This window comes from Patagioenas fasciata, chromosome 8 (assembly GCF_037038585.1).
Source record: "Patagioenas fasciata isolate bPatFas1 chromosome 8, bPatFas1.hap1, whole genome shotgun sequence".
Taxonomy (NCBI): Eukaryota; Metazoa; Chordata; class Aves; order Columbiformes; family Columbidae; genus Patagioenas; species Patagioenas fasciata.
Window position 1 is genome coordinate 2,916,022 of NC_092527.1, and position 70,404 is coordinate 2,986,425.

Sequence of the window (70,404 nt, forward strand, 5' to 3'; positions counted from 1 at the left end):
CAAACTCTCCTGCTTCCTGGCTTTCGTCTTTCAATTCCTCCGTTTCAGTCCTGCAGCCCCGCACTAGTTTTTCCTCTTACCTCCCTTTGGCCTGCTCCCGTGCCTGTCTCCCTCTGTTCCATATCCTTCTTCCCGACTTGTCTCTTGGAGACTTTTGGCCACTTTGGAGCCAAGTCTGGGGATGTTTTGGAAACCTTTCAGAGGCCTCGCTGGTGACAGGGGGGACAGCAGGCAGTGACAGGCCCGGGGCTGACAGGCTCCCCCTCCCCTAGCGGGCGCTCGGCTGCCACACCCAGCTGACATAGAACCTTTGTCACAATGCCCGCTACCGTGGTGAGGATGCGGGCACTCTGCAGGTGACAGGGACCCAGCAGGACTTGCTGTCAGCTCAGCAATTGCTCAGTTCTCCAAAGAAGCCGAATTCTGCAAATTGCTGCTTTTGCTCTTGAAATGATGTCATCAGGTGGGTGTTTTGGTGTAATACACTGAAAACCAGAGCAGAAATGCTGAACTATTCCCATGATATGCATGGTCTCTGCACCAAACCACCATGACTCAGCCTAAGTACATCTGCCGCTTGTTCTTCTGTACTGCCAGAAGATTGTGGAAGTACAGTATAAAAACCATCTTTATGGAGAGATCTTTGTGGTTTAGGCTTAGTCTAAGTGTCTCAAGTAGCCGGGGCTTTTGTTTGGGCCTAATCCATAAGGTCTGATGGCTTTCCTCCTCATCTCCAGATGAATGTGGTAGAAAATATAAATCAAAGAAACGTCCTTTGGCCTAGCCTTGCCTTATTTCCTTCTCATCCTGTTCTCTGTCCCAGCCTCTCTCACTAAGCCCTCGTCTGGCTGCATGTCTCTTCTTTCCTCTCTCCTTTTCTCAAACTCTCCTGCTTCCTGGCTTTCGTCTTTCAATTCCTCCGTTTCAGTCCTGCAGCCCCGCACTAGTTTTTCCTCTTACCTCCCTTTGGCCTGCTCCCGTGCCTGTCTCCCTCTGTTCCATATCCTTCTTCCCGACTTGTCTCTTGGAGACTTTTGGCCACTTTGGAGCCAAGTCTGGGGATGTTTTGGAAACCTTTCAGAGGCCTCGCTGGTGACAGGGGGGACAGCAGGCAGTGACAGGCCCGGGGCTGACAGGCTCCCCCTCCCCTAGCGGGCGCTCGGCTGCCACACCCAGCTGACATAGAACCTTTGTCACAATGCCCGCTACCGTGGTGAGGATGCGGGCACTCTGCAGGTGACAGGGACCCAGCAGGTCTTGCTGTCAGCTCAGCAATTGCTCAGTTCTCCAAAGAAGCCGAATTCTGCAAATTGCTGCTTTTGCTCTTGAAATGATGTCATCAGGTGGGTGTTTTGGTGTAATACACTGAAAACCAGAGCAGAAATGCTGAACTATTCCCATGATATGCATGGTCTCTGCACCAAACCACCATGACTCAGCCTAAGTACATCTGCCGCTTGTTCTTCTGTACTGCCAGAAGATTGTGGAAGTACAGTATAAAAACCATCTTTATGGAGAGATCTTTGTGGTTTAGGCTTAGTCTAAGTGTCTCAAGTAGCCGGGGCTTTTGTTTGGGCCTAATCCATAAGGTCTGATGGCTTTCCTCCTCATCTCCAGATGAATGTGGTAGAAAATATAAATCAAAGAAACGTCCTTTGGCCTAGCCTTGCCTTATTTCCTTCTCATCCTGTTCTCTGTCCCAGCCTCTCTCACTAAGCCCTCGTCTGGCTGCATGTCTCTTCTTTCCTCTCTCCTTTTCTCAAACTCTCCTGCTTCCTGGCTTTCGTCTTTCAATTCCTCCGTTTCAGTCCTGCAGCCCCGCACTAGTTTTTCCTCTTACCTCCCTTTGGCCTGCTCCCGTGCCTGTCTCCCTCTGTTCCATATCCTTCTTCCCGACTTGTCTCTTGGAGACTTTTGGCCACTTTGGAGCCAAGTCTGGGGATGTTTTGGAAACCTTTCAGAGGCCTCGCTGGTGAAAGGGGGGACAGCAGGCAGTGACAGGCCCGGGGCTGACAGGCTCCCCCTCCCCTAGCGGGCGCTCGGCTGCCACACCCAGCTGACATAGAACCTTTGTCACAATGCCCGCTACCGTGGTGAGGATGCGGGCACTCTGCAGGTGACAGGGACCCAGCAGGTCTTGCTGTCAGCTCAGCAATTGCTCAGTTCTCCAAAGAAGCCGAATTCTGCAAATTGCTGCTTTTGCTCTTGAAATGATGTCATCAGGTGGGTGTTTTGGTGTAATACACTGAAAACCAGAGCAGAAATGCTGAACTATTCCCATGATATGCATGGTCTCTGCACCAAACCACCATGACTCAGCCTAAGTACATCTGCCGCTTGTTCTTCTGTACTGCCAGAAGATTGTGGAAGTACAGTATAAAAACCATCTTTATGGAGAGATCTTTGTGGTTTAGGCTTAGTCTAAGTGTCTCAGGTAGCCGGGGCTTTTGTTTGGGCCTAATCCATAAGGTCTGATGGCTTTCCTCCTCATCTCCAGATGAATGTGGTAGAAAATATAAATCAAAGAAACGTCCTTTGGCCTAGCCTTGCCTTATTTCCTTCTCATCCTGTTCTCTGTCCCAGCCTCTCTCACTAAGCCCTCGTCTGGCTGCATGTCTCTTCTTTCCTCTCTCCTTTTCTCAAACTCTCCTGCTTCCTGGCTTTCGTCTTTCAATTCCTCCGTTTCAGTCCTGCAGCCCCGCACTAGTTTTTCCTCTTACCTCCCTTTGGCCTGCTCCCGTGCCTGTCTCCCTCTGTTCCATATCCTTCTTCCCGACTTGTCTCTTGGAGACTTTTGGCCACTTTGGAGCCAAGTCTGGGGATGTTTTGGAAACCTTTCAGAGGCCTCGCTGGTGACAGGGGGGACAGCAGGCAGTGACAGGCCCGGGGCTGACAGGCTCCCCCTCCCCTAGCGGGCGCTCGGCTGCCACACCCAGCTGACATAGAACCTTTGTCACAATGCCCGCTACCGTGGTGAGGATGCGGGCACTCTGCAGGTGACAGGGACCCAGCAGGACTTGCTGTCAGCTCAGCAATTGCTCAGTTCTCCAAAGAAGCCGAATTCTGCAAATTGCTGCTTTTGCTCTTGAAATGATGTCATCAGGTGGGTGTTTTGGTGTAATACACTGAAAACCAGAGCAGAAATGCTGAACTATTCCCATGATATGCATGGTCTCTGCACCAAACCACCATGACTCAGCCTAAGTACATCTGCCGCTTGTTCTTCTGTACTGCCAGAAGATTGTGGAAGTACAGTATAAAAACCATCTTTATGGAGAGATCTTTGTGGTTTAGGCTTAGTCTAAGTGTCTCAAGTAGCCGGGGCTTTTGTTTGGGCCTAATCCATAAGGTCTGATGGCTTTCCTCCTCATCTCCAGATGAATGTGGTAGAAAATATAAATCAAAGAAACGTCCTTTGGCCTAGCCTTGCCTTATTTCCTTCTCATCCTGTTCTCTGTCCCAGCCTCTCTCACTAAGCCCTCGTCTGGCTGCATGTCTCTTCTTTCCTCTCTCCTTTTCTCAAACTCTCCTGCTTCCTGGCTTTCGTCTTTCAATTCCTCCGTTTCAGTCCTGCAGCCCCGCACTAGTTTTTCCTCTTACCTCCCTTTGGCCTGCTCCCGTGCCTGTCTCCCTCTGTTCCATATCCTTCTTCCCGACTTGTCTCTTGGAGACTTTTGGCCACTTTGGAGCCAAGTCTGGGGATGTTTTGGAAACCTTTCAGAGGCCTCGCTGGTGACAGGGGGGACAGCAGGCAGTGACAGGCCCGGGGCTGACAGGCTCCCCCTCCCCTAGCGGGCGCTCGGCTGCCACACCCAGCTGACATAGAACCTTTGTCACAATGCCCGCTACCGTGGTGAGGATGCGGGCACTCTGCAGGTGACAGGGACCCAGCAGGTCTTGCTGTCAGCTCAGCAATTGCTCAGTTCTCCAAAGAAGCCGAATTCTGCAAATTGCTGCTTTTGCTCTTGAAATGATGTCATCAGGTGGGTGTTTTGGTGTAATACACTGAAAACCAGAGCAGAAATGCTGAACTATTCCCATGATATGCATGGTCTCTGCACCAAACCACCATGACTCAGCCTAAGTACATCTGCCGCTTGTTCTTCTGTACTGCCAGAAGATTGTGGAAGTACAGTATAAAAACCATCTTTATGGAGAGATCTTTGTGGTTTAGGCTTAGTCTAAGTGTCTCAAGTAGCCGGGGCTTTTGTTTGGGCCTAATCCATAAGGTCTGATGGCTTTCCTCCTCATCTCCAGATGAATGTGGTAGAAAATATAAATCAAAGAAACGTCCTTTGGCCTAGCCTTGCCTTATTTCCTTCTCATCCTGTTCTCTGTCCCAGCCTCTCTCACTAAGCCCTCGTCTGGCTGCATGTCTCTTCTTTCCTCTCTCCTTTTCTCAAACTCTCCTGCTTCCTGGCTTTCGTCTTTCAATTCCTCCGTTTCAGTCCTGCAGCCCCGCACTAGTTTTTCCTCTTACCTCCCTTTGGCCTGCTCCCGTGCCTGTCTCCCTCTGTTCCATATCCTTCTTCCCGACTTGTCTCTTGGAGACTTTTGGCCACTTTGGAGCCAAGTCTGGGGATGTTTTGGAAACCTTTCAGAGGCCTCGCTGGTGAAAGGGGGGACAGCAGGCAGTGACAGGCCCGGGGCTGACAGGCTCCCCCTCCCCTAGCGGGCGCTCGGCTGCCACACCCAGCTGACATAGAACCTTTGTCACAATGCCCGCTACCGTGGTGAGGATGCGGGCACTCTGCAGGTGACAGGGACCCAGCAGGTCTTGCTGTCAGCTCAGCAATTGCTCAGTTCTCCAAAGAAGCCGAATTCTGCAAATTGCTGCTTTTGCTCTTGAAATGATGTCATCAGGTGGGTGTTTTGGTGTAATACACTGAAAACCAGAGCAGAAATGCTGAACTATTCCCATGATATGCATGGTCTCTGCACCAAACCACCATGACTCAGCCTAAGTACATCTGCCGCTTGTTCTTCTGTACTGCCAGAAGATTGTGGAAGTACAGTATAAAAACCATCTTTATGGAGAGATCTTTGTGGTTTAGGCTTAGTCTAAGTGTCTCAGGTAGCCGGGGCTTTTGTTTGGGCCTAATCCATAAGGTCTGATGGCTTTCCTCCTCATCTCCAGATGAATGTGGTAGAAAATATAAATCAAAGAAACGTCCTTTGGCCTAGCCTTGCCTTATTTCCTTCTCATCCTGTTCTCTGTCCCAGCCTCTCTCACTAAGCCCTCGTCTGGCTGCATGTCTCTTCTTTCCTCTCTCCTTTTCTCAAACTCTCCTGCTTCCTGGCTTTCGTCTTTCAATTCCTCCGTTTCAGTCCTGCAGCCCCGCACTAGTTTTTCCTCTTACCTCCCTTTGGCCTGCTCCCGTGCCTGTCTCCCTCTGTTCCATATCCTTCTTCCCGACTTGTCTCTTGGAGACTTTTGGCCACTTTGGAGCCAAGTCTGGGGATGTTTTGGAAACTTTTCAGAGGCCTCGCTGGTGACAGGGGGGACAGCAGGCAGTGACAGGCCCGGGGCTGACAGGCTCCCCCTCCCCTAGCGGGCGCTCGGCTGCCACACCCAGCTGACATAGAACCTTTGTCACAATGCCCGCTACCGTGGTGAGGATGCGGGCACTCTGCAGGTGACAGGGACCCAGCAGGACTTGCTGTCAGCTCAGCAATTGCTCAGTTCCCCAAAGAAGCTGAATTCTGCAAATTGCTGCTTTTGCTCTTGAAATGATGTCATCAGGTGGGTGTTTTGGTGTAATACACTGAAAACCAGAGCAGAAATGCTGAACTATTCCCATGATATGCATGGTCTCTGCACCAAACCACCATGACTCAGCCTAAGTACATCTGCCGCTTGTTCTTCTGTACTGCCAGAAGATTGTGGAAGTACAGTATAAAAACCATCTTTATGGAGAGATCTTTGTGGTTTAGGCTTAGTCTAAGTGTCTCAAGTAGCCGGGGCTTTTGTTTGGGCCTAATCCATAAGGTCTGATGGCTTTCCTCCTCATCTCCAGATGAATGTGGTAAAAAATATAAATCAAAGAAACGTCCTTTGGCCTAGCCTTGCCTTGCCTTGCCTTATTTCCTTCTCATCCTGTTCTCTGTCCCAGCCTCTCTCACTAAGCCCTCGTCTGGCTGCATGTCTCTTCTTTCCTCTCTCCTTTTCTCAAACTCTCCTGCTTCCTGGCTTTCGTCTTTCAATTCCTCCGTTTCAGTCCTGCAGCCCCGCACTAGTTTTTCCTCTTACCTCCCTTTGGCCTGCTCCCGTGCCTGTCTCCCTCTGTTCCATATCCTTCTTCCCGACTTGTCTCTTGGAGACTTTTGGCCACTTTGGAGCCAAGTCTGGGGATGTTTTGGAAACTTTTCAGAGGCCTCGCTGGTGACAGGGGGGACAGCAGGCAGTGACAGGCCCGGGGCTGACAGGCTCCCCCTCCCCTAGTGGGCGCTCGGCTGCCACAACCAGCTGACATAGAACCTTTGTCACAATGCCCGCTACCGTGGTGAGGATGCGGGCACTCTGCAGGTGACAGGGACCCAGCAGGACTTGCTGTCAGCTCAGCAATTGCTCAGTTCCCCAAAGAAGCTGAATTCTGCAAATTGCTGCTTTTGCTCTTGAAATGATGTCATCAGGTGGGTGTTTTGGTGTAATACACTGAAAACCAGAGCAGAAATGCTGAACTATTCCCATGATATGCATGGTCTCTGCACCAAACCACCATGACTCAGCCTAAGTACATCTGCCGCTTGTTCTTCTGTACTGCCAGAAGATTGTGGAAGTACAGTATAAAAACCATCTTTATGGAGAGATCTTTGTGGTTTAGGCTTAGTCTAAGTGTCTCAAGTAGCCGGGGCTTTTGTTTGGGCCTAATCCATAAGGTCTGATGGCTTTCCTCCTCATCTCCAGATGACTGTGGTAGAAATTATAAATCAAAGAAACGTCCTTTGGCCTAGCCTTGCCTTATTTCCTTCTCATCCTGTTCTCTGTCCCAGCCTCTCTCACTAAGCCCTCGTCTGGCTGCATGTCTCTTCTTTCCTCTCTCCTTTTCTCAAACTCTCCTGCTTCCTGGCTTTCGTCTTTCAATTCCTCCGTTTCAGTCCTGCAGCCCCGCACTAGTTTTTCCTCTTACCTCCCTTTGGCCTGCTCCCGTGCCTGTCTCCCTCTGTTCCATATCCTTCTTCCCGACTTGTCTCTTGGAGACTTTTGGCCACTTTGGAGCCAAGTCTGGGGATGTTTTGGAAACTTTTCAGAGGCCTCGCTGGTGACAGGGGGGACAGCAGGCAGTGACAGGCCCGGGGCTGACAGGCTCCCCCTCCCCTAGCGGGCGCTCGGCTGCCACACCCAGATGACATAGAACCTTTGTCACAATGCCCGCTACCGTGGTGAGGATGCGGGCACTCTGCAGGTGACAGGGACCCAGCAGGACGTGCTGTCAGCTCAGCAATTGCTCAGTTCCCCAAAGAAGCTGAATTCTGCAAATTGCTGCTTTTGCTCTTGAAATGATGGCATCAGGTGGGTGTTTTGGTGTAATACACTGAAAACCAGAGCAGAAATGCTGAACTATTCCCATGATATGCATGGTCTCTGCACCAAACCACCATGACTCAGCCTAAGTACATCTGCCGCTTGTTCTTCTGTACTGCCAGAAGATTGTGGAAGTACAGTATAAAAACCATCTTTATGGAGAGATCTTTGTGGTTTAGGCTTAGTCTAAGTGTCTCAAGTAGCCGGGGCTTTTGTTTGGGCCTAATCCATAAGGTCTGATGGCTTTCCTCCTCATCTCCAGATGAATGTGGTAGAAAATATAAATCAAAGAAACGTCCTTTGGCCTAGCCTTGCCTTGCCTTGCCTTATTTCCTTCTCATCCTGTTCTCTGTCCCAGCCTCTCTCACTAAGCCCTCGTCTGGCTGCATGTCTCTTCTTTCCTCTCTCCTTTTCTCAAACTCTCCTGCTTCCTGGCTTTCGCCTTTCAATTCCTCCGTTTCAGTCCTGCAGCCCCGCACTAGTTTTTCCTCTTACCTCCCTTTGGCCTGCTCCCGAGCCTGTCTCCCTCTGTTCCATATCCTTCTTCCCGACTTGTCTCTTGGAGACTTTTGGCCACTTTGGAGCCAAGTCTGGGGATGTTTTGGAAACTTTTCAGAGGCCTCGCTGGTGACAGGGGGGACAGCAGGCAGTGACAGGCCCGGGGCTGACAGGCTCCCCCTCCCCTAGCGGGCGCTCGGCTGCCACACCCAGCTGACATAGAACCTTTGTCACAATGCCCGCTACCGTGGTGAGGATGCGGGCACTCTGCAGGTGACAGGGACCCAGCAGGACTTGCTGTCAGCTCAGCAATTGCTCAGTTCCCCAAAGAAGCTGAATTCTGCAAATTGCTGCTTTTGCTCTTGAAATGATGTCATCAGGTGGGTGTTTTGGTGTAATACACTGAAAACCAGAGCAGAAATGCTGAACTATTCCCATGATATGCATGGTCTCTGCACCAAACCACCATGACTCAGCCTAAGTACATCTGCCGCTTGTTCTTCTGTACTGCCAGAAGATTGTGGAAGTACAGTATAAAAACCATCTTTATGGAGAGATCTTTGTGGTTTAGGCTTAGTCTAAGTGTCTCAAGTAGCCGGGGCTTTTGTTTGGGCCTAATCCATAAGGTCTGATGGCTTTCCTCCTCATCTCCAGATGAATGTGGTAGAAAATATAAATCAAAGAAACGTCCTTTGGCCTAGCCTTGCCTTATTTCCTTCTCATCCTGTTCTCTGTCCCAGCCTCTCTCACTAAGCCCTCGTCTGGCTGCATGTCTCTTCTTTCCTCTCTCCTTTTCTCAAACTCTCCTGCTTCCTGGCTTTCGTCTTTCAATTCCTCCGTTTCAGTCCTGCAGCCCCGCACTAGTTTTTCCTCTTACCTCCCTTTGGCCTGCTCCCGTGCCTGTCTCCCTCTGTTCCATATCCTTCTTCCCGACTTGTCTCTTGGAGACTTTTGGCCACTTTGGAGCCAAGTCTGGGGATGTTTTGGAAACTTTTCAGAGGCCTCGCTGGTGACAGGGGGGACAGCAGGCAGTGACAGGCCCGGGGCTGACAGGCTCCCCCTCCCCTAGCGGGCGCTCGGCTGCCACACCCAGCTGACATAGAACCTTTGTCACAATGCCCGCGACCGTGGTGAGGATGCGGGCACTCTGCAGGTGACAGGGACCCAGCAGGACTTGCTGTCAGCTCAGCAATTGCTCAGTTCTCCAAAGAAGCCGAATTCTGCAAATTGCTGCTTTTGCTCTTGAAATGATGTCATCAGGTGGGTGTTTTGGTGTAATACACTGAAAACCAGAGCAGAAATGCTGAACTATTCCCATGATATGCATGGTCTCTGCACCAAACCACCATGACTCAGCCTAAGTACATCTGCCGCTTGTTCTTCTGTACTGCCAGAAGATTGTGGAAGTACAGTATAAAAACCATCTTTATGGAGAGATCTTTGTGGTTTAGGCTTAGTCTAAGTGTCTCAAGTAGCCGGGGCTTTTGTTTGGGCCTAATCCATAAGGTCTGATGGCTTTCCTCCTCATCTCCAGATGACTGTGGTAGAAATTATAAATCAAAGAAACGTCCTTTGGCCTAGCCTTGCCTTATTTCCTTCTCATCCTGTTCTCTGTCCCAGCCTCTCTCACTAAGCCCTCGTCTGGCTGCATGTCTCTTCTTTCCTCTCTCCTTTTCTCAAACTCTCCTGCTTCCTGGCTTTCGTCTTTCAATTCCTCCGTTTCAGTCCTGCAGCCCCGCACTAGTTTTTCCTCTTACCTCCCTTTGGCCTGCTCCCGTGCCTGTCTCCCTCTGTTCCATATCCTTCTTCCCGACTTGTCTCTTGGAGACTTTTGGCCACTTTGGAGCCAAGTCTGGGGATGTTTTGAAAACCTTTCAGAGGCCTCGCTGGTGAAAGGGGGGACAGCAGGCAGTGACAGGCCCGGGGCTGACAGGCTCCCCCTCCCCTAGCGGGCGCTCGGCTGCCACACCCAGCTGACATAGAACCTTTGTCACAATGCCCGCTACCGTGGTGAGGATGCGGGCACTCTGCAGGTGACAGGGACCCAGCAGGACTTGGTGTCAGCTCAGCAATTGCTCAGTTCTCCAAAGAAGCCGAATTCTGCAAATTGCTGCTTTTGCTCTTGAAATGATGTCATCAGGTGGGTGTTTTGGTGTAATACACTGAAAACCAGAGCAGAAATGCTGAACTGTTCCCATGATATGCATGGTCTCTGCACCAAACCACCATGACTCAGCCTAAGTACATCTGCCGCTTGTTCTTCTGTACTGCCAGAAGATTGTGGAAGTACAGTATAAAAACCATCTTTATGGAGAGATCTTTGTGGTTTAGGCTTAGTCTAAGTGTCTCAAGTAGCCGGGGCTTTTGTTTGGGCCTAATCCATAAGGTCTGATGGCTTTCCTCCTCATCTCCAGATGAATGTGGTAGAAAATATAAATCAAAGAAACGTCCTTTGGCCTAGCCTTGCCTTGCCTTGCCTTATTTCCTTCTCATCCTGTTCTCTGTCCCAGCCTCTCTCACTAAGCCCTCGTCTGGCTGCATGTCTCTTCTTTCCTCTCTCCTTTTCTCAAACTCTCCTGCTTCCTGGCTTTCGCCTTTCAATTCCTCCGTTTCAGTCCTGCAGCCCCGCACTAGTTTTTCCTCTTACCTCCCTTTGGCCTGCTCCCGTGCCTGTCTCCCTCTGTTCCATATCCTTCTTCCCGACTTGTCTCTTGGAGACTTTTGGCCACTTTGGAGCCAAGTCTGGGGATGTTTTGGAAACTTTTCAGAGGCCTCGCTGGTGACAGGGGGGACAGCAGGCAGTGACAGGCCCGGGGCTGACAGGCTCCCCCTCCCCTAGCAGGCGCTCAGCTGCCACACCCAGCTGACATAGAACCTTTGTCACAATGCCCGCGACCGTGGTGAGGATGCGGGCACTCTGCAGGTGACAGGTACCCAGCAGGACTTGCTGTCAGCTCAGCAATTGCTCAGTTCTCCAAAGAAGCCGAATTCTGCAAATTGCTGCTTTTGCTCTTGAAATGATGTCATCAGGTGGGTGTTTTGGTGTAATACACTGAAAACCAGAGCAGAAATGCTGAACTATTCCCATGATATGCATGGTCTCTGCACCAAACCACCATGACTCAGCCTAAGTACATCTGCCGCTTGTTCTTCTGTACTGCCAGAAGATTGTGGAAGTACAGTATAAAAACCATCTTTATGGAGAGATCTTTGTGGTTTAGGCTTAGTCTAAGTGTCTCAAGTAGCCGGGGCTTTTGTTTGGGCCTAATCCATAAGGTCTGATGGCTTTCCTCCTCATCTCCAGATGAATGTGGTAGAAAATATAAATCAAAGAAACGTCCTTTGGCCTAGCCTTGCCTTATTTCCTTCTCATCCTGTTCTCTGTCCCAGCCTCTCTCACTAAGCCCTCCTCTGGCTGCATGTCTCTTCTTTCCTCTCTCCTTTTCTCAAACTCTCCTGCTTCCTGGCTTTCGTCTTTCAATTCCTCCGTTTCAGTCCTGCAGTCCCGCACTAGTTTTTCCTCTTACCTCCCTTTGGCCTGCTCCCGTGCCTGTCTCCCTCTGTTCCATATCCTTCTTCCCGACTTGTCTCTTGGAGACTTTTGGCCACTTTGGAGCCAAGTCTGGGGATGTTTTGGAAACTTTTCAGAGGCCTCGCTGGTGACAGGGGGGACAGCAGGCAGTGACAGGCCCGGGGCTGACAGGCTCCCCCTCCCCTAGCGGGCGCTCGGCTGCCACACCCAGCTGACATAGAACCTTTGTCACAATGCCCGCTACCGTGGTGAGGATGCGGGCACTCTGCAGGTGACAGGGACCCAGCAGGACTTGCTGTCAGCTCAGCAATTGCTCAGTTCTCCAAAGAAGCCGAATTCTGCAAATTGCTGCTTTTGCTCTTGAAATGATGTCATCAGGTGGGTGTTTTGGTGTAATACACTGAAAACCAGAGCAGAAATGCTGAACTATTCCCATGATATGCATGGTCTCTGCACCAAACCACCATGACTCAGCCTAAGTACATCTGCCGCTTGTTCTTCTGTACTGCCAGAAGATTGTGGAAGTACAGTATAAAAACCATCTTTATGGAGAGATCTTTGTGGTTTAGGCTTAGTCTAAGTCTCAAGTAGCCCGGGCTTTTGTTTGGGCCTAATCCATAAGGTCTGATGGCTTTCCTCCTCATCTCCAGATGAATGTGGTAGAAAATATAAATCAAAGAAACGTCCTTTGGCCTAGCCTTGCCTTATTTCCTTCTCATCCTGTTCTCTGTCCCAGCCTCTCTCACTAAGCCCTCGTCTGGCTACATGTCTCTTCTTTCCTCTCTCCTTTTCTCAAACTCTCCTGCTTCCTGGCTTTCGTCTTTCAATTCCTCCGTTTCAGTCCTGCAGCCCCGCACTAGTTTTTCCTCTTACCTCCCTTTGGCCTGCTCCCGTGCCTGTCTCCCTCTGTTCCATATCCTTCTTCCCGACTTGTCTCTTGGAGACTTTTGGCCACTTTGGAGCCAAGTCTGGGGATGTTTTGGAAACTTTTCAGAGGCCTCGCTGGTGACAGGGGGGACAGCAGGCAGTGACAGGCCCGGGGCTGACAGGCTCCCCCTCCCCTAGTGGTCGCTCGGCTGCCACAACCAGCTGACATAGAACCTTTGTCACAATGCCCGCTACCGTGGTGAGGATGCGGGCACTCTGCAGGTGACAGGGACCCAGCAGGACTTGCTGTCAGCTCAGCAATTGCTCAGTTCCCCAAAGAAGCTGAATTCTGCAAATTGCTGCTTTTGCTCTTGAAATGATGTCATCAGGTGGGTGTTTTGGTGTAATACACTGAAAACCAGAGCAGAAATGCTGAACTATTCCCATGATATGCATGGTCTCTGCACCAAACCACCATGACTCAGCCTAAGTACATCTGCCGCTTGTTCTTCTGTACTGCCAGAAGATTGTGGAAGTACAGTATAAAAACCATCTTTATGGAGAGATCTTTGTGGTTTAGGCTTAGTCTAAGTGTCTCAAGTAGCCGGGGCTTTTGTTTGGGCCTAATCCATAAGGTCTGATGGCTTTCCTCCTCATCTCCAGATGAATGTGGTAGAAAATATAAATCAAAGAAACGTCCTTTGGCCTAGCCTTGCCTTATTTCCTTCTCATCCTGTTCTCTGTCCCAGCCTCTCTCACTAAGCCCTCGTCTGGCTGCATGTCTCTTCTTTCCTCTCTCCTTTTCTCAAACTCTCCTGCTTCCTGGCTTTCGTCTTTCAATTCCTCCGTTTCAGTCCTGCAGCCCCGCACTAGTTTTTCCTCTTACCTCCCTTTGGCCTGCTCCCGTGCCTGTCTCCCTCTGTTCCATATCCTTCTTCCCGACTTGTCTCTTGGAGACTTTTGGCCACTTTGGAGCCAAGTCTGGGGATGTTTTGGAAACTTTTCAGAGGCCTCGCTGGTGACAGGGGGGACAGCAGGCAGTGACAGGCCCGGGGCTGACAGGCTCCCCCTCCCCTAGCGGGCGCTCGGCTGCCACACCCAGCTGACATAGAACCTTTGTCACAATGCCCGCGACCGTGGTGAGGATGCGGGCACTCTGCAGGTGACAGGGACCCAGCAGGACTTGCTGTCAGCTCAGCAATTGCTCAGTTCTCCAAAGAAGCCGAATTCTGCAAATTGCTGCTTTTGCTCTTGAAATGATGTCATCAGGTGGGTGTTTTGGTGTAATACACTGAAAACCAGAGCAGAAATGCTGAACTATTCCCATGATATGCATGGTCTCTGCACCAAACCACCATGACTCAGCCTAAGTACATCTGCCGCTTGTTCTTCTGTACTGCCAGAAGATTGTGGAAGTACAGTATAAAAACCATCTTTATGGAGAGATCTTTGTGGTTTAGGCTTAGTCTAAGTGTCTCAAGTAGCCGGGGCTTTTGTTTGGGCCTAATCCATAAGGTCTGATGGCTTTCCTCCTCATCTCCAGATGAATGTGGTAGAAAATATAAATCAAAGAAACGTCCTTTGGCCTAGCCTTGCCTTGCCTTGCCTTATTTCCTTCTCATCCTGTTCTCTGTCCCAGCCTCTCTCACTAAGCCCTCGTCTGGCTGCATGTCTCTTCTTTCCTCTCTCCTTTTCTCAAACTCTCCTGCTTCCTGGCTTTCGCCTTTCAATTCCTCCGTTTCAGTCCTGCAGCCCCGCACTAGTTTTTCCTCTTACCTCCCTTTGGCCTGCTCCCGTGCCTGTCTCCCTCTGTTCCATATCCTTCTTCCCGACTTGTCTCTTGGAGACTTTTGGCCACTTTGGAGCCAAGTCTGGGGATGTTTTGGAAACTTTTCAGAGGCCTCGCTGGTGACAGGGGGGACAGCAGGCAGTGACAGGCCCGGGGCTGACAGGCTCCCCCTCCCCTAGCGGGCGCTCGGCTGCCACACCCAGCTGACATAGAACCTTTGTCACAATGCCCGCGACCGTGGTGAGGATGCGGGCACTCAGCAGGTGACAGGGACCCAGCAGGACTTGCTGTCAGCTCAGCAATTGCTCAGTTCTCCAAAGAAGCCGAATTCTGCAAATTGCTGCTTTTGCTCTTGAAATGATGTCATCAGGTGGGTGTTTTGGTGTAATACACTGAAAACCAGAGCAGAAATGCTGAACTATTCCCATGATATGCATGGTCTCTGCACCAAACCACCATGACTCAGCCTAAGTACATCTGCCGCTTGTTCTTCTGTACTGCCAGAAGATTGTGGAAGTACAGTATAAAAACCATCTTTATGGAGAGATCTTTGTGGTTTAGGCTTAGTCTAAGTGTCTCAAGTAGCCGGGGCTTTTGTTTGGGCCTAATCCATAAGGTCTGATGGCTTTCCTCCTCATCTCCAGATGAATGTGGTAGAAAATATAAATCAAAGAAACGTCCTTTGGCCTAGCCTTGCCTTATTTCCTTCTCATCCTGTTCTCTGTCCCAGCCTCTCTCACTAAGCCCTCGTCTGGCTGCATGTCTCTTCTTTCCTCTCTCCTTTTCTCAAACTCTCCTGCTTCCTGGCTTTCGTCTTTCAATTCCTCCATTTCAGTCCTGCAGCCCCGCACTAGTTTTTCCTCTTACCTCCCTTTGGCCTGCTCCCGTGCCTGTCTCCCTCTGTTCCATATCCTTCTTCCCGACTTGTCTCTTGGAGACTTTTGGCCACTTTGGAGCCAAGTCTGGGGATGTTTTGAAAACCTTTCAGAGGCCTCGCTGGTGAAAGGGGGGACAGCAGGCAGTGACAGGCCCGGGGCTGACAGGCTCCCCCTCCCCTAGCGGGCGCTCGGCTGCCACACCCAGCTGACATAGAACCTTTGTCACAATGCCCGCTACCGTGGTGAGGATGCGGGCACTCTGCAGGTGACAGGGACCCAGCAGGACTTGGTGTCAGCTCAGCAATTGCTCAGTTCTCCAAAGAAGCCGAATTCTGCAAATTGCTGCTTTTGCTCTTGAAATGATGTCATCAGGTGGGTGTTTTGGTGTAATACACTGAAAACCAGAGCAGAAATGCTGAACTGTTCCCATGATATGCATGGTCTCTGCACCAAACCACCATGACTCAGCCTAAGTACATCTGCCGCTTGTTCTTCTGTACTGCCAGAAGATTGTGGAAGTACAGTATAAAAACCATCTTTATGGAGAGATCTTTGTGGTTTAGGCTTAGTCTAAGTGTCTCAAGTAGCCGGGGCTTTTGTTTGGGCCTAATCCATAAGGTCTGATGGCTTTCCTCCTCATCTCCAGATGAATGTGGTAGAAAATATAAATCAAAGAAACGTCCTTTGGCCTAGCCTTGCCTTGCCTTGCCTTATTTCCTTCTCATCCTGTTCTCTGTCCCAGCCTCTCTCACTAAGCCCTCGTCTGGCTGCATGTCTCTTCTTTCCTCTCTCCTTTTCTCAAACTCTCCTGCTTCCTGGCTTTCGCCTTTCAATTCCTCCGTTTCAGTCCTGCAGCCCCGCACTAGTTTTTCCTCTTACCTCCCTTTGGCCTGCTCCCGTGCCTGTCTCCCTCTGTTCCATATCCTTCTTCCCGACTTGTCTCTTGGAGACTTTTGGCCACTTTGGAGCCAAGTCTGGGGATGTTTTGGAAACTTTTCAGAGGCCTCGCTGGTGACAGGGGGGACAGCAGGCAGTGACAGGCCCGGGGCTGACAGGCTCCCCCTCCCCTAGCGGGCGCTCGGCTGCCACACCCAGCTGACATAGAACCTTTGTCACAATGCCCGCTACCGTGGTGAGGATGCGGGCACTCTGCAGGTGACAGGGACCCAGCAGGACTTGCTGTCAGCTCAGCAATTGCTCAGTTCTCCAAAGAAGCCGAATTCTGCAAATTGCTGCTTTTGCTCTTGAAATGATGTCATCAGGTGGGTGTTTTGGTGTAATACACTGAAAACCAGAGCAGAAATGATGAACTGTTCCCATGATATGCATGGTCTCTGCACCAAACCACCATGACTCAGCCTAAGTACATCTGCCGCTTGTTCTTCTGTACTGCCAGAAGATTGTGGAAGTACAGTATAAAAACCATCTTTATGGAGAGATCTTTGTGGTTTAGGCTTAGTCTAAGTGTCTCAAGTAGCCGGGGCTTTTGTTTGGGCCTAATCCATAAGGTCTGATGGCTTTCCTCCTCATCTCCAGATGAATGTGGTAGAAAATATAAATCAAAGAAACGTCCTTTGGCCTAGCCTTGCCTTATTTCCTTCTCATCCTGTTCTCTGTCCCAGCCTCTCTCACTAAGCCCTCGTCTGGCTGCATGTCTCTTCTTTCCTCTCTCCTTTTCTCAAACTCTCCTGCTTCCTGGCTTTCGTCTTTCAATTCCTCCGTTTCAGTCCTGCAGCCCCGCACTAGTTTTTCCTCTTACCTCCCTTTGGCCTGCTCCCGTGCCTGTCTCCCTCTGTTCCATATCCTTCTTCCCGACTTGTCTCTTGGAGACTTTTGGCCACTTTGGAGCCAAGTCTGGGGATGTTTTGGAAACTTTTCAGAGGCCTCGCTGGTGACAGGGGGGACAGCAGGCAGTGACAGGCCCGGGGCTGACAGGCTCCCCCTCCCCTAGCGGGCGCTCGGCTGCCACACCCAGCTGACATAGAACCTTTGTCACAATGCCCGCTACCGTGGTGAGGATGCGGGCACTCTGCAGGTGACAGGGACCCAGCAGGACTTGCTGTCGGCTCAGCAATTGCTCAGTTCTCCAAAGAAGCCGAATTCTGCAAATTGCTGCTTTTGCTCTTGAAATGATGTCATCAGGTGGGTGTTTTGGTGTAATACACTGAAAACCAGAGCAGAAATGCTGAACTATTCCCATGATATGCATGGTCTCTGCACCAAACCACCATGACTCAGCCTAAGTACATCTGCCGCTTGTTCTTCTGTACTGCCAGAAGATTGTGGAAGTACAGTATAAAAACCATCTTTATGGAGAGATCTTTGTGGTTTAGGCTTAGTCTAAGTGTCTCAAGTAGCCGGGGCTTTTGTTTGGGCCTAATCCATAAGGTCTGATGGCTTTCCTCCTCATCTCCAGATGAATGTGGTAGAAAATATAAATCAAAGAAATGTCCTTTGGCCTAGCCTTGCCTTGCCTTGCCTTATTTCCTTCTCATCCTGTTCTCTGTCCCAGCCTCTCTCACTAAGCCCTCGTCTGGCTGCATGTCTCTTCTTTCCTCTCTCCTTTTCTCAAACTCTCCTGCTTCTTGGCTTTCGTCTTTCAATTCCTCCGTTTCAGTCCTGCAGCCCCGCACTAGTTTTTCCTCTTACCTCCCTTTGGCCTGCTCCCGTGCCTGTCTCCCTCTGTTCCATATCCTTCTTCCCGACTTGTCTCTTGGAGACTTTTGGCCACTTTGGAGCCAAGTCTGGGGATGTTTTGGAAACTTTTCAGAGGCCTCGCTGGTGACAGGGGGGACAGCAGGCAGTGACAGGCCCGGGGCTGACAGGCTCCCCCTCCCCTAGCGGGCGCTCGGCTGCCACACCCAGATGACATAGAACCTTTGTCACAATGCCCGCTACCGTGGTGAGGATGCGGGCACTCTGCAGGTGACAGGGACCCAGCAGGACTTGCTGTCAGCTCAGCAATTGCTCAGTTCTCCAAAGGAGCCGAATTCTGCAAATTGCTGCTTTTGCTCTTGAAATGATGTCATCAGGTGGGTGTTTTGGTGTAATACACTGAAAACCAGAGCAGAAATGCTGAACTATTCCCATGATATGCATGGTCTCTGCACCAAACCACCATGACTCAGCCTAAGTACATCTGCCGCTTGTTCTTCTGTACTGCCAGAAGATTGTGGAAGTACAGTATAAAAACCATCTTTATGGAGAGATCTTTGTGGTTTAGGCTTAGTCTAAGTGTCTCAAGTAGCCGGGGCTTTTGTTTGGGCCTAATCCATAAGGTCTGATGGCTTTCCTCCTCATCTCCAGATGACTGTGGTAGAAAATATAAATCAAAGAAACGTCCTTTGGCCTAGCCTTGCCTTATTTCCTTCTCATCCTGTTCTCTGTCCCAGCCTCTCTCACTAAGCCCTCGTCTGGCTGCATGTCTCTTCTTTCCTCTCTCCTTTTCTCAAACTCTCCTGCTTCCTGGCTTTCGTCTTTCAATTCCTCCGTTTCAGTCCTGCAGCCCCGCACTAGTTTTTCCTCTTACCTCCCTTTGGCCTGCTCCCGTGCCTGTCTCCCTCTGTTCCATATCCTTCTTCCCGACTTGTCTCTTGGAGACTTTTGGCCACTTTGGAGCCAAGTCTGGGGATGTTTTGGAAACTTTTCAGAGGCCTCGCTGGTGACAGGGGGGACAGCAGGCAGTGACAGGCCCGGGGCTGACAGGCTCCCCCTCCCCTAGCGGGCGCTCGGCTGCCACACCCAGCTGACATAGAACCTTTGTCACAATGCCCGCTACCGTGGTGAGGATGCGGGCACTCTGCAGGTGACAGGGACCCAGCAGGACTTGCTGTCAGCTCAGCAATTGCTCAGTTCTCCAAAGAAGCCGAATTCTGCAAATTGCTGCTTTTGCTCTTGAAATGATGTCATCAGGTGGGTGTTTTGGTGTAATACACTGAAAACCAGAGCAGAAATGCTGAACTATTCCCATGATATGCATGGTCTCTGCACCAAACCACCATGACTCAGCCTAAGTACATCTGCCGCTTGTTCTTCTGTACTGCCAGAAGATTGTGGAAGTACAGTATAAAAACCATCTTTATGGAGAGATCTTTGTGGTTTAGGCTTAGTCTAAGTGTCTCAAGTAGCCGGGGCTTTTGTTTGGGCCTAATCCATAAGGTCTGATGGCTTTCCTCCTCATCTCCAGATGAATGTGGTAGAAAATATAAATCAAAGAAATGTCCTTTGGCCTAGCCTTGCCTTGCCTTGCCTTATTTCCTTCTCATCCTGTTCTCTGTCCCAGCCTCTCTCACTAAGCCCTCGTCTGGCTGCATGTCTCTTCTTTCCTCTCTCCTTTTCTCAAACTCTCCTGCTTCCTGGCTTTCGTCTTTCAATTCCTCCGTTTCAGTCCTGCAGCCCCGCACTAGTTTTTCCTCTTACCTCCCTTTGGCCTGCTCCCGTGCCTGTCTCCCTCTGTTCCATATCCTTCTTCCCGACTTGTCTCTTGGAGACTTTTGGCCACTTTGGAGCCAAGTCTGGGGATGTTTTGGAAACTTTTCAGAGGCCTCGCTGGTGACAGGGGGGACAGCAGGCAGTGACAGGCCCGGGGCTGACAGGCTCCCCCTCCCCTAGTGGGCGCTCGGCTGCCACACCCAGCTGACATAGAACCTTTGTCACAATGCCCGCTACCGTGGTGAGGATGCGGGCACTCTGCAGGTGACAGGGACCCAGCAGGACTTGCTGTCAGCTCAGCAATTGCTCAGTTCCCCAAAGAAGCTGAATTCTGCAAATTGCTGCTTTTGCTCTTGAAATGATGTCATCAGGTGGGTGTTTTGGTGTAATACACTGAAAACCAGAGCAGAAATGCTGAACTATTCCCATGATATGCATGGTCTCTGCACCAAACCACCATGACTCAGCCTAAGTACATCTGTCGCTTGTTCTTCTGTACTGCCAGAAGATTGTGGAAGTACAGTATAAAAACCATCTTTATGGAGAGATCTTTGTGGTTTAGGCTTAGTCTAAGTGTCTCAAGTAGCCGGGGCTTTTGTTTGGGCCTAATCCATAAGGTCTGATGGCTTTCCTCCTCATCTCCAGATGAATGTGGTAGAAAATATAAATCAAAGAAACGTCCTTTGGCCTAGCCTTGCCTTATTTCCTTCTCATCCTGTTCTCTGTCCCAGCCTCTCTCACTAAGCCCTCGTCTGGCTGCATGTCTCTTCTTTCCTCTCTCCTTTTCTCAAACTCTCCTGCTTCCTGGCTTTCGTCTTTCAATTCCTCCGTTTCAGTCCTGCAGCCCCGCACTAGTTTTTCCTCTTACCTCCCTTTGGCCTGCTCCCGTGCCTGTCTCCCTCTGTTCCATATCCTTCTTCCCGACTTGCCTCTTGGAGACATTTGGCCACTTTGGAGCCAAGTCTGGGGATGTTTTGGAAACTTTTCAGAGGCCTCGCTGGTGACAGGGGGGACAGCAGGCAGTGACAGGCCCGGGGCTGACAGGCTCCCCCTCCCCTAGCGGGCGCTCGGCTGCCACACCCAGCTGACATAGAACCTTTGTCACAATGCCCGCGACCGTGGTGAGGATGCGGGCACTCTGCAGGTGACAGGGACCCAGCAGGACTTGCTGTCAGCTCAGCAATTGCTCAGTTCTCCAAAGAAGCCGAATTCTGCAAATTGCTGCTTTTGCTCTTGAAATGATGTCATCAGGTGGGTGTTTTGGTGTAATACACTGAAAACCAGAGCAGAAATGCTGAACTATTCCCATGATATGCATGGTCTCTGCACCAAACCACCATGACTCAGCCTAAGTACATCTGCCGCTCATTCTTCTGTACTGCCAGAAGATTGTGGAAGTACAGTATAAAAACCATCTTTATGGAGAGATCTTTGTGGTTTAGGCTTAGTCTAAGTCTCAAGTAGCCCGGGCTTTTGTTTGGGCCTAATCCATAAGGTCTGATGGCTTTCCTCCTCATCTCCAGATGAATGTGGTAGAAAATATAAATCAAAGAAACGTCCTTTGGCCTAGCCTTGCCTTATTTCCTTCTCATCCTGTTCTCTGTCCCAGCCTCTCTCACTAAGCCCTCCTCTGGCTGCATGTCTCTTCTTTCCTCTCTCCTTTTCTCAAACTCTCCTGCTTCCTGGCTTTCGTCTTTCAATTCCTCCGTTTCAGTCCTGCAGTCCCGCACTAGTTTTTCCTCTTACCTCCCTTTGGCCTGCTCCCGTGCCTGTCTCCCTCTGTTCCATATCCTTCTTCCCGACTTGTCTCTTGGAGACTTTTGGCCACTTTGGAGCCAAGTCTGGGGATGTTTTGGAAACTTTTCAGAGGCCTCGCTGGTGACAGGGGGGACAGCAGGCAGTGACAGGCCCGGGGCTGACAGGCTCCCCCTCCCCTAGCGGGCGCTCGGCTGCCACACCCAGCTGACATAGAACCTTTGTCACAATGCCCGCTACCGTGGTGAGGATGCGGGCACTCTGCAGGTGACAGGGACCCAGCAGGACTTGCTGTCAGCTCAGCAATTGCTCAGTTCTCCAAAGAAGCCGAATTCTGCAAATTGCTGCTTTTGCTCTTGAAATGATGTCATCAGGTGGGTGTTTTGGTGTAATACACTGAAAACCAGAGCAGAAATGCTGAACTATTCCCATGATATGCATGGTCTCTGCACCAAACCACCATGACTCAGCCTAAGTACATCTGCCGCTTGTTCTTCTGTACTGCCAGAAGATTGTGGAAGTACAGTATAAAAACCATCTTTATGGAGAGATCTTTGTGGTTTAGGCTTAGTCTAAGTCTCAAGTAGCCCGGGCTTTTGTTTGGGCCTAATCCATAAGGTCTGATGGCTTTCCTCCTCATCTCCAGATGAATGTGGTAGAAAATATAAATCAAAGAAACGTCCTTTGGCCTAGCCTTGCCTTATTTCCTTCTCATCCTGTTCTCTGTCCCAGCCTCTCTCACTAAGCCCTCGTCTGGCTGCATGTCTCTTCTTTCCTCTCTCCTTTTCTCAAACTCTCCTGCTTCCTGGCTTTCGTCTTTCAATTCCTCCGTTTCAGTCCTGCAGCCCCGCACTAGTTTTTCCTCTTACCTCCCTTTGGCCTGCTCCCGTGCCTGTCTCCCTCTGTTCCATATCCTTCTTCCCGACTTGCCTCTTGGAGACTTTTGGCCACTTTGGAGCCAAGTCTGGGGATGTTTTGGAAACTTTTCAGAGGCCTCGCTGGTGACAGGGGGGACAGCAGGCAGTGACAGGCCCGGGGCTGACAGGCTCCCCCTCCCCTAGCGGGCGCTCGGCTGCCACATCCAGCTGACATAGAACCTTTGTCACAATGCCCGCGACCGTGGTGAGGATGCGGGCACTCTGCAGGTGACAGGGACCCAGCAGGACTTGCTGTCAGCTCAGCAATTGCTCAGTTCTCCAAAGAAGCCGAATTCTGCAAATTGCTGCTTTTGCTCTTGAAATGATGTCATCAGGTGGGTGTTTTGGTGTAATACACTGAAAACCAGAGCAGAAATGCTGAACTATTCCCATGATATGCATGGTCTCTGCACCAAACCACCATGACTCAGCCTAAGTACATCTGCCGCTTGTTCTTCTGTACTGCCAGAAGATTGTGGAAGTACAGTATAAAAACCATCTTTATGGAGAGATCTTTGTGGTTTAGGCTTAGTCTAAGTGTCTCAAGTAGCCGGGGCTTTTGTTTGGGCCTAATCCATAAGGTCTCATGGCTTTCCTCCTCATCTCCAGATGAATGTGGTAGAAAATATAAATCAAAGAAACGTCCTTTGGCCTAGCCTTGCCTTATTTCCTTCTCATCCTGTTCTCTGTCCCAGCCTCTCTCACTAAGCCCTCGTCTGGCTGCATGTCTCTTCTTTCCTCTCTCCTTTTCTCAAACTCTCCTGCTTCCTGGCTTTCGTCTTTCAATTCCTCCATTTCAGTCCTGCAGCCCCGCACTAGTTTTTCCTCTTACCTCCCTTTGGCCTGCTCCCGTGCCTGTCTCCCTCTGTTCCATATCCTTCTTCCCGACTTGTCTCTTGGAGACTTTTGGCCACTTTGGAGCCAAGTCTGGGGATGTTTTGAAAACCTTTCAGAGGCCTCGCTGGTGAAAGGGGGGACAGCAGGCAGTGACAGGCCCGGGGCTGACAGGCTCCCCCTCCCCTAGCGGGCGCTCGGCTGCCACACCCAGCTGACATAGAACCTTTGTCACAATGCCCGCGACCGTGGTGAGGATGCGGGCACTCTGCAGGTGACAGGGACCCAGCAGGACTTGCTGTCAGCTCAGCAATTGCTCAGTTCTCCAAAGAAGCCGAATTCTGCAAATTGCTGCTTTTGCTCTTGAAATGATGTCATCAGGTGGGTGTTTTGGTGTAATACACTGAAAACCAGAGCAGAAATGCTGAACTGTTCCCATGATATGCATGGTCTCTGCACCAAACCACCATGACTCAGCCTAAGTACATCTGCCGCTTGTTCTTCTGTACTGCCAGAAGATTGTGGAAGTACAGTATAAAAACCATCTTTATGGAGAGATCTTTGTGGTTTAGGCTTAGTCTAAGTGTCTCAAGTAGCCGGGGCTTTTGTTTGGGCCTAATCCATAAGGTCTGATGGCTTTCCTCCTCATCTCCAGATGAATGTGGTAGAAAATATAAATCAAAGAAACGTCCTTTGGCCTAGCCTTGCCTTGCCTTGCCTTATTTCCTTCTCATCCTGTTCTCTGTCCCAGCCTCTCTCACTAAGCCCTCGTCTGGCTGCATGTCTCTTCTTTCCTCTCTCCTTTTCTCAAACTCTCCTGCTTCCTGGCTTTCGTCTTTCAATTCCTCCATTTCAGTCCTGCAGCCCCGCACTAGTTTTTCCTCTTACCTCCCTTTGGCCTGCTCCCGTGCCTGTCTCCCTCTGTTCCATATCCTTCTTCCCGACTTGTCTCTTGGAGACTTTTGGCCACTTTGGAGCCAAGTCTGGGGATGTTTTGAAAACCTTTCAGAGGCCTCGCTGGTGAAAGGGGGGACAGCAGGCAGTGACAGGCCCGGGGCTGACAGGCTCCCCCTCCCCTAGCGGGCGCTCGGCTGCCACACCCAGCTGACATAGAACCTTTGTCACAATGCCCGCGACCGTGGTGAGGATGCGGGCACTCTGCAGGTGACAGGGACCCAGCAGGACTTGCTGTCAGCTCAGCAATTGCTCAGTTCTCCAAAGAAGCCGAATTCTGCAAATTGCTGCTTTTGCTCTTGAAATGATGTCATCAGGTGGGTGTTTTGGTGTAATACACTGAAAACCAGAGCAGAAATGCTGAACTGTTCCCATGATATGCATGGTCTCTGCACCAAACCACCATGACTCAGCCTAAGTACATCTGCCGCTTGTTCTTCTGTACTGCCAGAAGATTGTGGAAGTACAGTATAAAAACCATCTTTATGGAGAGATCTTTGTGGTTTAGGCTTAGTCTAAGTGTCTCAAGTAGCCGGGGCTTTTGTTTGGGCCTAATCCATAAGGTCTGATGGCTTTCCTCCTCATCTCCAGATGAATGTGGTAGAAAATATAAATCAAAGAAACGTCCTTTGGCCTAGCCTTGCCTTGCCTTGCCTTATTTCCTTCTCATCCTGTTCTCTGTCCCAGCCTCTCTCACTAAGCCCTCGTCTGGCTGCATGTCTCTTCTTTCCTCTCTCCTTTTCTCAAACTCTCCTGCTTCCTGGCTTTCGTCTTTCAATTCCTCCATTTCAGTCCTGCAGCCCCGCACTAGTTTTTCCTCTTACCTCCCTTTGGCCTGCTCCCGTGCCTGTCTCCCTCTGTTCCATATCCTTCTTCCCGACTTGTCTCTTGGAGACTTTTGGCCACTTTGGAGCCAAGTCTGGGGATGTTTTGAAAACCTTTCAGAGGCCTCGCTGGTGAAAGGGGGGACAGCAGGCAGTGACAGGCCCGGGGCTGACAGGCTCCCCCTCCCCTAGCGGGCGCTCGGCTGCCACACCCAGCTGACATAGAACCTTTGTCACAATGCCCGCGACCGTGGTGAGGATGCGGGCACTCTGCAGGTGACAGGGACCCAGCAGGACTTGCTGTCAGCTCAGCAATTGCTCAGTTCTCCAAAGAAGCCGAATTCTGCAAATTGCTGCTTTTGCTCTTGAAATGATGTCATCAGGTGGGTGTTTTGGTGTAATACACTGAAAACCAGAGCAGAAATGCTGAACTGTTCCCATGATATGCATGGTCTCTGCACCAAACCACCATGACTCAGCCTAAGTACATCTGCCGCTTGTTCTTCTGTACTGCCAGAAGATTGTGGAAGTACAGTATAAAAACCATCTTTATGGAGAGATCTTTGTGGTTTAGGCTTAGTCTAAGTGTCTCAAGTAGCCGGGGCTTTTCTTTGGGCCTAATCCATAAGGTCTGATGGCTTTCCTCCTCATCTCCAGATGAATGTGGTAGAAAATATAAATCAAAGAAACGTCCTTTGGCCTAGCCTTGCCTTGCCTTGCCTTATTTCCTTCTCATCCTGTTCTCTGTCCCAGCCTCTCTCACTAAGCCCTCGTCTGGCTGCATGTCTCTTCTTTCCTCTCTCCTTTTCTCAAACTCTCCTGCTTCCTGGCTTTCGTCTTTCAATTCCTCCGTTTCAGTCCTGCAGCCCCGCACTAGTTTTTCCTCTTACCTCCCTTTGGCCTGCTCCCGTGCCTGTCTCCCTCTGTTCCATATCCTTCTTCCCGACTTGTCTCTTGGAGACTTTTGGCCACTTTGGAGCCAAGTCTGGGGATGTTTTGGAAACTTTTCAGAGGCCTCGCTGGTGACAGGGGGGACAGCAGGCAGTGACAGGCCCGGGGCTGACAGGCTCCCCCTCCCCTAGCGGGCGCTCGGCTGCCACACCCAGCTGACATAGAACCTTTGTCACAATGCCCGCTACCGTGGTGAGGATGCGGGCACTCTGCAGGTGACAGGGACCCAGCAGGACTTGCTGTCAGCTCAGCAATTGCTCAGTTCTCCAAAGAAGCCGAATTCTGCAAATTGCTGCTTTTGCTCTTGAAATGATGTCATCAGGTGGGTGTTTTGGTGTAATACACTGAAAACCAGAGCAGAAATGCTGAACTGTTCCCATGATATGCATGGTCTCTGCACCAAACCACCATGACTCAGCCTAAGTACATCTGCCGCTTGTTCTTCTGTACTGCCAGAAGATTGTGGAAGTACAGTATAAAAACCATCTTTATGGAGAGATCTTTGTGGTTTAGGCTTAGACTAAGTGTCTCAAGTAGCCGGGGCTTTTGTTTGGGCCTAATCCATAAGATCTGATGGCTTTCCTCCTCATCTCCAGATGAATGTGGTAGAAAATATAAATCAAAGAAACGTCCTTTGGCCTAGCCTTGCCTTGCCTTGCCTTATTTCCTTCTCATCCTGTTCTCTGTCCCAGCCTCTCTCACTAAGCCCTCGTCTGGCTGCATGTCTCTTCTTTCCTCTCTCCTTTTCTCAAACTCTCCTGCTTCCTGGCTTTCGTCTTTCAATTCCTCCATTTCAGTCCTGCAGCCCCGCACTAGTTTTTCCTCTTACCTCCATTTGGCCTGCTCCCGTGCCTGTCTCCCTCTGTTCCATATCCTTCTTCCCGACTTGTCTCTTGGAGACTTTTGGCCACTTTGGAGCCAAGTCTGGGGATGTTTTGGAAACTTTTCAGAGGCCTCGCTGGTGACAGGGGGGACAGCAGGCAGTGACAGGCCCGGGGCTGACAGGCTCCCCCTCCCCTAGCGGGCGCTCGGCTGCCACACCCAGCTGACATAGAACCTTTGTCACAATGCCCGCTACCGTGGTGAGGATGCGGGCACTCTGCAGGTGACAAGGACCCAGCAGGACTTGCTGTCAGCTCAGCAATTGCTCAGTTCTCCAAAGAAGCCGAATTCTGCAAATTGCTGCTTTTGCTCTTGAAATGATGTCATCAGGTGGGTGTTTTGGTGTAATACACTGAAAACCAGAGCAGAAATGCTGAACTGTTCCCATGATATGCATGGTCTCTGCACCAAACCACCATGACTCAGCCTAAGTACATCTGCCGCTTGTTCTTCTGTACTGCCAGAAGATTGTGGAAGTACAGTATAAAAACCATCTTTATGGAGAGATCTTTGTGGTTTAGGCTTAGTCTAAGTGTCTCAAGTAGCCGGGGCTTTTCTTTGGGCCTAATCCATAAGGTCTGATGGCTTTCCTCCTCATCTCCAGATGAATGTGGTAGAAAATATAAATCAAAGAAACGTCCTTTGGCCTAGCCTTGCCTTGCCTTGCCTTATTTCCTTCTCATCCTGTTCTCTGTCCCAGCCTCTCTCACTAAGCCCTCGTCTGGCTGCATGTCTCTTCTTTCCTCTCTCCTTTTCTCAAACTCTCCTGCTTCCTGGCTTTCGTCTTTCAATTCCTCCGTTTCAGTCCTGCAGCCCCGCACTAGTTTTTCCTCTTACCTCCCTTTGGCCTGCTCCCGTGCCTGTCTCCCTCTGTTCCATATCCTTCTTCCCGACTTGTCTCTTGGAGACTTTTGGCCACTTTGGAGCCAAGTCTGGGGATGTTTTGGAAACTTTTCAGAGGCCTCGCTGGTGACAGGGGGGACAGCAGGCAGTGACAGGCCCGGGGCTGACAGGCTCCCCCTCCCCTAGCGGGCGCTCGGCTGCCACACCCAGCTGACATAGAACCTTTGTCACAATGCCCGCTACCGTGGTGAGGATGCGGGCACTCTGCAGGTGACAGGACCCAGCAGGACTTGGTGTCAGCTCAGCAATTGCTCAGTTCTCCAAAGAAGCCGAATTCTGCAAATTGCTGCTTTTGCTCTTGAAATGATGTCATCAGGTGGGTGTTTTGGTGTAATACACTGAAAACCAGAGCAGAAATGCTGAACTATTCCCATGATATGCATGGTCTCTGCACCAAACCACCATGACTCAGCCTAAGTACATCTGCCGCTTGTTCTTCTGTACTGCCAGAAGATTGTGGAAGTACAGTATAAAAACCATCTTTATGGAGAGATCTTTGTGGTTTAGGCTTAGTCTAAGTGTCTCAAGTAGCCGGGGCTTTTCTTTGGGCCTAATCCATAAGGTCTGATGGCTTTCCTCCTCATCTCCAGATGAATGTGGTAGAAAATATAAATCAAAGAAACGTCCTTTGGCCTAGCCTTGCCTTATTTCCTTCTCATCCTGTTCTCTGTCCCAGCCTCTCTCACTAAGCCCTCGTCTGGCTGCATGTCTCTTCTTTCCTCTCTCCTTTTCTCAAACTCTCCTGCTTCCTGGCTTTCGTCTTTCAATTCCTCCGTTTCAGTCCTGCAGCCCCGCACTAGTTTTTCCTCTTACCTCCCTTTGGCCTGCTCCCGTGCCTGTCTCCCTCTGTTCCATATCCTTCTTCCCGACTTGTCTCTTGGAGACTTTTGGCCACTTTCGAGCCAAGTCTGGGGATGTTTTGAAAACCTTTCAGAGGCCTCGCTGGTGAAAGGGGGGACAGCAGGCAGTGACAGGCCCGGGGCTGACAGGCTCCCCCTCCCCTAGCGGGCGCTCGGCTGCCACACCCAGCTGACATAGAACCTTTGTCACAATGCCCGCTACCGTGGTGAGGATGCGGGCACTCTGCAGGTGACAGGGACCCAGCAGGACTTGGTGTCAGCTCAGCAATTGCTCAGTTCTCCAAAGAAGCCGAATTCTGCAAATTGCTGCTTTTGCTCTTGAAATGATGTCATCAGGTGGGTGTTTTGGTGTAATACACTGAAAACCAGAGCAGAAATGCTGAACTGTTCCCATGATATGCATGGTCTCTGCACCAAACCACCATGACTCAGCCTAAGTACATCTGCCGCTTGTTCTTCTGTACTGCCAGAAGATTGTGGAAGTACAGTATAAAAACCATCTTTATGGAGAGATCTTTGTGGTTTAGGCTTAGTCTAAGTGTCTCAAGTAGCCGGGGCTTTTGTTTGGGCCTAATCCATAAGGTCTGATGGCTTTCCTCCTCATCTCCAGATGAATGTGGTAGAAAATATAAATCAAAGAAACGTCCTTTGGCCTAGCCTTGCCTTGCCTTGCCTTATTTCCTTCTCATCCTGTTCTCTGTCCCAGCCTCTCTCACTAAGCCCTCGTCTGGCTGCATGTCTCTTCTTTCCTCTCTCCTTTTCTCAAACTCTCCTGCTTCCTGGCTTTCGTCTTTCAATTCCTCCGTTTCAGTCCTGCAGCCCCGCACTAGTTTTTCCTCTTACCTCCCTTTGGCCTGCTCCCGTGCCTGTCTCCCTCTGTTCCATATCCTTCTTCCCGACTTGTCTCTTGGAGACTTTTGGCCACTTTGGAGCCAAGTCTGGGGATGTTTTGGAAACTTTTCAGAGGCCTCGCTGGTGACAGGGGGGACAGCAGGCAGTGACAGGCCCGGGGCTGACAGGCCCCCCTCCCCTAGCGGGCGCTCGGCTGCCACACCCAGCTGACATAGAACCTTTGTCACAATGCCCGCTACCGTGGTGAGGATGCGGGCACTCTGCAGGTGACAGGGACCCAGCAGGACTTGCTGTCAGCTCAGCAATTGCTCAGTTCTCCAAAGAAGCCGAATTCTGCAAATTGCTGCTTTTGCTCTTGAAATGATGTCATCAGGTGGGTGTTTTGGTGTAATACACTGAAAACCAGAGCAGAAATGCTGAACTATTCCCATGATATGCATGGTCTCTGCACCAAACCACCATGACTCAGCCTAAGTACATCTGCCGCTTGTTCTTCTGTACTGCCAGAAGATTGTGGAAGTACAGTATAAAAACCATCTTTATGGAGAGATCTTTGTGGTTTAGGCTTAGTCTAAGTGTCTCAAGTAGCCGGGGCTTTTCTTTGGGCCTAATCCATAAGGTCTGATGGCTTTCCTCCTCATCTCCAGATGAATGTGGTAGAAAATATAAATCAAAGAAACGTCCTTTGGCCTAGCCTTGTATTGCCTTGCCTTATTTCCTTCTCATCCTGTTCTCTGTCCCAGCCTCTCTCACTAAGCCCTCGTCTGGCTGCATGTCTCTTCTTTCCTCTCTCCTTTTCTCAAACTCTCCTGCTTCCTGGCTTTCGTCTTTCAATTCCTCCGTTGCAGTCCTGCAGCCCCGCACTAGTTTTTCCTCTTACCTCCCTTTGGCCTGCTCCCGTGCCTGTCTCCCTCTGTTCCATATCCTTCTTCCCGACTTGTCTCTTGGAGACTTTTGGCCACTTTGGAGCCAAGTCTGGGGATGTTTTGGAAACTTTTCAGAGGCCTCGCTGGTGACAGGGGGGACAGCAGGCAGTGACAGGCCCGGGGCTGACAGGCTCCCCCTCCCCTAGCGGGCGCTCGGCTGCCACACCCAGCTGACATAGAACCTTTGTCACAATGCCCGCTACCGTGGTGAGGATGCGGGCACTCTGCAGGTGACAGGGACCCAGCAGGACTTGCTGTCAGCTCAGCAATTGCTCAGTTCTCCAAAGAAGCCGAATTCTGCAAATTGCTGCTTTTGCTCTTGAAATGATGTCATCAGGTGGGTGTTTTGGTGTAATACACTGAAAACCAGAGCAGAAATGCTGAACTATTCCCATGATATGCATGGTCTCTGCACCAAACCACCATGACTCAGCCTAAGTACATCTGCCGCTTGTTCTTCTGTACTGCCAGAAGATTGTGGAAGTACAGTATAAAAACCATCTTTATGGAGAGATCTTTGTGGTTTAGGCTTAGTCTAAGTGTCTCAAGTAGCCGGGGCTTTTCTTTGGGCCTAATCCATAAGGTCTGATGGCTTTCCTCCTCATCTCCAGATGAATGTGGTAGAAAATATAAATCAAAGAAACGTCCTTTGGCCTAGCCTTGTATTGCCTTGCCTTATTTCCTTCTCATCCTGTTCTCTGTCCCAGCCTCTCTCACTAAGCCCTCGTCTGGCTGCATGTCTCTTCTTTCCTCTCTCCTTTTCTCAAACTCTCCTGCTTCCTGGCTTTCGTCTTTCAATTCCTCCGTTGCAGTCCTGCAGCCCCGCACTAGTTTTTCCTCTTACCTCCCTTTGGCCTGCTCCCGTGCCTGTCTCCCTCTGTTCCATATCCTTCTTCCTGACTTGTCTCTTGGAGACTTTTGGCCACTTTGGAGCCAAGTCTGGGGATGTTTTGGAAACTTTTCAGAGGCCTCGCTGGTGACAGGGGGGACAGCAGGCAGTGACAGGCCCGGGGCTGACAGGCTCCCCCTCCCCTAGCGGGCGCTCGGCTGCCACACCCAGCTGACATAGAACCTTTGTCACAATGCCCGCTACCGTGGTGAGGATGCGGGCACTCTGCAGGTGACAGGGACCCAGCAGGACTTGCTGTCAGCTCAGCAATTGCTCAGTTCCCCAAAGAAGCTGAATTCTGCAAATTGCTGCTTTTGCTCTTGAAATGATGTCATCAGGTGGGTGTTTTGGTGTAATACACTGAAAACCAGAGCAGAAATGCTGAACTATTCCCATGATATGCATGGTCTCTGCACCAAACCACCATGACTCAGCCTAAGTACATCTGCCGCTTGTTCTTCTGTACTGCCAGAAGATTGTGGAAGTACAGTATAAAAACCATCTTTATGGAGAGATCTTTGTGGTTTAGGCTTAGTCTAAGTGTCTCAAGTAGCCGGGGCTTTTCTTTGGGCCTAATCCATAAGGTCTGATGGCTTTCCTCCTCATCTCCAGATGAATGTGGTAGAAAATATAAATCAAAGAAACGTCCTTTGGCCTAGCCTTGTATTGCCTTGCCTTATTTCCTTCTCATCCTGTTCTCTGTCCCAGCCTCTCTCACTAAGCCCTCGTCTGGCTGCATGTCTCTTCTTTCCTCTCTCCTTTTCTCAAACTCTCCTGCTTCCTGGCTTTCGTCTTTCAATTCCTCCGTTGCAGTCCTGCAGCCCCGCACTAGTTTTTCCTCTTACCTCCCTTTGGCCTGCTCCCGTGCCTGTCTCCCTCTGTTCCATATCCTTCTTCCCGACTTGTCTCTTGGAGACTTTTGGCCACTTTGGAGCCAAGTCTGGGGATGTTTTGGAAACTTTTCAGAGGCCTCGCTGGTGACAGGGGGGACAGCAGGCAGTGACAGGCCCGGGGCTGACAGGCTCCCCCTCCCCTAGCGGGCGCTCGGCTGCCACACCCAGCTGACATAGAACCTTTGTCACAATGCCCGCTACCGTGGTGAGGATGCGGGCACTCTGCAGGTGACAGGGACCCAGCAGGACTTGCTGTCAGCTCAGCAATTGCTCAGTTCTCCAAAGAAGCCGAATTCTGCAAATTGCTGCTTTTGCTCTTGAAATGATGTCATCAGGTGGGTGTTTTGGTGTAATACACTGAAAACCAGAGCAGAAATGCTGAACTATTCCCATGATATGCATGGTCTCTGCACCAAACCACCATGACTCAGCCTAAGTACATCTGCCGCTTGTTCTTCTGTACTGCCAGAAGATTGTGGAAGTACAGTATAAAAACCATCTTTATGGAGAGATCTTTGTGGTTTAGGCTTAGTCTAAGTGTCTCAAGTAGCCGGGGCTTTTCTTTGGGCCTAATCCATAAGGTCTGATGGCTTTCCTCCTCATCTCCAGATGAATGTGGTAGAAAATATAAATCAAAGAAACGTCCTTTGGCCTAGCCTTGTATTGCCTTGCCTTATTTCCTTCTCATCCTGTTCTCTGTCCCAGCCTCTCTCACTAAGCCCTCGTCTGGCTGCATGTCTCTTCTTTCCTCTCTCCTTTTCTCAAACTCTCCTGCTTCCTGGCTTTCGTCTTTCAATTCCTCCGTTTCAGTCCTGCAGCCCCGCACTAGTTTTTCCTCTTACCTCCCTTTGGCCTGCTCCCGTGCCTGTCTCCCTCTGTTCCATATCCTTCTTCCTGACTTGTCTCTTGGAGACTTTTGGCCACTTTGGAGCCAAGTCTGGGGATGTTTTGGAAACTTTTCAGAGGCCTCGCTGGTGACAGGGGGGACAGCAGGCAGTGACAGGCCCGGGGCTGACAGGCTCCCCCTCCCCTAGCGGGCGCTCGGCTGCCACACCCAGCTGACATAGAACCTTTGTCACAATGCCCGCTACCGTGGTGAGGATGCGGGCACTCTGCAGGTGACAGGGACCCAGCAGGACTTGCTGTCAGCTCAGCAATTGCTCAGTTCCCCAAAGAAGCTGAATTCTGCAAATTGCTGCTTTTGCTCTTGAAATGATGTCATCAGGTGGGTATTTTGGTGTAATACACTGAAAACCAGAGCAGAAATGCTGAACTATTCCCATGATATGCATGGTCTCTGCACCAAACCACCATGACTCAGCCTAAGTACATCTGCCGCTTGTTCTTCTGTACTGCCAGAAGATTGTGGAAGTACAGTATAAAAACCATCTTTATGGAGAGATCTTTGTGGTTTAGGCTTAGTCTAAGTGTCTCAAGTAGCCGGGGCTTTTGTTTGGGCCTAATCCATAAGGTCTGATGGCTTTCCTCCTCATCTCCAGATGAATGTGGTAGAAAATATAAATCAAAGAAACGTCCTTTGGCCTAGCCTTGTATTGCCTTGCCTTATTTCCTTCTCATCCTGTTCTCTGTCCCAGCCTCTCTCACTAAGCCCTCGTCTGGCTGCATGTCTCTTCTTTCCTCTCTCCTTTTCTCAAACTCTCCTGCTTCCTGGCTTTCGTCTTTCAATTCCTCCGTTTCAGTCCTGCAGCCCCGCACTAGTTTTTCCTCTTACCTCCCTTTGGCCTGCTCCCGTGCCTGTCTCCCTCTGTTCCATATCCTTCTTCCTGACTTGTCTCTTGGAGACTTTTGGCCACTTTGGAGCCAAGTCTGGGGATGTTTTGGAAACTTTTCAGAGGCCTCGCTGGTGACAGGGGGGACAGCAGGCAGTGACAGGCCCGGGGCTGACAGGCTCCCCCTCCCCTAGCGGGCGCTCGGCTGCCACACCCAGCTGACATAGAACCTTTGTCACAATGCCCGCTACCGTGGTGAGGATGCGGGCACTCTGCAGGTGACAGGGACCCAGCAGGACTTGCTGTCAGCTCAGCAATTGCTCAGTTCCCCAAAGAAGCTGAATTCTGCAAATTGCTGCTTTTGCTCTTGAAATGATGTCATCAGGTGGGTATTTTGGTGTAATACACTGAAAACCAGAGCAGAAATGCTGAACTATTCCCATGATATGCATGGTCTCTGCACCAAACCACCATGACTCAGCCTAAGTACATCTGCCGCTTGTTCTTCTGTACTGCCAGAAGATTGTGGAAGTACAGTATAAAAACCATCTTTATGGAGAGATCTTTGTGGTTTAGGCTTAGTCTAAGTGTCTCAAGTAGCCGGGGCTTTTGTTTGGGCCTAATCCATAAGGTCTGATGGCTTTCCTCCTCATCTCCAGATGAATGTGGTAGAAAATATAAATCAAAGAAACGTCCTTTGGCCTAGCCTTGCCTTATTTCCTTCTCATCCTGTTCTCTGTCCCAGCCTCTCTCACTAAGCCCTCGTCTGGCTGGATGTCTCTTCTTTCCTCTCTCCTTTTCTCAAACTCTCCTGTTTCCTGGCTTTCGTCTTTATATTCCTCCGTTTCAGTCCTGCAGCCCCGCACTAGTTTTTCCTCTTACCTCCCTTTGGCCTGCTCCCGTGCCTGTCTCCCTCTGTTCCATATCCTTCTTCCCGACTTGTCTCTTGGAGACTTTTGGCCACTTTGGAGCCAAGTCTGGGGATGTTTTGGAAACTTTTCAGAGGCCTCGCTGGTGACAGGGGGGACAGCAGGCAGTGAAAGGCCCGGGGCTGACAGGCTCCCCCTCCCCTAGCGGGCGCTCGGCTGCCACACCCAGCTGACATAGAACCTTTGTCACAATGCCCGCGACCGTGGTGAGGATGCGGGCACTCTGCAGGTGACAGGGACCCAGCAAGACGTGGTGTCAGCTCAGCAATTGCTCAGTTCCCCAAAGAAGCTGAATTCTGCAAATTGCTGCTTTTGCTCTTGAAATGATGTCATCAGGTGGGTGTTTTGGTGTAATACACTGAAAACCAGAGCAGAAATGCTGAACTATTCCCATGATATGCATGGTCTCTGCACCAAACCACCATGACTCAGCCTAAGTACATCTGCCGCTTGTTCTTCTGTACTGCCAGAAGATTGTGGAAGTACAGTATAAAAACCATCTTTATGGAGAGATCTTTGTGGTTTAGGCTTAGTCTAAGTGTCTCAAGTAGCCGGGGCTTTTGTTTGGGCCTAATCCATAAGGTCTGATGGCTTTCCTCCTCATCTCCAGATGAATGTGGTAGAAAATATAAATCAAAGAAACGTCCTTTGGCCTAGCCTTGCCTTGCCTTATTTCCTTCTCATCCTGTTCTCTGTCCCAGCCTCTCTCACTAAGCCCTCGTCTGGCTGCATGTCTCTTCTTTCCTCTCTCCTTTTCTCAAACTCTCCTCCTTCCTGGCTTTCGTCTTTCAATTCCTCCGTTTCAGTCCTGCAGCCCCGCACTAGTTTTTCCTCTTACCTCCCTTTGGCCTGCTCCCGTGCCTGTCTCCCTCTGTTCCATATCCTTCTTCCCGACTTGTCTCTTGGAGACTTTTGGCCACTTTGGAGCCAAGTCTGGGGATGTTTTGGAAACTTTTCAGAGGCCTCGCTGGTGACAGGGGGGACAGCAGGCAGTGACAGGCCCGGGGCTGACAGTCTCCCCCTCCCCTAGCGGGCGCTCGGCTGCCACACCCAGCTGACATAGAACCTTTGTCACAATGCCCGCTACCGTGGTGAGGATGCGGGCACTCTGCAGGTGACAGGGACCCAGCAGGACTTGCTGTCAGCTCAGCAATTGCTCAGTTCCCCAAAGAAGCCGAATTCTGCAAATTGCTGCTTTTGCTCTTGAAATGATGTCATCAGGTGGGTGTTTTGGTGTAATACACTGAAAACCAGAGCAGAAATGCTGAACTATTCCCATGATATGCATGGTCTCTGCACCAAACCACCATGACTCAGCCTAAGTACATCTGCCGCTTGTTCTTCTGTACTGCCAGAAGATTGTGGAAGTACAGTATAAAAACCATCTTTATGGAGAGATCTTTGTGGTTTAGGCTTAGTCTAAGTGTCTCAAGTAGCCGGGGCTTTTCTTTGGGCCTAATCCATAAGGTCTGATGGCTTTCCTCCTCATCTCCAGATGAATGTGGTAGAAAATATAAATCAAAGAAACGTCCTTTGGCCTAGCCTTGTATTGCCTTGCCTTATTTCCTTCTCATCCTGTTCTCTGTCCCAGCCTCTCTCACTAAGCCCTCGTCTGGCTGCATGTCTCTTCTTTCCTCTCTCCTTTTCTCAAACTCTCCTGCTTCCTGGCTTTCGTCTTTCAATTCCTCCGTTGCAGTCCTGCAGCCCCGCACTAGTTTTTCCTCTTACCTCCCTTTGGCCTGCTCCCGTGCCTGTCTCCCTCTGTTCCATATCCTTCTTCCTGACTTGTCTCTTGGAGACTTTTGGCCACTTTGGAGCCAAGTCTGGGGATGTTTTGGAAACTTTTCAGAGGCCTCGCTGGTGACAGGGGGGACAGCAGGCAGTGACAGGCCCGGGGCTGACAGGCTCCCCCTCCCCTAGCGGGCGCTCGGCTGCCACACCCAGCTGACATAGAACCTTTGTCACAATGCCCGCTACCGTGGTGAGGATGCGGGCACTCTGCAGGTGACAGGGACCCAGCAGGACTTGCTGTCAGCTCAGCAATTGCTCAGTTCCCCAAAGAAGCTGAATTCTGCAAATTGCTGCTTTTGCTCTTGAAATGATGTCATCAGGTGGGTGTTTTGGTGTAATACACTGAAAACCAGAGCAGAAATGCTGAACTATTCCCATGATATGCATGGTCTCTGCACCAAACCACCATGACTCAGCCTAAGTACATCTGCCGCTTGTTCTTCTGTACTGCCAGAAGATTGTGGAAGTACAGTATAAAAACCATCTTTATGGAGAGATCTTTGTGGTTTAGGCTTAGTCTAAGTGTCTCAAGTAGCCGGGGCTTTTCTTTGGGCCTAATCCATAAGGTCTGATGGCTTTCCTCCTCATCTCCAGATGAATGTGGTAGAAAATATAAATCAAAGAAACGTCCTTTGGCCTAGCCTTGTATTGCCTTGCCTTATTTCCTTCTCATCCTGTTCTCTGTCCCAGCCTCTCTCACTAAGCCCTCGTCTGGCTGCATGTCTCTTCTTTCCTCTCTCCTTTTCTCAAACTCTCCTGCTTCCTGGCTTTCGTCTTTCAATTCCTCCGTTTCAGTCCTGCAGCCCCGCACTAGTTTTTCCTCTTACCTCCCTTTGGCCTGCTCCCGTGCCTGTCTCCCTCTGTTCCATATCCTTCTTCCCGACTTGTCTCTTGGAGACTTTTGGCCACTTTGGAGCCAAGTCTGGGGATGTTTTGGAAACTTTTCAGAGGCCTCGCTGGTGACAGGGGGGACAGCAGGCAGTGACAGGCCCGGGGCTGACAGGCTCCCCCTCCCCTAGCGGGCGCTCGGCTGCCACACCCAGCTGACATAGAACCTTTGTCACAATGCCCGCTACCGTGGTGAGGATGCGGGCACTCTGCAGGTGACAGGGACCCAGCAGGACTTGCTGTCAGCTCAGCAATTGCTCAGTTCTCCAAAGAAGCCGAATTCTGCAAATTGCTGCTTTTGCTCTTGAAATGATGTCATCAGGTGGGTGTTTTGGTGTAATACACTGAAAACCAGAGCAGAAATGCTGAACTATTCCCATGATATGCATGGTCTCTGCACCAAACCACCATGACTCAGCCTAAGTACATCTGCCGCTTGTTCTTCTGTACTGCCAGAAGATTGTGGAAGTACAGTATAAAAACCATCTTTATGGAGAGATCTTTGTGGTTTAGGCTTAGTCTAAGTGTCTCAAGTAGCCGGGGCTTTTCTTTGGGCCTAATCCATAAGGTCTGATGGCTTTCCTCCTCATCTCCAGATGAATGTGGTAGAAAATATAAATCAAAGAAACGTCCTTTGGCCTAGCCTTGTATTGCCTTGCCTTATTTCCTTCTCATCCTGTTCTCTGTCCCAGCCTCTCTCACTAAGCCCTCGTCTGGCTGCATGTCTCTTCTTTCCTCTCTCCTTTTCTCAAACTCTCCTGCTTCCTGGCTTTCGTCTTTCAATTCCTCCGTTGCAGTCCTGCAGCCCCGCACTAGTTTTTCCTCTTACCTCCCTTTGGCCTGCTCCCGTGCCTGTCTCCCTCTGTTCCATATCCTTCTTCCTGACTTGTCTCTTGGAGACTTTTGGCCACTTTGGAGCCAAGTCTGGGGATGTTTTGGAAACTTTTCAGAGGCCTCGCTGGTGACAGGGGGGACAGCAGGCAGTGACAGGCCCGGGGCTGACAGGCTCCCCCTCCCCTAGCGGGCGCTCGGCTGCCACACCCAGCTGACATAGAACCTTTGTCACAATGCCCGCTACCGTGGTGAGGATGCGGGCACTCTGCAGGTGACAGGGACCCAGCAGGACTTGCTGTCAGCTCAGCAATTGCTCAGTTCCCCAAAGAAGCTGAATTCTGCAAATTGCTGCTTTTGCTCTTGAAATGATGTCATCAGGTGGGTATTTTGGTGTAATACACTGAAAACCAGAGCAGAAATGCTGAACTATTCCCATGATATGCATGGTCTCTGCACCAAACCACCATGACTCAGCCTAAGTACATCTGCCGCTTGTTCTTCTGTACTGCCAGAAGATTGTGGAAGTACAGTATAAAAACCATCTTTATGGAGAGATCTTTGTGGTTTAGGCTTAGTCTAAGTGTCTCAAGTAGCCGGGGCTTTTGTTTGGGCCTAATCCATAAGGTCTGATGGCTTTCCTCCTCATCTCCAGATGAATGTGGTAGAAAATATAAATCAAAGAAACGTCCTTTGGCCTAGCCTTGTATTGCCTTGCCTTATTTCCTTCTCATCCTGTTCTCTGTCCCAGCCTCTCTCACTAAGCCCTCGTCTGGCTGCATGTCTCTTCTTTCCTCTCTCCTTTTCTCAAACTCTCCTGCTTCCTGGCTTTCGTCTTTCAATTCCTCCGTTTCAGTCCTGCAGCCCCGCACTAGTTTTTCCTCTTACCTCCCTTTGGCCTGCTCCCGTGCCTGTCTCCCTCTGTTCCATATCCTTCTTCCTGACTTGTCTCTTGGAGACTTTTGGCCACTTTGGAGCCAAGTCTGGGGATGTTTTGGAAACTTTTCAGAGGCCTCGCTGGTGACAGGGGGGACAGCAGGCAGTGACAGGCCCGGGGCTGACAGGCTCCCCCTCCCCTAGCGGGCGCTCGGCTGCCACACCCAGCTGACATAGAACCTTTGTCACAATGCCCGCTACCGTGGTGAGGATGCGGGCACTCTGCAGGTGACAGGGACCCAGCAGGACTTGCTGTCAGCTCAGCAATTGCTCAGTTCCCCAAAGAAGCTGAATTCTGCAAATTGCTGCTTTTGCTCTTGAAATGATGTCATCAGGTGGGTATTTTGGTGTAATACACTGAAAACCAGAGCAGAAATGCTGAACTATTCCCATGATATGCATGGTCTCTGCACCAAACCACCATGACTCAGCCTAAGTACATCTGCCGCTTGTTCTTCTGTACTGCCAGAAGATTGTGGAAGTACAGTATAAAAACCATCTTTATGGAGAGATCTTTGTGGTTTAGGCTTAGTCTAAGTGTCTCAAGTAGCCGGGGCTTTTGTTTGGGCCTAATCCATAAGGTCTGATGGCTTTCCTCCTCATCTCCAGATGAATGTGGTAGAAAATATAAATCAAAGAAACGTCCTTTGGCCTAGCCTTGCCTTATTTCCTTCTCATCCTGTTCTCTGTCCCAGCCTCTCTCACTAAGCCCTCGTCTGGCTGGATGTCTCTTCTTTCCTCTCTCCTTTTCTCAAACTCTCCTGTTTCCTGGCTTTCGTCTTTCAATTCCTCCGTTTCAGTCCTGCAGCCCCGCACTAGTTTTTTGTCTTACCTCCCTTTGGCCTGCTCCCGTGCCTGTCTCCCTCTGTTCCATATCCTTCTTCCCGACTTGTCTCTTGGAGACTTTTGGCCACTTTGGAGCCAAGTCTGGGGATGTTTTGGAAACTTTTCAGAGGCCTCGCTGGTGACAGGGGGGACAGCAGGCAGTGAAAGGCCCGGGGCTGACAGGCTCCCCCTCCCCTAGCGGGCGCTCGGCTGCCACACCCAGCTGACATAGAACCTTTGTCACAATGCCCGCGACCGTGGTGAGGATGCGGGCACTCTGCAGGTGACAGGGACCCAGCAAGACGTGGTGTCAGCTCAGCAATTGCTCAGTTCCCCAAAGAAGCTGAATTCTGCAAATTGCTGCTTTTGCTCTTGAAATGATGTCATCAGGTGGGTGTTTTGGTGTAATACACTGAAAACCAGAGCAGAAATGCTGAACTATTCCCATGATATGCATGGTCTCTGCACCAAACCACCATGACTCAGCCTAAGTACATCTGCCGCTTGTTCTTCTGTACTGCCAGAAGATTGTGGAAGTACAGTATAAAAACCATCTTTATGGAGAGATCTTTGTGGTTTAGGCTTAGTCTAAGTGTCTCAAGTAGCCGGGGCTTTTGTTTGGGCCTAATCCATAAGGTCTGATGGCTTTCCTCCTCATCTCCAGATGAATGTGGTAAAAAATATAAATCAAAGAAACGTCCTTTGGCCTAGCCTTGCCTTATTTCCTTCTCATCCTGTTCTCTGTCCCAGCCTCTCTCACTAAGCCCTCGTCTGGCTGCATGTCTCTTCTTTCCTCTCTCCTTTTCTCAAACTCTCCTGCTTCCTGGCTTTCGTCTTTCAATTCCTCCGTTTCAGTCCTGCAGCCCCGCACTAGTTTTTCCTCTTACCTCCCTTTGGCCTGCTCCCGTGCCTGTCTCCCTCTGTTCCATATCCTTCTTCCCGACTTGTCTCTTGGAGACTTTTGGCCACTTTGGAGCCAAGTCTGGGGATGTTTTGGAAACTTTTCAGAGGCCTCGCTGGTGACAGGGGGGACAGCAGGCAGAGACAGGCCCGGGGCTGACAGGCTCCCCCTCCCCTAGCGGGCGCTCGGCTTCCACACCCAGCTGACATAGAACCTTTGTCACAATGCCCGCGACCGTGGTGAGGATGCGGGCACTCTGCAGGTGACAGGCACCCAGCAGGACGTGGTGTCAGCTCAGCAATTGCTCCGTTCCCCAAAGAAGCTGAATTCTTCAAATCGCTGCTTTTGCTCTTGAAATGATGTCATCAGGTGGGTGTTTTGGTGTAATACACTGAAAACCAGAGCAGAAATGCTGAACTATTCCCATGATATGCATGGTCTCTGCACCAAACCACCATGACTCAGCCTAAGTACATCTGCCGCTTGTTCTTCTGTACTGCCAGAAGATTGTGGAAGTACAGTATAAAAACCATCTTTATGGAGAGATCTTTGTGGTTTAGGCTTAGTCTAAGTGTCTCAAGTAGCCGGGGCTTTTGTTTGGGCCTAATCCATAAGGTCTGATGGCTTTCCTCCTCATCTCCAGATGAATGTGGTAGAAAATATAAATCAAAGAAACGTTCTTTGGCCTAGCCTTGCCTTATTTCCTTCTCATCCTGTTCTCTGTCCCAGCCTCTCTCACTAAGCCCTCGTCTGGCTGCATGTCTCTTCTTTCCTCTCTCCTTTTCTCAAACTCTCCTGCTTCCTGGCTTTCGTCTTTCAATTCCTCCGTTTCAGTCCTGCAGCCCCGCACTAGTTTTTCCTCTTACCTCCCTTTGACCTGCTCCCGTGCCTGTCTCCCTCTGTTCCATATCCTTCTTCCCGACTTGTCTCTTGGAGACTTTTGGCCACTTTGGAGCCAAGTCTGGGGATGTTTTGGAAACTTTTCAGAGGCCTCGCTGGTGACAGGGGGGACAGCAGGCAGTGACAGGCCCGGGGCTGACAGGCTCCCCCTCCCCTAGCGGGCGCTCGGCTGCCACACCCAGCTGACATAGAACCTTTGTCACAATGCCCGCTACCGTGGTGAGGATGCGGGCACTCTGCAGGTGACAGGGACCCAGCAGGACTTGCTGTCAGCTCAGCAATTGCTCAGTTCTCCAAAGAAGTCGAATTCTGCAAATTGCTGCTTTTGCTCTTGAAATGATGTCATCAGGTGGGTGTTTTGGTGTAATACACTGAAAACCAGAGCAGAAATGCTGAACTATTCCCATGATATGCATGGTCTCTGCAGCAAACCACCATGACTCAGCCTAAGTACATCTGCCGCTTGTTCTTCTGTACTGCCAGAAGATTGTGGAAGTACAGTATAAAAACCATCTTTATGGAGAGATCTTTGTGGTTTAGGCTTAGTCTAAGTGTCTCAAGTAGCCGGGGCTTTTGTTTGGGCCTAATCCATAAGGTCTGATGGCTTTCCTCCTCATCTCCAGATGAATGTGGTAGAAAATATAAATCAAAGAAACGTCCTTTGGCCTAGCCTTGCCTTATTTCCTTCTCATCCTGTTCTCTGTCCCAGCCTCTCTCACTAAGCCCTCGTCTGGCTGCATGTCTCTTCTTTCCTCTCTCCTTTTCTCAAACTCTCCTGCTTCCTGGCTTTCGTCTTTCAATTCCTCCGTTTCAGTCCTGCAGCCCCGCACTAGTTTTTCCTCTTACCTCCCTTTGGCCTGCTCCTGTGCCTGTCTCCCTCTGTTCCATATCCTTCTTCCCGACTTGTCTCTTGGAGACTTTTGGCCACTTTGGAGCCAAGTCTGGGGATGTTTTGGAAACTTTTCAGAGGCCTCGCTGGTGACAGGGGGGACAGCAGGCAGTGACAGGCCCGGGGCTGACAGGCTCCCCCTCCCCTAGCGGGCGCTCGGCTGCCACACCCAGCTGACATAGAACCTTTGTCACAATGCCCGCTACCGTGGTGAGGATGCGGGCACTCTGCAGGTGACAGGGACCCAGCAGGACTTGCTGTCAGCTCAGCAATTGCTCAGTTCTCCAAAGAAGCCGAATTCTGCAAATTGCTGCTTTTGCTCTTGAAATGATGTCATCAGGTGGGTGTTTTGGTGTAATACACTGAAAACCAGAGCAGAAATGCTGAACTATTCCCATGATATGCATGGTCTCTGCACCAAACCACCATGACTCAGCCTAAGTACATCTGCCGCTTGTTCTTCTGTACTGCCAGAAGATTGTGGAAGTACAGTATAAAAACCATCTTTATGGAGAGATCTTTGTGGTTTAGGCTTAGTCTAAGTGTCTCAAGTAGCCGGGGCTTTTCTTTGGGCCTAATCCATAAGGTCTGATGGCTTTCCTCCTCATCTCCAGATGAATGTGGTAGAAAATATAAATCAAAGAAACGTCCTTTGGCCTAGCCTTGCCTTATTTCCTTCTCATCCTGTTCTCTGTCCCAGCCTCTCTCACTAAGCCCTCGTCTGGCTGCATGTCTCTTCTTTCCTCTCTCCTTTTCTCAAACTCTCCTGCTTCCTGGCTTTCGTCTTTCAATTCCTCCGTTTCAGTCCTGCAGCCCCGCACTAGTTTTTCCTCTTACCTCCCTTTGGCCTGCTCCCGTGCCTGTCTCCCTCTGTTCCATATCCTTCTTCCCGACTTGTCTCTTGGAGACTTTTGGCCACTTTGGAGCCAAGTCTGGGGATGTTTTGGAAACTTTTCAGAGGCCTCGCTGGTGACAGGGGGGACAGCAGGCAGTGACAGGCCCGGGGCTGACAGGCTCCCCCTCCCCTAGCGGGCGCTCGGCTGCCACACCCAGCTGACATAGAACCTTTGTCACAATGCCCGCGACCGTGGTGAGGATGCGGGCACTCTGCAGGTGACAGGGACCCAGCAGGACTTGCTGTCAGCTCAGCAATTGCTCAGTTCTCCAAAGAAGCCGAATTCTTCAAATTGCTGCTTTTGCTCTTGAAATGATGTCATCAGGTGGGTGTTTTGGTGTAATACACTGAAAACCAGAGCAGAAATGCTGAACTATTCACATGATATGCATGGTCTCTGCACCAAACCACCATGACTCAGCCTAAGTACATCTGCCGCTTGTTCTTCTGTACTGCCAGAAGATTGTGGAAGTACAGTATAAAAACCATCTTTATGGAGAGATCTTTGTGGTTTAGGCTTAGTCTAAGTGTCTCAAGTAGCCGGGGCTTTTGTTTGGGCCTAATCCATAAGGTCTGATGGCTTTCCTCCTCATCTCCAGATGAATGTGGTAGAAAATATAAATCAAAGAAACGTCCTTTGGCCTAGCCTTGCCTTGCCTTGCCTTATTTCCTTCTCATCCTGTTCTCTGTCCCAGCCTCTCTCACTAAGCCCTCGTCTGGCTGCATGTCTCTTCTTTCCTCTCTCCTTTTCTCAAACTCTCCTGCTTCCTGGCTTTCGTCTTTCAATTCCTCCGTTTCAGTCCTGCAGCCCCGCACTAGTTTTTCCTCTTACCTCCCTTTGGCCTGCTCCCGTGCCTGTCTCCCTCTGTTCCATATCCTTCTTCCCGACTTGTCTCTTGGAGACTTTTGGCCACTTTGGAGCCAAGTCTGGGGATGTTTTGGAAACTTTTCAGAGGCCTCGCTGGTGACAGGGGGGACAGCAGGCAGTGACAGGCCCGGGGCTGACAGGCTCCCCCTCCCCTAGCGGGCGCTCGGCTGCCACACCCAGCTGACATAGAACCTTTGTCACAATGCCCGCTACCGTGGTGAGGATGCGGGCACTCTGCAGGTGACAGGGACCCAGCAGGACTTGGTGTCAGCTCAGCAATTGCTCAGTTCTCCAAAGAAGCCGAATTCTGCAAATTGCTGCTTTTGCTCTTGAAATGATGTCATCAGGTGGGTGTTTTGGTGTAATACACTGAAAACCAGAGCAGAAATGCTGAACTATTCCCATGATATGCATGGTCTCTGCACCAAACCACCATGACTCAGCCTAAGTACATCTGCCGCTTGTTCTTCTGTACTGCCAGAAGATTGTGGAAGTACAGTATAAAAACCATCTTTATGGAGAGATCTTTGTGGTTTAGGCTTAGTCTAAGTGTCTCAAGTAGCCGGGGCTTTTGTTTGGGCCTAATCCATAAGGTCTGATGGCTTTCCTCCTCATCTCCAGATGAATGTGGTAGAAAATATAAATCAAAGAAACGTCCTTTGGCCTAGCCTTGCCTTATTTCCTTCTCATCCTGTTCTCTGTCCCAGCCTCTCTCACTAAGCCCTCATCTGGCTGCATGTCTCTTCTTTCCTCTCTCCTTTTCTCAAACTCTCCTGCTTCCTGGCTTTCGTCTTTCAATTCCTCCGTTTCAGTCCTGCAGCCCCGCACTAGTTTTTCCTCTTACCTCCCTTTGGCCTGCTCCCGTGCCTGTCTCCCTCTGTTCCATATCCTTCTTCCCGACTTGTCTCTTGGAGACTTTTGGCCACTTTGGAGCCAAGTCTGGGGATGTTTTGGAAACTTTTCAGAGGCCTCGCTGGTGACAGGGGGGACAGCAGGCAGAGACAGGCCCGGGGCTGACAGGCTCCCCCTCCCCTAGCGGGCGCTCGGCTGCCACACCCAGCTGACATAGAACCTTTGTCACAATGCCCGCGACCGTGGTGAGGATGCGGGCACTCTGCAGGTGACAGGCACCCAGCAGGACGTGGTGTCAGCTCAGCAATTGCTCCGTTCCCCAAAGAAGCTGAATTCTTCAAATCGCTGCTTTTGCTCTTGAAATGATGTCATCAGGTGGGTGTTTTGGTGTAATACACTGAAAACCAGAGCAGAAATGCTGAACTATTCCCGTGATATGCATGGTCTCTGCACCAAACCACCATGACTCAGCCTAAGTACATCTGCCGCTTGTTCTTCTGTACTGCCAGAAGATTGTGGAAGTACAGTATAAAAACCATCTTTATGGAGAGATCTTTGTGGTTTAGGCTTAGTCTAAGTGTCTCAAGTAGCCGGGGCTTTTGTTTGGGCCTAATCCATAAGGTCTGATGGCTTTCCTCCTCATCTCCAGATGAATGTGGTAGAAAATATAAATCAAAGAAACGTTCTTTGGCCTAGCCTTGCCTTATTTCCTTCTCATCCTGTTCTCTGTCCCAGCCTCTCTCACTAAGCCCTCGTCTGGCTGCATGTCTCTTCTTTCCTCTCTCCTTTTCTCAAACTCTCCTGCTTCCTGGCTTTCGTCTTTCAATTCCTCCGTTGCAGTCCTGCAGCCCCGCACTAGTTTTTCCTCTTACCTCCCTTTGACCTGCTCCCGTGCCTGTCTCCCTCTGTTCCATATCCTTCTTCCCGACTTGTCTCTTGGAGACTTTTGGCCACTTTGGAGCCAAGTCTGGGGATGTTTTGGAAACTTTTCAGAGGCCTCGCTGGTGACAGGGGGGACAGCAGGCAGTGACAGGCCCGGGGCTGACAGGCTCCCCCTCCCCTAGCGGGCGCTCGGCTGCCACACCCAGCTGACATAGAACCTTTGTCACAATGCCCGCTACCGTGGTGAGGATGCGGGCACTCTGCAGGTGACAGGGACCCAGCAGGACTTGCTGTCAGCTCAGCAATTGCTCAGTTCTCCAAAGAAGTCGAATTCTGCAAATTGCTGCTTTTGCTCTTGAAATGATGTCATCAGGTGGGTGTTTTGGTGTAATACACTGAAAACCAGAGCAGAAATGCTGAACTATTCCCATGATATGCATGGTCTCTGCACCAAACCACCATGACTCAGCCTAAGTACATCTGCCGCTTGTTCTTCTGTACTGCCAGAAGATTGTGGAAGTACAGTATAAAAACCATCTTTATGGAGAGATCTTTGTGGTTTAGGCTTAGTCTAAGTGTCTCAAGTAGCCGGGGCTTTTGTTTGGGCCTAATCCATAAGGTCTGATGGCTTTCCTCCTCATCTCCAGATGAATGTGGTAGAAAATATAAATCAAAGAAACGTCCTTTGGCCTAGCCTTGCCTTATTTCCTTCTCATCCTGTTCTCTGTCCCAGCCTCTCTCACTAAGCCCTCGTCTGGCTGCATGTCTCTTCTTTCCTCTCTCCTTTTCTCAAACTCTCCTGCTTCCTGGCTTTCGTCTTTCAATTCCTCCCTTTCAGTCCTGCAGCCCCGCACTAGTTTTTCCTCTTACCTCCCTTTGGCCTGCTCCTGTGCCTGTCTCCCTCTGTTCCATATCCTTCTTCCCGACTTGTCTCTTGGAGACTTTTGGCCACTTTGGAGCCAAGTCTGGGGATGTTTTGGAAACTTTTCAGAGGCCTCGCTGGTGACAGGGGGGACAGCAGGCAGTGACAGGCCCGGGGCTGACAGGCTCCCCCTCCCCTAGCGGGCGCTCGGCTGCCACACCCAGCTGACATAGAACCTTTGTCACAATGCCCGCTACCGTGGTGAGGATGCGGGCACTCTGCAGGTGACAGGGACCCAGCAGGACTTGCTGTCAGCTCAGCAATTGCTCAGTTCTCCAAAGAAGCCGAATTCTGCAAATTGCTGCTTTTGCTCTTGAAATGATGTCATCAGGTGGGTGTTTTGGTGTAATACACTGAAAACCAGAGCAGAAATGCTGAACTATTCCCATGATATGCATGGTCTCTGCACCAAACCACCATGACTCAGCCTAAGTACATCTGCCGCTTGTTCTTCTGTACTGCCAGAAGATTGTGGAAGTACAGTATAAAAACCATCTTTATGGAGAGATCTTTGTGGTTTAGGCTTAGTCTAAGTGTCTCAAGTAGCCGGGGCTTTTGTTTGGGCCTAATCCATAAGGTCTGATGGCTTTCCTCCTCATCTCCAGATGAATGTGGTAGAAAATATAAATCAAAGAAACGTCCTTTGGCCTAGCCTTGCCTTATTTCCTTCTCATCCTGTTCTCTGTCCCAGCCTCTCTCACTAAGCCCTGGTCTGGCTGCATGTCTCTTCTTTCCTCTCTCCTTTTCTCAAACTCTCCTGCTTCCTGGCTTTCGTCTTTCAATTCCTCCGTTTCAGTCCTGCAGCCCCGCACTAGTTTTTCCTCTTACCTCCCTTTGGCCTGCTCCCGTGCCTGTCTCCCTCTGTTCCATATCCTTCTTCCCGACTTGTCTCTTGGAGACTTTTGGCCACTTTGGAGCCAAGTCTGGGGATGTTTTGGAAACTTTTCAGAGGCCTCGCTGGTGACAGGGGGGACAGCAGGCAGTGACAGGCCCGGGGCTGACAGGCTCCCCCTCCCCTAGCGGGCGCTCGGCTGCCACACCCAGCTGACATAGAACCTTTGTCACAATGCCCGCGACCGTGGTGAGGATGCGGGCACTCTGCAGGTGACAGGGACCCAGCAGGACTTGCTGTCAGCTCAGCAATTGCTCAGTTCTCCAAAGAAGCCGAATTCTTCAAATTGCTGCTTTTGCTCTTGAAATGATGTCATCAGGTGGGTGTTTTGGTGTAATACACTGAAAACCAGAGCAGAAATGCTGAACTATTCCCATGATATGCATGGTCTCTGCACCAAACCACCATGACTCAGCCTAAGTACATCTGCCGCTTGTTCTTCTGTACTGCCAGAAGATTGTGGAAGTACAGTATAAAAACCATCTTTATGGAGAGATCTTTGTGGTTTAGGCTTAGTCTAAGTGTCTCAAGTAGCCGGGGCTTTTGTTTGGGCCTAATCCATAAGGTCTGATGGCTTTCCTCCTCATCTCCAGATGAATGTGGTAGAAAATATAAATCAAAGAAACGTCCTTTGGCCTAGCCTTGCCTTGCCTTGCCTTATTTCCTTCTCATCCTGTTCTCTGTCCCAGCCTCTCTCACTAAGCCCTCGTCTGGCTGCATGTCTCTTCTTTCCTCTCTCCTTTTCTCAAACTCTCCTGCTTCCTGGCTTTCGTCTTTCAATTCCTCCGTTTCAGTCCTGCAGCCCCGCACTAGTTTTTCCTCTTACCTCCCTTTGGCCTGCTCCCGTGCCTGTCTCCCTCTGTTCCATATCCTTCTTCCCGACTTGTCTCTTGGAGACTTTTGGCCACTTTGGAGCCAAGTCTGGGGATGTTTTGGAAACTTTTCAGAGGCCTCGCTGGTGACAGGGGGGACAGCAGGCAGTGACAGGCCCGGGGCTGACAGGCTCCCCCTCCCCTAGCGGGCGCTCGGCTGCCACACCCAGCTGACATAGAACCTTTGTCACAATGCCCGCGACCGTGGTGAGGATGCGGGCACTCTGCAGGTGACAGGCACCCAGCAGGACGTGGTGTCAGCTCAGCAATTGCTCCGTTCCCCAAAGAAGCTGAATTCTTCAAATCGCTGCTTTTGCTCTTGAAATGATGTCATCAGGTGGGTGTTTTGGTGTAATACACTGAAAACCAGAGCAGAAATGCTGAACTATTCCCATGATATGCATGGTCTCTGCACCAAACCACCATGACTCAGCCTAAGTACATCTGCCGCTTGTTCTTCTGTACTGCCAGAAGATTGTGGAAGTACAGTATAAAAACCATCTTTATGGAGAGATCTTTGTGGTTTAGGCTTAGTCTAAGTGTCTCAAGTAGCCGGGGCTTTTGTTTGGGCCTAATCCATAAGGTCTGATGGCTTTCCTCCTCATCTCCAGATGAATGTGGTAGAAAATATAAATCAAAGAAACGTTCTTTGGCCTAGCCTTGCCTTATTTCCTTCTCATCCTGTTCTCTGTCCCAGCCTCTCTCACTAAGCCCTCGTCTGGCTGCATGTCTCTTCTTTCCTCTCTCCTTTTCTCAAACTCTCCTGCTTCCTGGCTTTCGTCTTTCAATTCCTCCGTTTCAGTCCTGCAGCCCCGCACTAGTTTTTCCTCTTACCTCCCTTTGACCTGCTCCCGTGCCTGTCTCCCTCTGTTCCATATCCTTCTTCCCGACTTGTCTCTTGGAGACTTTTGGCCACTTTGGAGCCAAGTCTGGGGATGTTTTGGAAACTTTTCAGAGGCCTCGCTGGTGACAGGGGGGACAGCAGGCAGTGACAGGCCCGGGGCTGACAGGCTCCCCCTCCCCTAGCGGGCGCTCGGCTGCCACACCCAGCTGACATAGAACCTTTGTCACAATGCCCGCTACCGTGGTGAGGATGCGGGCACTCTGCAGGTGACAGGGACCCAGCAGGACTTGCTGTCAGCTCAGCAATTGCTCAGTTCTCCAAAGAAGTCGAATTCTGCAAATTGCTGCTTTTGCTCTTGAAATGATGTCATCAGGTGGGTGTTTTGGTGTAATACACTGAAAACCAGAGCAGAAATGCTGAACTATTCCCATGATATGCATGGTCTCTGCACCAAACCACCATGACTCAGCCTAAGTACATCTGCCGCTTGTTCTTCTGTACTGCCAGAAGATTGTGGAAGTACAGTATAAAAACCATCTTTATGGAGAGATCTTTGTGGTTTAGGCTTAGTCTAAGTGTCTCAAGTAGCCGGGGCTTTTGTTTGGGCCTAATCCATAAGGTCTGATGGCTTTCCTCCTCATCTCCAGATGAATGTGGTAGAAAATATAAATCAAAGAAACGTCCTTTGGCCTAGCCTTGCCTTATTTCCTTCTCATCCTGTTCTCTGTCCCAGCCTCTCTCACTAAGCCCTCGTCTGGCTGCATGTCTCTTCTTTCCTCTCTCCTTTTCTCAAACTCTCCTGCTTCCTGGCTTTCGTCTTTCAATTCCTCCGTTTCAGTCCTGCAGCCCCGCACTAGTTTTTCCTCTTACCTCCCTTTGGCCTGCTCCCGTGCCTGTCTCCCTCTGTTCCATATCCTTCTTCCCGACTTGTCTCTTGGAGACTTTTGGCCACTTTGGAGCCAAGTCTGGGGATGTTTTGGAAACTTTTCAGAGGCCTCGCTGGTGACAGGGGGGACAGCAGGCAGTGACAGGCCCGGGGCTGACAGGCTCCCCCTCCCCTAGCGGGCGCTCGGCTGCCACACCCAGCTGACATAGAACCTTTGTCACAATGCCCGCTACCGTGGTGAGGATGCGGGCACTCTGCAGGTGACAGGGACCCAGCAGGACTTGCTGTCAGCTCAGCAATTGCTCAGTTCTCCAAAGAAGCCGAATTCTGCAAATTGCTGCTTTTGCTCTTGAAATGATGTCATCAGGTGGGTGTTTTGGTGTAATACACTGAAAACCAGAGCAGAAATGCTGAACTATTCCCATGATATGCATGGTCTCTGCACCAAACCACCATGACTCAGCCTAAGTACATCTGCCGCTTGTTCTTCTGTACTGCCAGAAGATTGTGGAAGTACAGTATAAAAACCATCTTTATGGAGAGATCTTTGTGGTTTAGGCTTAGTCTAAGTGTCTCAAGTAGCCGGGGCTTTTGTTTGGGCCTAATCCATAAGGTCTGATGGCTTTCCTCCTCATCTCCAGATGAATGTGGTAGAAAATATAAATCAAAGAAACGTCCTTTGGCCTAGCCTTGCCTTATTTCCTTCTCATCCTGTTCTCTGTCCCAGCCTCTCTCACTAAGCCCTCGTCTGGCTGCATGTCTCTTCTTTCCTCTCTCCTTTTCTCAAACTCTCCTGCTTCCTGGCTTTCGTCTTTCAATTCCTCCGTTTCAGTCCTGCAGCCCCGCACTAGTTTTTCCTCTTACCTCCCTTTGGCCTGCTCCCGTGCCTGTCTCCCTCTGTTCCATATCCTTCTTCCCGACTTGTCTCTTGGAGACTTTTGGCCACTTTGGAGCCAAGTCTGGGGATGTTTTGGAAACTTTTCAGAGGCCTCGCTGGTGACAGGGGGGACAGCAGGCAGTGACAGGCCCGGGGCTGACAGGCTCCCCCTCCCCTAGCGGGCGCTCGGCTGCCACACCCAGCTGACATAGAACCTTTGTCACAATGCCCGCTACCGTGCTGAGGATGCGGGCACTCTGCAGGTGACAGGGACCCAGCAGGACTTGCTGTCAGCTCAGCAATTGCTCAGTTCTCCAAAGAAGCCGAATTCTGCAAATTGCTGCTTTTGCTCTTGAAATGATGTCATCAGGTGGGTGTTTTGGTGTAATACACTGAAAACCAGAGCAGAAATGCTGAACTATTCCCATGATATGCATGGTCTCTGCACCAAACCACCATGACTCAGCCTAAGTACATCTGCCGCTTGTTCTTCTGTACTGCCAGAAGATTGTGGAAGTACAGTATAAAAACCATCTTTATGGAGAGATCTTTGTGGTTTAGGCTTAGTCTAAGTGTCTCAAGTAGCCGGGGCTTTTGTTTGGGCCTAATCCATAAGGTCTGATGGCTTTCCTCCTCATCTCCAGATGAATGTGGTAGAAAATATAAATCAAAGAAACGTCCTTTGGCCTAGCCTTGCCTTATTTCCTTCTCATCCTGTTCTCTGTCCCAGCCTCTCTCACTAAGCCCTCGTCTGGCTGCATGTCTCTTCTTTCCTCTCTCCTTTTCTCAAACTCTCCTGCTTCCTGGCTTTCGTCTTTCAATTCCTCCGTTTCAGTCCTGCAGCCCCGCACTAGTTTTTCCTCTTACCTCCCTTTGGCCTGCTCCTGTGCCTGTCTCCCTCTGTTCCATATCCTTCTTCCCGACTTGTCTCTTGGAGACTTTTGGCCACTTTGGAGCCAAGTCTGGGGATGTTTTGGAAACTTTTCAGAGGCCTCGCTGGTGACAGGGGGGACAGCAGGCAGTGACAGGCCCGGGGCTGACAGGCTCCCCCTCCCCTAGCGGGCGCTCGGCTGCCACACCCAGCTGACATAGAACCTTTGTCACAATGCCCGCTACCGTGGTGAGGATGCGGGCACTCTGCAGGTGACAGGGACCCAGCAGGACTTGCTGTCAGCTCAGCAATTGCTCAGTTCTCCAAAGAAGCCGAATTCTGCAAATTGCTGCTTTTGCTCTTGAAATGATGTCATCAGGTGGGTGTTTTGGTGTAATACACTGAAAACCAGAGCAGAAATGCTGAACTATTCCCATGATATGCATGGTCTCTGCACCAAACCACCATGACTCAGCCTAAGTACATCTGCCGCTTGTTCTTCTGTACTGCCAGAAGATTGTGGAAGTACAGTATAAAAACCATCTTTATGGAGAGATCTTTGTGGTTTAGGCTTAGTCTAAGTGTCTCAAGTAGCCGGGGCTTTTGTTTGGGCCTAATCCATAAGGTCTGATGGCTTTCCTCCTCATCTCCAGATGAATGTGGTAGAAAATATAAATCAAAGAAACGTCCTTTGGCCTAGCCTTGCCTTATTTCCTTCTCATCCTGTTCTCTGTCCCAGCCTCTCTCACTAAGCCCTCGTCTGGCTGCATGTCTCTTCTTTCCTCTCTCCTTTTCTCAAACTCTCCTGCTTCCTGGCTTTCGTCTTTCAATTCCTCCGTTTCAGTCCTGCAGCCCCGCACTAGTTTTTCCTCTTACCTCCCTTTGGCCTGCTCCCGTGCCTGTCTCCCTCTGTTCCATATCCTTCTTCCCGACTTGTCTCTTGGAGACTTTTGGCCACTTTGGAGCCAAGTCTGGGGATGTTTTGGAAACTTTTCAGAGGCCTCGCTGGTGACAGGGGGGACAGCAGGCAGTGACAGGCCCGGGGCTGACAGGCTCCCCCTCCCCTAGCGGGCGCTCGGCTGCCACACCCAGCTGACATAGAACCTTTGTCACAATGCCCGCTACCGTGCTGAGGATGCGGGCACTCTGCAGGTGACAGGAACCCAGCAGGACTTGCTGTCAGCTCAGCAATTGCTCAGTTCTCCAAAGAAGCCGAATTCTGCAAATTGCTGCTTTTGCTCTTGAAATGATGTCATCAGGTGGGTGTTTTGGTGTAATACACTGAAAACCAGAGCAGAAATGCTGAACTATTCCCATGATATGCATGGTCTCTGCACCAAACCACCATGACTCAGCCTAAGTACATCTGCCGCTTGTTCTTCTGTACTGCCAGAAGATTGTGGAAGTACAGTATAAAAACCATCTTTATGGAGAGATCTTTGTGGTTTAGGCTTAGTCTAAGTGTCTCAAGTAGCCGGGGCTTTTGTTTGGGCCTAATCCATAAGGTCTGATGGCTTTCCTCCTCATCTCCAGATGAATGTGGTAGAAAATATAAATCAAAGAAATGTTCTTTGGCCTAGCCTTGCCTTATTTCCTTCTCATCCTGTTCTCTGTCCCAGCCTCTCTCACTAAGCCCTCGTCTGGCTGCATGTCTCTTCTTTCCTCTCTCCTTTTCTCAAACTCTCCTGCTTCCTGGCTTTCGTCTTTCAATTCCTCCGTTTCAGTCCTGCAGCCCCGCACTAGTTTTTCCTCTTACCTCCCTTTGACCTGCTCCCGTGCCTGTCTCCCTCTGTTCCATATCCTTCTTCCCGACTTGTCTCTTGGAGACTTTTGGCCACTTTGGAGCCAAGTCTGGGGATGTTTTGGAAACTTTTCAGAGGCCTCGCTGGTGACAGGGGGGACAGCAGGCAGTGACAGGCCCGGGGCTGACAGGCTCCCCCTCCCCTAGCGGGCGCTCGGCTGCCACACCCAGCTGACATAGAACCTTTGTCACAATGCCCGCTACCGTGGTGAGGATGCGGGCACTCTGCAGGTGACAGGGACCCAGCAGGACTTGCTGTCAGCTCAGCAATTGCTCAGTTCTCCAAAGAAGTCGAATTCTGCAAATTGCTGCTTTTGCTCTTGAAATGATGTCATCAGGTGGGTGTTTTGGTTTAATACACTGAAAACCAGAGCAGAAATGCTGAACTATTCCCATGATATGCATGGTCTCTGCACCAAACCACCATGACTCAGCCTAAGTACATCTGCCGCTTGTTCTTCTGTACTGCCAGAAGATTGTGGAAGTACAGTATAAAAACCATCTTTATGGAGAGATCTTTGTGGTTTAGGCTTAGTCTAAGTGTCTCAAGTAGCCGGGGCTTTTGTTTGGGCCTAATCCATAAGGTCTGATGGCTTTCCTCCTCATCTCCAGATGAATGTGGTAGAAAATATAAATCAAAGAAACGTCCTTTGGCCTAGCCTTGCCTTATTTCCTTCTCATCCTGTTCTCTGTCCCAGCCTCTCTCACTAAGCCCTCGTCTGGCTGCATGTCTCTTCTTTCCTCTCTCCTTTTCTCAAACTCTCCTGCTTCCTGGCTTTCGTCTTTCAATTCCTCCGTTTCAGTCCTGCAGCCCCGCACTAGTTTTTCCTCTTACCTCCCTTTGGCCTGCTCCCGTGCCTGTCTCCCTCTGTTCCATATCCTTCTTCCCGACTTGTCTCTTGGAGACTTTTGGCCACTTTGGAGCCAAGTCTGGGGATGTTTTGGAAACTTTTCAGAGGCCTCGCTGGTGACAGGGGGGACAGCAGGCAGTGACAGGCCCGGGGCTGACAGGCTCCCCCTCCCCTAGCGGGCGCTCGGCTGCCACACCCAGCTGACATAGAACCTTTGTCACAATGCCCGCGACCGTGGTGAGGATGCGGGCACTCTGCAGGTGACAGGGACCCAGCAGGACTTGCTGTCAGCTCAGCAATTGCTCAGTTCTCCAAAGAAGCCGAATTCTTCAAATTGCTGCTTTTGCTCTTGAAATGATGTCATCAGGTGGGTGTTTTGGTGTAATACACTGAAAACCAGAGCAGAAATGCTGAACTATTCCCATGATATGCATGGTCTCTGCACCAAACCACCATGACTCAGCCTAAGTACATCTGCCGCTTGTTCTTCTGTACTGCCAGAAGATTGTGGAAGTACAGTATAAAAACCATCTTTATGGAGAGATCTTTGTGGTTTAGGCTTAGTCTAAGTGTCTCAAGTAGCCGGGGCTTTTGTTTGGGCCTAATCCATAAGGTCTGATGGCTTTCCTCCTCATCTCCAGATGAATGTGGTAGAAAATATAAATCAAAGAAACGTCCTTTGGCCTAGCCTTGCCTTATTTCCTTCTCATCCTGTTCTCTGTCCCAGCCTCTCTCACTAAGCCCTCGTCTGGCTGCATGTCTCTTCTTTCCTCTCTCCTTTTCTCAAACTCTCCTGCTTCCTGGCTTTCGTCTTTCAATTCCTCCGTTTCAGTCCTGCAGCCCCGCACTAGTTTTTCCTCTTACCTCCCTTTGGCCTGCTCCCGTGCCTGTCTCCCTCTGTTCCATATCCTTCTTCCCGACTTGTCTCTTGGAGACTTTTGGCCACTTTGGAGCCAAGTCTGGGGTTGTTTTGGAAACTTTTCAGAGGCCTCGCTGGTGACAGGGGGGACAGCAGGCAGTGACAGGCCCGGGGCTGACAGGCTCCCCCTCCCCTAGCGGGCGCTCGGCTGCCACACCCAGCTGACATAGAACCTTTGTCACAATGCCCGCGACCGTGGTGAGGATGCGGGCACTCTGCAGGTGACAGGGACCCAGCAGGACTTGCTGTCAGCTCAGCAATTGCTCAGTTCTCCAAAGAAGTCGAATTCTGCAAATTGCTGCTTTTGCTCTTGAAATGATGTCATCAGGTGGGTGTTTTGGTGTAATACACTGAAAACCAGAGCAGAAATGCTGAACTATTCCCATGATATGCATGGTCTCTGCACCAAACCATCATGACTCAGCCTAAGTACATCTGCCGCTTGTTCTTCTGTACTGCCAGAAGATTGTGGAAGTACAGTATAAAAACCATCTTTATGGAGAGATCTTTGTGGTTTAGGCTTAGTCTAAGTGTCTCAAGTAGCCGGGGCTTTTGTTTGGGCCTAATCCATAAGGTCTGATGGCTTTCCTCCTCATCTCCAGATGAATGTGGTAGAAAATATAAATCAAAGAAACGTCCTTTGGCCTAGCCTTGCCTTGCCTTGCCTTATTTCCTTCTCATCCTGTTCTCTGTCCCAGCCTCTCTCACTAAGCCCTCGTCTGGCTGCATGTCTCTTCTTTCCTCTCTCCTTTTCTCAAACTCTCCTGCTTCCTGGCTTTCGTCTTTCAATTCCTCCGTTTCAGTCCTGCAGCCCCGCACTAGTTTTTCCTCTTACCTCCCTTTGGCCTGCTCCCGTGCCTGTCTCCCTCTGTTCCATATCCTTCTTCCCGACTTGTCTTTTGGAGACTTTTGGCCACTTTGGAGCCAAGTCTGGGGATGTTTTGGAAACTTTTCAGAGGCCTCGCTGGTGACAGGGGGGACAGCAGGCAGTGACAGGCCCGGGGCTGACAGGCTCCCCCTCCCCTAGCGGGCGCTCGGCTGCCACACCCAGCTGACATAGAACCTTTGTCACAATGCCCGCTACCGTGGTGAGGATGCGGGCACTCTGCAGGTGACAGGGACCCAGCAGGACTTGCTGTCAGCTCAGCAATTGCTCAGTTCTCCAAAGAAGCCGAATTCTGCAAATTGCTGCTTTTGCTCTTGAAATGATGTCATCAGGTGGGTGTTTTGGTGTAATACACTGAAAACCAGAGCAGAAATGCTGAACTATTCCCATTATATGCATGGTCTCTGCACCAAACCACCATGACTCAGCCTAAGTACATCTGCCGCTTGTTCTTCTGTACTGCCAGAAGATGGTGGAAGTACAGTATAAAAACCATCTTTATGGAGAGATCTTTGTGGTTTAGGCTTAGTCTAAGTGTCTCAAGTAGCCGGGGCTTTTGTTTGGGCCTAATCCATAAGGTCTGATGGCTTTCCTCCTCATCTCCAGATGAATGTGGTAGAAAATATCAATCAAAGAAACGTCCTTTGGCCTAGCCTTGCCTTATTTCCTTCTCATCCTGTTCTCTGTCCCAGCCTCTCTCACTAAGCCCTCGTCTGGCTGCATGTCTCTTCTTTCCTCTCTCCTTTTCTCAAACTCTCCTGCTTCCTGGCTTTCGTCTTTCAATTCCTCCGTTTCAGTCCTGCAGCCCCGCACTAGTTTTTCCTCTTAACTCCCTTTGGCCTGCTCCCGTGCCTGTCTCCCTCTGTTCCATATCCTTCTTCCCGACTTGTCTCTTGGAGACTTTTGGCCACTTTGGAGCCAAGTCTGGGGATGTTTTGGAAACTTTTCAGAGGCCTCGCTGGTGACAGGGGGGACAGCAGGCAGTGACAGGCCCGGGGCTGACAGGCTCCCCCTCCCCTAGCGGGCGCTCGGCTGCCACACCCAGCTGACATAGAACCTTTGTCACAATGCCCGCTACCGTGGTGAGGATGCGGGCACTCTGCAGGTGACAGGGACCCAGCAGGACTTGCTGTCAGCTCAGCAATTGCTCAGTTCTCCAAAGAAGCCGAATTCTGCAAATTGCTGCTTTTGCTCTTGAAATGATGTCATCAGGTGGGTGTTTTGGTGTAATACACTGAAAACCAGAGCAGAAATGCTGAACTATTCCCATGATATGCATGGTCTCTGCACCAAACCACCATGACTCAGCCTAAGTACATCTGCCGCTTGTTCTTCTGTACTGCCAGAAGATTGTGGAAGTACAGTATAAAAAACATCTTTATGGAGAGATCTTTGTGGTTTAGGCTTAGTCTAAGTGTCTCAAGTAGCCGGGGCTTTTGTTTGGGCCTAATCCATAAGGTCTGATGGCTTTCCTCCTCATCTCCAGATGAATGTGGTAGAAAATATAAATCAAAGAAACGTCCTTTGGCCTAGCCTTGCCTTATTTCCTTCTCATCCTGTTCTCTGTCCCAGCCTCTCTCACTAAGCCCTCGTCTGGCTGCATGTCTCTTCTTTCCTCTCTCCTTTTCTCAAACTCTCCTGCTTCCTGGCTTTCGTCTTTCAATTCCTCCGTTTCAGTCCTGCAGCCCCGCACTAGTTTTTCCTCTTACCTCCCTTTGGCCTGCTCCCGTGCCTGTCTCCCTCTGTTCCATATCCTTCTTCCCGACTTGTCTCTTGGAGACTTTTGGCCACTTTGGAGCCAAGTCTGGGGATGTTTTGGAAACTTTTCAGAGGCCTCGCTGGTGACAGGGGGGACAGCAGGCAGAGACAGGCCCGGGGCTGACAGGCTCCCCCTCCCCTAGCGGGCGCTCGGCTGCCACACCCAGCTGACATAGAACCTTTGTCACAATGCCCGCTACCGTGGTGAGGATGCGGGCACTCTGCAGGTGACAGGCACCCAGCAGGACGTGGTGTCAGCTCAGCAATTGCTCCGTTCCCCAAAGAAGCTGAATTCTTCAAATCGCTGCTTTTGCTCTTGAAATGATGTCATCAGGTGGGTGTTTTGGTGTAATACACTGAAAACCAGAGCAGAAATGCTGAACTATTCCCATGATATGCATGGTCTCTGCACCAAACCACCATGACTCAGCCTAAGTACATCTGCCGCTTGTTCTTCTGTACTGCCAGAAGATTGTGGAAGTACAGTATAAAAACCATCTTTATGGAGAGATCTTTGTGGTTTAGGCTTAGTCTAAGTGTCTCAAGTAGCCGGGGCTTTTGTTTGGGCCTAATCCATAAGGTCTGATGGCTTTCCTCCTCATCTCCAGATGAATGTGGTAGAAAATATAAATCAAAGAAACGTTCTTTGGCCTAGCCTTGCCTTATTTCCTTCTCATCCTGTTCTCTGTCCCAGCCTCTCTCACTAAGCCCTCGTCTGGCTGCATGTCTCTTCTTTCCTCTCTCCTTTTCTCAAACTCTCCTGCTTCCTGGCTTTCGTCTTTCAATTCCTCCGTTTCAGTCCTGCAGCCCCGCACTAGTTTTTCCTCTTACCTCCCTTTGACCTGCTCCCGTGCCTGTCTCCCTCTGTTCCATATCCTTCTTCCCGACTTGTCTCTTGGAGACTTTTGGCCACTTTGGAGCCAAGTCTGGGGATGTTTTGGAAACTTTTCAGAGGCCTCGCTGGTGACAGGGGGGACAGCAGGCAGTGACAGGCCCGGGGCTGACAGGCTCCCCCTCCCCTAGCGGGCGCTCGGCTGCCACACCCAGCTGACATAGAACCTTTGTCACAATGCCCGCTACCGTGGTGAGGATGCGGGCACTCTGCAGGTGACAGGGACCCAGCAGGACTTGCTGTCAGCTCAGCAATTGCTCAGTTCTCCAAAGAAGTCGAATTCTGCAAATTGCTGCTTTTGCTCTTGAAATGATGTCATCAGGTGGGTGTTTTGGTGTAATACACTGAAAACCAGAGCAGAAATGCTGAACTATTCCCATGATATGCATGGTCTCTGCACCAAACCACCATGACTCAGCCTAAGTACATCTGCCGCTTGTTCTTCTGTACTGCCAGAAGATTGTGGAAGTACAGTATAAAAACCATCTTTATGGAGAGATCTTTGTGGTTTAGGCTTAGTCTAAGTGTCTCAAGTAGCCGGGGCTTTTGTTTGGGCCTAATCCATAAGGTCTGATGGCTTTCCTCCTCATCTCCAGATGAATGTGGTAGAAAATATAAATCAAAGAAACGTCCTTTGGCCTAGCCTTGCCTTATTTCCTTCTCATCCTGTTCTCTGTCCCAGCCTCTCTCACTAAGCCCTCGTCTGGCTGCATGTCTCTTCTTTCCTCTCTCCTTTTCTCAAACTCTCCTGCTTCCTGGCTTTCGTCTTTCAATTCCTCCGTTTCAGTCCTGCAGCCCCGCACTAGTTTTTCCTCTTACCTCCCTTTGACCTGCTCCCGTGCCTGTCTCCCTCTGTTCCATATCCTTCTTCCCGACTTGTCTCTTGGAGACTTTTGGCCACTTTGGAGCCAAGTCTGGGGATGTTTTGGAAACTTTTCAGAGGCCTCGCTGGTGACAGGGGGGACAGCAGGCAGTGACAGGCCCGGGGCTGACAGGCTCCCCCTCCCCTAGCGGGCGCTCGGCTGCCACACCCAGCTGACATAGAACCTTTGTCACAATGCCCGCTACCGTGGTGAGGATGCGGGCACTCTGCAGGTGACAGGGACCCAGCAGGACTTGCTGTCAGCTCAGCAATTGCTCAGTTCTCCAAAGAAGTCGAATTCTGCAAATTGCTGCTTTTGCTCTTGAAATGATGTCATCAGGTGGGTGTTTTGGTGTAATACACTGAAAACCAGAGCAGAAATGCTGAACTATTCCCATGATATGCATGGTCTCTGCACCAAACCACCATGACTCAGCCTAAGTACATCTGCCGCTTGTTCTTCTGTACTGCCAGAAGATTGTGGAAGTACAGTATAAAAACCATCTTTATGGAGAGATCTTTGTGGTTTAGGCTTAGTCTAAGTGTCTCAAGTAGCCGGGGCTTTTGTTTGGGCCTAATCCATAAGGTCTGATGGCTTTCCTCCTCATCTCCAGATGAATGTGGTAGAAAATATAAATCAAAGAAACGTCCTTTGGCCTAGCCTTGCCTTATTTCCTTCTCATCCTGTTCTCTGTCCCAGCCTCTCTCACTAAGCCCTCGTCTGGCTGCATGTCTCTTCTTTCCTCTCTCCTTTTCTCAAACTCTCCTGCTTCCTGGCTTTCGTCTTTCAATTCCTCCGTTTCAGTCCTGCAGCCCCGCACTAGTTTTTCCTCTTACCTCCCTTTGGCCTGCTCCTGTGCCTGTCTCCCTCTGTTCCATATCCTTCTTCCCGACTTGTCTCTTGGAGACTTTTGGCCACTTTGGAGCCAAGTCTGGGGATGTTTTGGAAACTTTTCAGAGGCCTCGCTGGTGACAGGGGGGACAGCAGGCAGTGACAGGCCCGGGGCTGACAGGCTCCCCCTCCCCTAGCGGGCGCTCGGCTGCCACACCCAGCTGACATAGAACCTTTGTCACAATGCCCGCTACCGTGGTGAGGATGCGGGCACTCTGCAGGTGACAGGGACCCAGCAGGACTTGCTGTCAGCTCAGCAATTGCTCAGTTCTCCAAAGAAGCCGAATTCTGCAAATTGCTGCTTTTGCTCTTGAAATGATGTCATCAGGTGGGTGTTTTGGTGTAATACACTGAAAACCAGAGCAGAAATGCTGAACTATTCCCATGATATGCATGGTCTCTGCACCAAACCACCATGACTCAGCCTAAGTACATCTGCCGCTTGTTCTTCTGTACTGCCAGAAGATTGTGGAAGTACAGTATAAAAACCATCTTTATGGAGAGATCTTTGTGGTTTAGGCTTAGTCTAAGTGTCTCAAGTAGCCGGGGCTTTTGTTTGGGCCTAATCCATAAGGTCTGATGGCTTTCCTCCTCATCTCCAGATGAATGTGGTAGAAAATATAAATCAAAGAAACGTCCTTTGGCCTAGCCTTGCCTTATTTCCTTCTCATCCTGTTCTCTGTCCCAGCCTCTCTCACTAAGCCCTCGTCTGGCTGCATGTCTCTTCTTTCCTCTCTCCTTTTCTCAAACTCTCCTGCTTCCTGGCTTTCGTCTTTCAATTCCTCCGTTTCAGTCCTGCAGCCCCGCACTAGTTTTTCCTCTTACCTCCCTTTGGCCTGCTCCCGTGCCTGTCTCCCTCTGTTCCATATCCTTCTTCCCGACTTGTCTCTTGGAGACTTTTGGCCACTTTGGAGCCAAGTCTGGGGATGTTTTGGAAACTTTTCAGAGGCCTCGCTGGTGACAGGGGGGACAGCAGGCAGTGACAGGCCCGGGGCTGACAGGCTCCCCCTCCCCTAGCGGGCGCTCGGCTGCCACACCCAGCTGACATAGAACCTTTGTCACAATGCCCGCGACCGTGCTGAGGATGCGGGCACTCTGCAGGTGACAGGGACCCAGCAGGACTTGCTGTCAGCTCAGCAATTGCTCAGTTCTCCAAAGAAGCCGAATTCTGCAAATTGCTGCTTTTGCTCTTGAAATGATGTCATCAGGTGGGTGTTTTGGTGTAATACACTGAAAACCAGAGCAGAAATGCTGAACTATTCCCATGATATGCATGGTCTCTGCACCAAACCACCATGACTCAGCCTAAGTACATCTGCCGCTTGTTCTTCTGTACTGCCAGAAGATTGTGGAAGTACAGTATAAAAACCATCTTTATGGAGAGATCTTTGTGGTTTAGGCTTAGTCTAAGTGTCTCAAGTAGCCGGGGCTTTTGTTTGGGCCTAATCCATAAGGTCTGATGGCTTTCCTCCTCATCTCCAGATGAATGTGGTAGAAAATATAAATCAAAGAAACGTCCTTTGGCCTAGCCTTGCCTTATTTCCTTCTCATCCTGTTCTCTGTCCCAGCCTCTCTCACTAAGCCCTCGTCTGGCTGCATGTCTCTTCTTTCCTCTCTCCTTTTCTCAAACTCTCCTGCTTCCTGGCTTTCGTCTTTCAATTCCTCCGTTTCAGTCCTGCAGCCCCGCACTAGTTTTTCCTCTTACCTCCCTTTGGCCTGCTCCCGTGCCTGTCTCCCTCTGTTCCATATCCTTCTTCCCGACTTGTCTCTTGGAGACTTTTGGCCACTTTGGAGCCAAGTCTGGGGATGTTTTGGAAACTTTTCAGAGGCCTCGCTGGTGACAGGGGGGACAGCAGGCAGTGACAGGCCCGGGGCTGACAGGCTCCCCCTCCCCTAGCGGGCGCTCGGCTGCCACACCCAGCTGACATAGAACCTTTGTCACAATGCCCGCGACCGTGGTGAGGATGCGGGCACTCTGCAGGTGACAGGGACCCAGCAGGACTTGCTGTCAGCTCAGCAATTGCTCACTTCTCCAAAGAAGCCGAATTCTTCAAATTGCTGCTTTTGCTCTTGAAATGATGTCATCAGGTGGGTGTTTTGGTGTAATACACTGAAAACCAGAGCAGAAATGCTGAACTATTCACATGATATGCATGGTCTCTGCACCAAACCACCATGACTCAGCCTAAGTACATCTGCCGCTTGTTCTTCTGTACTGCCAGAAGATTGTGGAAGTACAGTATAAAAACCATCTTTATGGAGAGATCTTTGTGGTTTAGGCTTAGTCTAAGTGTCTCAAGTAGCCGGGGCTTTTGTTTGGGCCTAATCCATAAGGTCTGATGGCTTTCCTCCTCATCTCCAGATGAATGTGGTAGAAAATATAAATCAAAGAAACGTCCTTTGGCCTAGCCTTGCCTTGCCTTGCCTTATTTCCTTCTCATCCTGTTCTCTGTCCCAGCCTCTCTCACTAAGCCCTCGTCTGGCTGCATGTCTCTTCTTTCCTCTCTCCTTTTCTCAAACTCTCCTGCTTCCTGGCTTTCGTCTTTCAATTCCTCCGTTTCAGTCCTGCAGCCCCGCACTAGTTTTTCCTCTTACCTCCCTTTGGCCTGCTCCCGTGCCTGTCTCCCTCTGTTCCATATCCTTCTTCCCGACTTGTCTCTTGGAGACTTTTGGCCACTTTGGAGCCAAGTCTGGGGATGTTTTGGAAACTTTTCAGAGGCCTCGCTGGTGACAGGGGGGACAGCAGGCAGTGACAGGCCCGGGGCTGACAGGCTCCCCCTCCCCTAGCGGGCGCTCGGCTGCCACACCCAGCTGACATAGAACCTTTGTCACAATGCCCGCTACCGTGGTGAGGATGCGGGCACTCTGCAGGTGACAGGGACCCAGCAGGACTTGCTGTCAGCTCAGCAATTGCTCAGTTCTCCAAAGAAGTCGAATTCTGCAAATTGCTGCTTTTGCTCTTGAAATGATGTCATCAGGTGGGTGTTTTGGTGTAATACACTGAAAACCAGAGCAGAAATGCTGAACTATTCCCATGATATGCATGGTCTCTGCACCAAACCACCATGACTCAGCCTAAGTACATCTGCCGCTTGTTCTTCTGTACTGCCAGAAGATTGTGGAAGTACAGTATAAAAACCATCTTTATGGAGAGATCTTTGTGGTTTAGGCTTAGTCTAAGTGTCTCAAGTAGCCGGGGCTTTTGTTTGGGCCTAATCCATAAGGTCTGATGGCTTTCCTCCTCATCTCCAGATGAATGTGGTAGAAAATATAAATCAAAGAAACGTCCTTTGGCCTAGCCTTGCCTTATTTCCTTCTCATCCTGTTCTCTGTCCCAGCCTCTCTCACTAAGCCCTCGTCTGGCTGCATGTCTCTTCTTTCCTCTCTCCTTTTCTCAAACTCTCCTGCTTCCTGGCTTTCGTCTTTCAATTCCTCCGTTTCAGTCCTGCAGCCCCGCACTAGTTTTTCCTCTTACCTCCCTTTGGCCTGCTCCCGTGCCTGTCTCCCTCTGTTCCATATCCTTCTTCCCGACTTGTCTCTTGGAGACTTTTGGCCACTTTGGAGCCAAGTCTGGGGATGTTTTGGAAACTTTTCAGAGGCCTCGCTGGTGACAGGGGGGACAGCAGGCAGTGACAGGCCCGGGGCTGACAGGCTCCCCCTCCCCTAGCGGGCGCTCGGCTGCCACACCCAGCTGACATAGAACCTTTGTCACAATGCCCGCGACCGTGGTGAGGATGCGGGCACTCTGCAGGTGACAGGGACCCAGCAGGACTTGCTGTCAGCTCAGCAATTGCTCAGTTCTCCAAAGAAGCCGAATTCTTCAAATTGCTGCTTTTGCTCTTGAAATGATGTCATCAGGTGGGTGTTTTGGTGTAATACACTGAAAACCAGAGCAGAAATGCTGAACTATTCACATGATATGCATGGTCTCTGCACCAAACCACCATGACTCAGCCTAAGTACATCTGCCGCTTGTTCTTCTGTACTGCCAGAAGATTGTGGAAGTACAGTATAAAAACCATCTTTATGGAGAGATCTTTGTGGTTTAGGCTTAGTCTAAGTGTCTCAAGTAGCCGGGGCTTTTGTTTGGGCCTAATCCATAAGGTCTGATGGCTTTCCTCCTCATCTCCAGATGAATGTGGTAGAAAATATAAATCAAAGAAACGTCCTTTGGCCTAGCCTTGCCTTGCCTTGCCTTATTTCCTTCTCATCCTGTTCTCTGTCCCAGCCTCTCTCACTAAGCCCTCGTCTGGCTGCATGTCTCTTCTTTCCTCTCTCCTTTTCTCAAACTCTCCTGCTTCCTGGCTTTCGTCTTTCAATTCCTCCGTTTCAGTCCTGCAGCCCCGCACTAGTTTTTCCTCTTACCTCCCTTTGGCCTGCTCCCGTGCCTGTCTCCCTCTGTTCCATATCCTTCTTCCCGACTTGTCTCTTGGAGACTTTTGGCCACTTTGGAGCCAAGTCTGGGGATGTTTTGGAAACTTTTCAGAGGCCTCGCTGGTGACAGGGGGGACAGCAGGCAGTGACAGGCCCGGGGCTGACAGGCTCCCCCTCCCCTAGCGGGCGCTCGGCTGCCACACCCAGCTGACATAGAACCTTTGTCACAATGCCCGCTACCGTGGTGAGGATGCGGGCACTCTGCAGGTGACAGGGACCCAGCAGGACTTGCTGTCAGCTCAGCAATTGCTCAGTTCTCCAAAGAAGTCGAATTCTGCAAATTGCTGCTTTTGCTCTTGAAATGATGTCATCAGGTGGGTGTTTTGGTGTAATACACTGAAAACCAGAGCAGAAATGCTGAACTATTCCCATGATATGCATGGTCTCTGCACCAAACCACCATGACTCAGCCTAAGTACATCTGCCGCTTGTTCTTCTGTACTGCCAGAAGATTGTGGAAGTACAGTATAAAAACCATCTTTATGGAGAGATCTTTGTGGTTTAGGCTTAGTCTAAGTGTCTCAAGTAGCCGGGGCTTTTGTTTGGGCCTAATCCATAAGGTCTGATGGCTTTCCTCCTCATCTCCAGATGAATGTGGTAGAAAATATAAATCAAAGAAACGTCCTTTGGCCTAGCCTTGCCTTATTTCCTTCTCATCCTGTTCTCTGTCCCAGCCTCTCTCACTAAGCCCTCGTCTGGCTGCATGTCTCTTCTTTCCTCTCTCCTTTTCTCAAACTCTCCTGCTTCCTGGCTTTCGTCTTTCAATTCCTCCGTTTCAGTCCTGCAGCCCCGCACTAGTTTTTCCTCTTACCTCCCTTTGGCCTGCTCCCGTGCCTGTCTCCCTCTGTTCCATATCCTTCTTCCCGACTTGTCTCTTGGAGACTTTTGGCCACTTTGGAGCCAAGTCTGGGGATGTTTTGGAAACTTTTCAGAGGCCTCGCTGGTGACAGGGGGGACAGCAGGCAGTGACAGGCCCGGGGCTGACAGGCTCCCCCTCCCCTAGCGGGCGCTCGGCTGCCACACCCAGCTGACATAGAACCTTTGTCACAATGCCCGCTACCGTGGTGAGGATGCGGGCACTCTGCAGGTGACAGGGACCCAGCAGGACTTGCTGTCAGCTCAGCAATTGCTCAGTTCTCCAAAGAAGTCGAATTCTGCAAATTGCTGCTTTTGCTCTTGAAATGATGTCATCAGGTGGGTGTTTTGGTGTAATACACTGAAAACCAGAGCAGAAATGCTGAACTATTCCCATGATATGCATGGTCTCTGCACCAAACCACCATGACTCAGCCTAAGTACATCTGCCGCTTGTTCTTCTGTACTGCCAGAAGATTGTGGAAGTACAGTATAAAAACCATCTTTATGGAGAGATCTTTGTGGTTTAGGCTTAGTCTAAGTGTCTCAAGTAGCCGGGGCTTTTGTTTGGGCCTAATCCATAAGGTCTGATGGCTTTCCTCCTCATCTCCAGATGAATGTGGTAGAAAATATAAATCAAAGAAACGTCCTTTGGCCTAGCCTTGCCTTGCCTTGCCTTATTTCCTTCTCATCCTGTTCTCTGTCCCAGCCTCTCTCACTAAGCCCTCGTCTGGCTGCATGTCTCTTCTTTCCTCTCTCCTTTTCTCAAACTCTCCTGCTTCCTGGCTTTCGTCTTTCAATTCCTCCGTTTCAGTCCTGCAGCCCCGCACTAGTTTTTCCTCTTACCTCCCTTTGGCCTGCTCCCGTGCCTGTCTCCCTCTGTTCCATATCCTTCTTCCCGACTTGTCTCTTGGAGACTTTTGGCCACTTTGGAGCCAAGTCTGGGGATGTTTTGGAAACTTTTCAGAGGCCTCGCTGGTGACAGGGGGGACAGCAGGCAGTGACAGGCCCGGGGCTGACAGGCTCCCCCTCCCCTAGCGGGCGCTCGGCTGCCACACCCAGCTGACATAGAACCTTTGTCACAATGCCCGCGACCGTGGTGAGGATGCGGGCACTCTGCAGGTGACAGGGACCCAGCAGGACTTGCTGTCAGCTCAGCAATTGCTCAGTTCTCCAAAGAAGCCGAATTCTTCAAATTGCTGCTTTTGCTCTTGAAATGATGTCATCAGGTGGGTGTTTTGGTGTAATACACTGAAAACCAGAGCAGAAATGCTGAACTATTCACATGATATGCATGGTCTCTGCACCAAACCACCATGACTCAGCCTAAGTACATCTGCCGCTTGTTCTTCTGTACTGCCAGAAGATTGTGGAAGTACAGTATAAAAACCATCTTTATGGAGAGATCTTTGTGGTTTAGGCTTAGTCTAAGTGTCTCAAGTAGCCGGGGCTTTTGTTTGGGCCTAATCCATAAGGTCTGATGGCTTTCCTCCTCATCTCCAGATGAATGTGGTAGAAAATATAAATCAAAGAAACGTCCTTTGGCCTAGCCTTGCCTTGCCTTGCCTTATTTCCTTCTCATCCTGTTCTCTGTCCCAGCCTCTCTCACTAAGCCCTCGTCTGGCTGCATGTCTCTTCTTTCCTCTCTCCTTTTCTCAAACTCTCCTGCTTCCTGGCTTTCGTCTTTCAATTCCTCCGTTTCAGTCCTGCAGCCCCGCACTAGTTTTTCCTCTTACCTCCCTTTGGCCTGCTCCCGTGCCTGTCTCCCTCTGTTCCATATCCTTCTTCCCGACTTGTCTCTTGGAGACTTTTGGCCACTTTGGAGCCAAGTCTGGGGATGTTTTGGAAACTTTTCAGAGGCCTCGCTGGTGACAGGGGGGACAGCAGGCAGTGACAGGCCCGGGGCTGACAGGCTCCCCCTCCCCTAGCGGGCGCTCGGCTGCCACACCCAGCTGACATAGAACCTTTGTCACAATGCCCGCTACCGTGGTGAGGATGCGGGCACTCTGCAGGTGACAGGGACCCAGCAGGACTTGCTGTCAGCTCAGCAATTGCTCAGTTCTCCAAAGAAGTCGAATTCTGCAAATTGCTGCTTTTGCTCTTGAAATGATGTCATCAGGTGGGTGTTTTGGTGTAATACACTGAAAACCAGAGCAGAAATGCTGAACTATTCCCATGATATGCATGGTCTCTGCACCAAACCACCATGACTCAGCCTAAGTACATCTGCCGCTTGTTCTTCTGTACTGCCAGAAGATTGTGGAAGTACAGTATAAAAACCATCTTTATGGAGAGATCTTTGTGGTTTAGGCTTAGTCTAAGTGTCTCAAGTAGCCGGGGCTTTTGTTTGGGCCTAATCCATAAGGTCTGATGGCTTTCCTCCTCATCTCCAGATGAATGTGGTAGAAAATATAAATCAAAGAAACGTCCTTTGGCCTAGCCTTGCCTTATTTCCTTCTCATCCTGTTCTCTGTCCCAGCCTCTCTCACTAAGCCCTCGTCTGGCTGCATGTCTCTTCTTTCCTCTCTCCTTTTCTCAAACTCTCCTGCTTCCTGGCTTTCGTCTTTCAATTCCTCCGTTTCAGTCCTGCAGCCCCGCACTAGTTTTTCCTCTTACCTCCCTTTGGCCTGCTCCCGTGCCTGTCTCCCTCTGTTCCATATCCTTCTTCCCGACTTGTCTCTTGGAGACTTTTGGCCACTTTGGAGCCAAGTCTGGGGATGTTTTGGAAACTTTTCAGAGGCCTCGCTGGTGACAGGGGGGACAGCAGGCAGTGACAGGCCCGGGGCTGACAGGCTCCCCCTCCCCTAGCGGGCGCTCGGCTGCCACACCCAGCTGACATAGAACCTTTGTCACAATGCCCGCTACCGTGGTGAGGATGCGGGCACTCTGCAGGTGACAGGGACCCAGCAGGACTTGCTGTCAGCTCAGCAATTGCTCAGTTCTCCAAAGAAGTCGAATTCTGCAAATTGCTGCTTTTGCTCTTGAAATGATGTCATCAGGTGGGTGTTTTGGTGTAATACACTGAAAACCAGAGCAGAAATGCTGAACTATTCCCATGATATGCATGGTCTCTGCACCAAACCACCATGACTCAGCCTAAGTACATCTGCCGCTTGTTCTTCTGTACTGCCAGAAGATTGTGGAAGTACAGTATAAAAACCATCTTTATGGAGAGATCTTTGTGGTTTAGGCTTAGTCTAAGTGTCTCAAGTAGCCGGGGCTTTTGTTTGGGCCTAATCCATAAGGTCTGATGGCTTTCCTCCTCATCTCCAGATGAATGTGGTAGAAAATATAAATCAAAGAAACGTCCTTTGGCCTAGCCTTGCCTTATTTCCTTCTCATCCTGTTCTCTGTCCCAGCCTCTCTCACTAAGCCCTCGTCTGGCTGCATGTCTCTTCTTTCCTCTCTCCTTTTCTCAAACTCTCCTGCTTCCTGGCTTTCGTCTTTCAATTCCTCCGTTTCAGTCCTGCAGCCCCGCACTAGTTTTTCCTCTTACCTCCCTTTGGCCTGCTCCCGTGCCTGTCTCCCTCTGTTCCATATCCTTCTTCCCGACTTGTCTCTTGGAGACTTTTGGCCACTTTGGAGCCAAGTCTGGGGATGTTTTGGAAACTTTTCAGAGGCCTCGCTGGTGACAGGGGGGACAGCAGGCAGTGACAGGCCCGGGGCTGACAGGCTCCCCCTCCCCTAGCGGGCGCTCGGCTGCCACACCCAGCTGACATAGAACCTTTGTCACAATGCCCGCTACCGTGGTGAGGATGCGGGCACTCTGCAGGTGACAGGGACCCAGCAGGACTTGCTGTCAGCTCAGCAATTGCTCAGTTCTCCAAAGAAGTCGAATTCTGCAAATTGCTGCTTTTGCTCTTGAAATGATGTCATCAGGTGGGTGTTTTGGTGTAATACACTGAAAACCAGAGCAGAAATGCTGAACTATTCCCATGATATGCATGGTCTCTGCACCAAACCACCATGACTCAGCCTAAGTACATCTGCCGCTTGTTCTTCTGTACTGCCAG